At 39.2% G+C, this 62,775-nt stretch overlaps 1 protein-coding gene across 1 annotated transcript; it reads left to right on the plus strand.

The window, feature by feature from the left end:
- The first annotated feature begins 26,928 nt into the window (after nucleotides 1-26,928).
- LOC307149801 (interferon-induced protein 44-like) lies at nucleotides 26,929-60,236 on the plus strand. The gene is made up of 8 exons (XM_079856368.1): nucleotides 26,929-27,012; nucleotides 27,158-27,214; nucleotides 27,392-27,425; nucleotides 57,811-58,015; nucleotides 58,166-58,312; nucleotides 58,994-59,165; nucleotides 59,467-59,567; nucleotides 59,697-60,236. Exons 1-8 carry the CDS (start codon nucleotides 27,003-27,005, stop codon nucleotides 59,862-59,864), a joined length of 894 nt encoding a protein of 297 aa, XP_079712494.1. The 5' UTR covers nucleotides 26,929-27,002; the 3' UTR covers nucleotides 59,865-60,236.
- Nucleotides 60,237-62,775: the final 2,539 nt, after the last annotated feature.

Raw genomic sequence — 62,775 nt, forward strand, 5'->3', positions numbered from 1 at the left:
TCGAGCAATCCATACGTGAGAATTGCGTTTAATTTATCTCAGCTAAATAAGATACGTAATTATTCAAACACAACCTACAACTTCCTTGTCTAATGTGATATTTATTTGAACATCTTCTGGTCAAATCAAAACAATATTTTTGATGAAAATAAGTATCCAGGATGTAATATTCTACTAGAAAATAATCGACATCATGAAAGACATATAGTCTAGGATACTAAACAACCAACTTACGTTCAATTCAATTTTCCCCATTAAATATGAATACAGCTCATGTAAATGTTGTACTGTATATCTGTAATTAAATGATCCTCTTACCTGGGTTTGGTGCTGGAACGTTTTGCACAAAACCTGTACGCACAGGTTCAGAATCAAGGTCTGCACCTGAACCTGTGCGTACAAGTTTTACAGCTGTGCAAAACTTTCCAGCACCAGTGCCAAACCCAGGTAAGAGGATCATTTAATTCCAGATATACAGTACAACATTTAAATGAGCTGTATTCATATTTAATGGGGAGAACATACACCAAAGTAACTGATTTGTTATATGATCTGTTTTTTTTTCTAGAACTGAACAAACCATAGAGAAAATTTGATTGGACGCAAGTTGGTTGTTTAGTATCCTAGACTATATGTCTTTCATGATGTTGATTATTTTCTAAGAATATTACATCCTGGATACTTATTTTCATCAAAAATATTGACTCATTCAAAAAAAAGAAAGAAAATATGTAAATTTAATGTAAATAAAATTCCAATCGAAAATATTTGTAAAAGTTTTTAAACGTTTTATAAAACACCAAATGAATGTAGAAACAACACAATAATTTTTCTTTTTATTCCTGCTTATTTGCCCCTTGTATAATTAATTATACGTCAACCTTTATTATAATTATAAAGGCATATCAAAGCATTTTAATTCACAGCAGAATCTAAAATAAAATCTCACATTTTGGCATATTCATCCAGATACAAAATAAGAACTGATTATTAAAATAATAACCCCAACTTACCTGATGCACTTTCTGAATATTAATATTATCTGAATAAAAAAAATAAAAGAAGAAGCTGTTTTGAAGTGCAATTGGTATTTCAGTAAGTTTTGAGTATAGTCAAGACACTTTATTTTTATATTTATATCATTTGGGGAAATTCATTTAAAATGTATACTCAGATGGACATTTTTAATGTTACATAATCAATTTACATCACAGCAGCGTGAATGAAAGTACCCAGTTTGAGTCAAGAAATAAATGGATTGTCAGAATGGAATCATTACATGTGTAGCACCCTCTTCCCTCTCAGAAATGATGTACCTGAGCTCTTAGGGTGGGTACTCGGGTTCAAACTTTGCAGTCTCTCACTAATTATAAGGGAACTCTCTTAACACCCTTTAGTACAATACACAATTTCCTCTGTTTAGCTATAACCATGCCTTTTATGTGAATGTGAATTAAAAAATAGCTGATTCCAATCTCAATCAGAGACAGCCAGGTGTTGAAGACTTTCCATTACATGGACATACACAATGAAAAGGCAGTCTTTGGATTGGTTTTGTTCAAAGCAACACATAACAACACAAAAAAAGAAGCAAAAAAAGAAAGAAAATGTCTGCATGAGGGAGAGGACTAGTTAGACAAGGGAGTAACTGCTGGCCACCAGCAGTTACAAATTCAAATATGTTGTATTTTTGTTCCTCTAGAGGACACAACGACTTCCTCGCTCTGGGGGAAGAAGAAAGCTTCTCAGTGAAGACCAAGAACATGCCATTGATGGGTCATTGCTGACAATGCAATAAAACCGATAGAAATTCAGACCAGAATTGTTGAGGACAACCTGGTATTCCAAAATGTGGAAAGCATCAGCCTGGCTACCTTTGCTCGGACTCTGACCAAACACAGAATTCGAATGAAACAGTTGTACACGATTCCTTTTGAGAGAAACAGTGATCGGGTCAAGGAACTCTGGCACCAATACGTCAAGGTATGGTGTCTATACACCATGTCTGATTCTACAGTGACTATTCCACACCTTTTTTTTTTCACTATTCTCTACTACTCTAAAGCATTTATTGTAATAATTGTGTTTGATTTTTCTGTCAGAGAATTATGGAGTTGGAGGCTAATCAGCAGAGATGGGGGACTCGAGTCAATGACTTGACTCGAGTCAGACTTAAGTCGCAAATTTTAGGACTTGAGACTTGCTTGACAAATATTAATAAAAGACTTGACTTGACTTTGACTTGATATTCATGACTTGAGACTTGACTCGGACTTGAGGTAAATGACTCGAAATAACTTGTCTTTTTAAAAATAAATATCTGTATTTGAACGCACCGCAATCCCGTGACGCAGCAGGAACGCGCACTGTGTGAAAGCCGCGTGTCGTAGTGATGACGCTGAAGCGCGGGATCGTTCGCCAGCTGTGAAACGGTATGTAATGCGCAAGTTTATGATCGAATCAGAGAGAAAAAAATGCAGAAGCATGGTTTCTCGAGAGAGAAATCGCAGCTCATAAGCAAACTTAAGACGCTGCTGAGACATTAAAGTCACATCGATGTCATGTGTCTTTACGGGATTTTTACGGGTTGTGTGTGAACGCACTATCTTATTCTGGAAAATCACTGGCAGTGTGAATGAACCTAAATCAAACTAACCCGAGTCAAATCTCGGGTCACTTTATCCGTGTATTTTCCGGAATCTCTGTGTGAAAGGGGCTTTGGTCACACACCCTGACGAAGGCTCATCCGCAACGCATAGGTGTGCAAGTAACTACTTGTCACCTGATTTTAAAATATTAAAGCCATGATGAAATAAAGGCTTTCTATATATTTTTAATAATGTTCGAGTGCCTTGGATTAATGATTTTTTTATGATCTGAATAATCCCTTACATACAAAAGCACAGCGAAAAACAAAACATTTCTTGAAAATTAAAATCGGGTTAAAATATGTTAAAATATGCCATATTCCAGTTTTTCTTACCTGCATACATCCCTTTGTACTGTCTAGTTATATGCTACCAATATAGTCTGCTATCCCAGGGTTGACTTGAATGTTAAAAGAAATATAAAAAAAATGTAACTGTAATTTAATAATAATTAATAACACATTGGTACAGAGTCTACCGTTCTCTGGGATTTGTTTTCATGATAATCGAATGTAAAGAGTTTTATCTCTAAAAACTGATTAGCTTATAACGCTAGTATATGGGGCATAGAGTAAGTAAAAAGAAATCGCTAGTTAATACCACTAACAAGCACCCTCATTATGCTACCGTGTTAGTGTGGGGCTATTTTGAGCCTTGTTAGTGGTATTAACTAGCGATTTCTTTTTACTTACTCTATGCCCCATATACTAGCGTTATAAGCTAATCAGTTTTTAGAGATAAAACTCTTTACATTCGATTATCATGAAAACAAATCCCAGAGAACGGTCGACTCGGTTCCCATGTGTTATTACACCCCAGGTTCATTTTCCGCCGGAGTTGTCCTTTAATAGCATAATAGCATGTGTACAGTGTCTAATAATTGGATAGTTTTTGGGGATGCACATAAAAGATTGTAAAAAGACACCTACACACAAAGAAAAAAAAACATACAGACTTTCGAACCGAACCATGCATACACAAATAAACAAAACAAAAATTCAAACTTGCAAGCACAACCATGCACACATGCAAACAAACAATACACTCTTCACTCATACACACGCACACACATTCACTCACAAATATTAATGAATCAATCACACTCAATCAAATCACCTCTCTCTCTCACACACACACACACACACACACACACACACACACACACACACACACACACACACACACAGAGAAAGTCAAACACAACCATGGACATGCAAACAATACACCTTTCACTCATACACATGCACACACATTCACAAATATTAATAAATCACTCACTCACACAGATTAATAATGTACAATAGTCAATCCACCTGATTGACAGGTTTATGTTTTGTGTTAATTCAATTATTACTGTTTATTTCTTGTTAATCTTTTGTTAAAAAGGAAAGATCTAACTTGTTGTTAAGGATGTGTTCATGTTCCATAAAGGGGATGCCAGTTTGAAGAATGCCATTTGGTGGCATAGGAACCATTATACTTGAATTGTGAATTGTTTAATATCTTTTAATGGTCTACTGCAATGTTTGAGGCATATTTATTTTTCATGCTTTAATGTTGGCCTAATTTCAGTTACATTTACATTTTAGGCTATGTAGTTTGAAATTTTATTTCTTTTTTAGATTTTTAACCACTCAGCTGTATGTGGAAATGCATATTTAAAAAAATGTTGCAAATAAAACCATAGTCCACAACTTATGTAGTTTTAACTTATTTTAATATATAAATTCTGTGAAATCATCAAACGTTTGTATGACTTGCCGTGACTTGTGACCCAAGCTACGACTTGACTTGACTTGCTTGACATAAAGCAGTGACTTGACTTGACTTGACTTGCTTTTCACAAAATTGACTTGGACTTGCTTGAGACTTGAAGGTTAAGACTTGAGACTTACTTGTGACTTGCACATGTGTGACTTACTCCCACCTCTGCTAATCAGAAACTAATCATGTAGACGAGGCAGGGTTTAACCTGGCAAAAACACGTAGACGAAGAAGAAATGTAATCGGGGAAAGGGCCACCGTTGATGTGCCGGGTCAGAGAGGAGCAAATATCACAATGTGTGCAAATATCACAATGTTTTCTTCCTCTATACTCTCCTTTCCTCAATCCCACTGAGGAATTTTTTTCTGCTTGGAGGTGGAAAGTATATGATCATCGGCCACATGACCAAATGTCCCTCCTGGATGCCATGGATGCTGGGTGCAGAGACATCTCAGTTGAAGACTGTCAGGGGTGGTTAAGGCATGCCAAGCGTTTCTATCCAAGGTGTATAGTGAGAGACAATATACGATGTGATGTAGACGAGAACATGTGGCTAAATGCTGAAGATTGTATAGATTAGAACAGGACTTTTTATTTTATTTTTTTCTGGGCCTTTTTTCCCTGTCATTTTGTTTTATTTTTGCACTTTAAACCAAAGGCCATGTACGTTTGTACGTTTGTCTTTGTTTCGTTTTGTTGATCACTGACATTTCATATTGGTTATTAGTTAAAATGATTTGTATTGGGTGTAAACATGATTAATATGTGATTTATGTGCAAATTATTTGTGAAGCTACATAGAAGCATTTTGTATTTCTTCTGTTTATTCTGTAGTTTTCACGGTGTTCACGGTGCTTGTGGTGCATAGTGCTCGTTGAAAGGAAGAAATAAATCGACACCCGTTTGAAACTCTCTGCGTCTTGATCAATAAATCCAAGGGGCCGCTATACCAGACACCCCCCAGTGATTCAGTGATTCAGCCAATCTCATCTGGTCACCCTATTCTATCTCCATATAAATATGCCTTCTGATGATTAGGCTATGCAGAGGAACAGAAGAACACATTCAGAGCAGTTCTAGTATTCCATCCTGCCTTAAGGTTTACTACACATGCAACACAGACACCTACATCTGTGCTATTATTAAAGGAAGTATTGGGAATATTTCAAGCATTTTTATTAAAATGCAGAATTTTCTTCGGTTTGGGGAACTTTCACTTAAAAAGACTAAAACAAATCAAAAGATTGCGCCACGACAAATCATTCTTATCCGTCAGTTTGGGCAGTTTCCGAATGGGCTGTTAAATGATGCATATTCTATCTATGGCTAAGCGTCCTGGGTCGTAGGAAAAAGGTGGATAGAATAACTTACCCATTGTGCTTAACGCATTAACCAATTGTGACATTAAACGTTTGTGTCGCTATAATTTAATATTTTTGTATAGCATAGGCTACACGAGGATGTATTCATTCGCGTTAATGACTTTCACTTCATTCTGCTTCATCATTGTTCCTGTTTATGTTAAACTGCCCCCTAGTGGCTACGTTTCACCATCTCTCTCTACAATGTTTAGGTTCCCACATTAGTTTTTGCCCATTGCTTACACTAAAACCGAATGCTTAGACCAAAGCCTCAATACCTAAACTTCTTGTAGCATACCTTAAACACAGTGTAACCAGCTTAAACACATTGTCTACTTTGCACTTTGTTTGCAATTCTGTAACACACTTATTGCGAAACACTACACACGTTTTCTTACATTAGACACTTGCAAAAAACTAAATCATCTGTTATCATTGGGAAAACACTGTTCAAAATGCAAAACTCATCTGGCAATTGTAGGCACTTACATACACACCTGAAAACACTTGCACTGAAAACAGAACACCAATCGGTCTGAGCACTACAAATAGGACATTCCGACTGGAGAACAGGAATATCTTCAAGTTTCTACTCCAGACTGTACCTACTGTATGTGTCACATGATTCTGTATCATATTACAGTATTACTGTACTACACAAAAATGAGTAGTGCCCTGAAGTATATGTAAAGGAATACCATTGTGATGTTACAGTCCTGTGTACAGTTTGAAAGTACAGTATGTGAAAAAGAACCTAACCAATGACATCTTGTGGTGGCATTTTCTACAGAATGGTTGGACGAGGTCTTGTGGCCAGATTCGAACAGAAGGCGATTTAGCAATTTATCCAGTAATATATATATTTTTTTACTTTTGTTTTGTTGCTAATTTTTGATGATTTGTGATTATATTTTTCTTTATTTCTGTAAGAATGTTTGTTTTTTTGTAAAAAAAAAAAACAACAACAACCCCAAAACAAAAAAACTCTTGTTTGATTACTGCAGAAATTCTACTTTTGAGTTTTACAGAAGACTGAGTCTGAGAAAATGACAATAAAAATAGAAACAAAAAGACTAGTGTTTTATATTAAGCCCATCAGTGTGTTGCTGGTGATATGAAAGCAAAATTCAAATGGTGCTTGTGTGTATGGTTTTGTTGCAAGAATTTCATTTTTAGAAAGGAGTGTTAAGTTTTGATTGCAGTGTTTCATTTTGGCATAGATGTGAGTTGTTAATCTCCAAGTGCTATGTCTAATTGGCTTGTGAGTTTTGACATAATGAGCCAAATTCTGCAAAAAGTGTGTAAGCAATAGGCAAAAACTGTAATTTCACACGTCTAGTAGGCTACAATTATGTGATCTTGTTTTATACTTTTTTTTCCCTTTATTTACCCCAAAAGAATGGAGGTAAATTGTGACAACATGCCCCATAGATGGGGACACGTTGTAAAATGACCGTATAACAGCTTAAAATGTTATCTGATCTAATAATATCGCTATATATATATTGTAACGGTCATCAGCTGGAGTGCCCTTGAGAGCCACCTGAGGGCACTCTACATCAGACTGTCATTATTCACTCACAACTACATTTCCCATAATTCACTGCCCGGCCTCTTCATCCGATTATCACATTCACCTGTGTCTCATTATATTGTTTATTTCACCCCATATAAGCCTGGTTCACCTCATCATTCCACTGCATTTCTGAGCGTTTCCTTTGTTGTCATTGTTTCTGGTTCTTGATCTCTGCCCGTGTCCTGGTTTTCCCATTCCTGCGTCACCCACTGGATTTGTCTGTTTGTTTGGATTGCCTGCCTGTGTATGAGCTTTGCCTGGATTCTGATTACGATTTTGATTTACTTTAATAAACTGCATTTGGATTCTCAACCTTCGTGTCTCGGAGCAGTTCATAATATATACACTTCAACTGTGAGAGAAGGAATCTAAAACAAAAATCCAGAAAATTGCATTGTATGATTTTTAAATAATTAATTTGCATTTTATTGCATGACAAGTATTTGATCACCTACCAACCAGTAAAAATTCCGCCTCTCACAGACCTGTTAGTTTTTCTTTAAGAAGCCCTCCTGTTCTCCACTCATTACTTGTATTAACTGCACCTGTTTGAACTCGTTACCTGTATAAAAGACACCTGTCCACACACTCAATCAAACAGAATCAAACAGACTCCAACCTCTCCACAATGGCAAGACCAGAGAGCTGTGTAAGGACATCAGGGATAAAATTGTAGACCTGCACAAGGCTGGGATGGGCTACAGGACAATAGGCAAGCAGTTTGGTGAGAAGGCAACAACTGTTGGCGCAATTATTAGAAAATGGAAGAAGTTCAAGATGACGGTCAATCCCCCCCGGTCTGGGGCACCATGCAAGATCTCACCTCGTGGGGCATCAGTGATCATGAGGAAGGTGAGGGATCAGCCCAGAACTACACGGCAGGACCTGGTCAATGACCTGAAGAGAGCTGGGACCACATTCTCAAAGAAAACCATTAGTAACACACTAAATCCTGCAGCGCATGCAAGGTCCCCCTGCTCAAGCCAGCGCATGTCCAGGCCCGTCTGAAGTTTGCCAATGACCATCTGGATGATCCAGAGGAGGAATGGGAGAAGGTCATGTGGTCTGATGAGACAAAAATAGAGCTTTTTGGTCTAAACTCCACTCGCCGTGTTTGGAGGAAGAAGGATGAGTACAACCCCAAGAACGCCATCCCAACCGTGAAGCATGGAGGTGGAAACATCATTCTTTGGGGATGCTTTTCTGCAAAGGGGACAGGACGACTGCACCGTATTGAGGGGAGGATGGATGGGGCCATGTATCGCGAGATCTTGGCCAACAACCTCCTTCCCTCAGTATGAGGGGTCGTGGCTGGGTCTTCCAGCATGACAACGACCTGAAACACACAGCCAGGGCAACTAAGGAGTGGTTCCGTAAGAAGCATCTCAAGGTCCTGGAGTGGCCTAGCCAGTCTCCAGACCTGAACCCAATAGAAAATCTCTGGAGGGAGCTGAAAGTTCATATTGCCCAGCGACAGCCCCGAAACCTGAAGGATCTGAAGAAGGTCTGTATGGAGGAGTGGGCCAAAATCCCTGCTGCAGTGTGTGCAAACCTGGTCAAGAACTACACGAAACGTATGATCTCTGTAATTGCAAACAAAGTTTTCTGTACCAAATATTAAGTTCTGCTTTTCTGATGTATCAAATACTTATGTCATGAAATAAAATGCAAATTAATTACTTAAAAATCATACAATGTGATTTTCTGGATTTTTGTTTTAGATTCCGTCACTCACAGTTGAAGAGTAAATATGACAAAAATTACAGACTTGTAAGTGGGAAAACCTGCAAAATCGGCAGTGTATCAAATACTTGTTCTCCCCACTGTCCCCACCACTTTTTGCTAAGGTCGATATTGTCCTCACCACTTTTGAAACATTTCGCGGTACAAATGTACCAATACAAATAAATAAAAAATCTCCAGTTAACTAGCAGAGCATTTATTTCGTTCGTTTGTTAAATAAGAGGCGATCTAGCGCTGAAATGTGTTGTTTTTGAAATCAAGTGATCAAAGTGCTCGTTGCCGCTGCGATCAGTGGTGCGGATACTGTGTTCTCTTGTGGCTCACACACAGTCTTCACTCGGACGCGCGCTTCAATCCGTTCTGGAGATTTGTCCTGGTGAAATTACAAAACAAAATGCACACAAACGTGTCCCTGCCTGATATTCAACCACTGATAAACAATCACAAGTTACAAACATAAACATAAGTTTTGATTTAAAAAACAACAACAAAAAAAAACTAAAAAACATTTGAGTGTGGATTAGAACCCAGAACCTCTGACACGCTTGGCAAAAGTTCTGCCACTGGACCATTTACAGATTTATACAATTGCTATGACAGATTTTTCAATACTTTTAACAATTTTCCAAAACGTATTATTGTATTTTGAAAATTAGTGTTGGAGTTTAGTTTACAATGTGTGATTTTGAGCATGACATTAACTGTTTTGCCAATTGTGTGTTGTAGGTGTGTTGGTGCTTTAAGAGTTTAGGAAATTTGTTAAAAGTATTGAAAAAATTGTCATAGCGATTGTAAAAAAACTGTAATAGTAACGCCCTGCACAGCCTTATTGACATATGAATCACATTCATTTCACAGAATATGGCAAACCATGGAGGAAAACTCCCTGGGGGTAAGTGAAAATATCTATCAACATTAAAGGTAAAATTATAAATGTTATGAAATAAACATGAAACATGTATGAAAAAAAAAAAAATAATAATAAAAAAAAAAATATATATATATATATATATATATATATATATATATATATATACATCATAAAATGTATATGTAAAATTAACAAAAGTACCATATTGGTAACTTCATTAAACAATAAAATCACAATTCACATTCATGTAAAAATAATGTATTATGCCACTTTCTGTATTTGTAGGTGCATCATAGCCAGTAAACCACCCTAATTAGGCAGATCTGTTACCCTGACCTATGCAGATTTTCAACAGTTGCAAACAGGCATGTGTGACATAATGACACAAACATACAGTTTCTGTTTTTAATTTCACCATAGTGTAAGTGAGTAAAGAAATTAGATGGACTATTATGTTTCAACTATGGAAATATATGCAATACATGTTGTGTTCTAATGTAGAGGGCCAAAGAAACAAACACAAGACAAAGAAATGCATTTATCATTGGAATATTTATTACAGTCAGTATTACAAATTATCAACATTAAATTACAAACATGATGACAGAGTGCATCCCTCAATCTCTTTGAGTGCCCTTATCTATTTTTAATCCCAGGTGTATGGTGTAGGTCCTTTGCCTGTTTATTCCTAATGTTCCTTTCAAATGGTTCCTGTTATATTTCATTTACACCTTTTTAAACTACTCTGTGATAGAATATGATACAAGAGAATATTATGTGCTATTAAGATTAGGCCAATTTTGGGTACTGACATCTACAGTACTTACAATGAGAGGAAATGAGAGAACAAATCCAATGAAAAGGGCACTCAAAGAGCTACAACGACTTAATAACATTATTTTTCTAATTTTCAGATGGGGATGTGAACATGAACAAAAAGCCAGAGAGACGTATGAGGCTTACGCTGCAAAACAGCATCAGGACCTAAGTGTTCGTGATGCCGGTCTCCACATTGATACCTCCCGCCCCTACCTTGGAGCATCTCCCGATGCCTTGCTGTCCTCCTCCTGCTGTGGTGATGGTATTTTGGAAACCAAGTGCCCACACTGTGCCAAAGACACCGGAGTCCTCAGTGCCACTGAAAAGAAACATTTCTGCATTGAGAACACAGATGGTACACATGCACTTAACAGAGATCATCAATACCACTACCAGGGACAAGCCCAGTTGTTTGTGACGAGGCGGAAGTTTTGTGACTTCATGGTGTGGTCTACATCCAATTTTTTCATACAGAGAATTTTGCCTGATGCTGACTTTTTTACAGAAGCAGTGCAGACTCACAAGAATTGGAGGAGTAGTGGGGCGTTACAAAACATGAAGTGAATTACAAGAATTGTTGGGTCTTTGTAAATTATAGAGTGTGGTCTAGACCTATTCTATTTGTAAAGTGTCTCGAGATAACTCTTGTTATGATTTGATACTATAAATAAAATTGAATTATTTAGTAAGATTTGCAAGTGCGTAATTCTACATACATTTAATATTCTTTTATAAAGGACAACAGCATGGTCAAAAGTTTGAGGGCTGGTTTACAAAAACATCTTTCAACATGTTTATAAAAGTCAACCTAAATTACATAATGTACACTCATATACAACTTCATTTATAACGTTTGTCCTGCATGTTTTAATTAAAGTGTGAATGTGCTGGGGAACTGACACATGAAAATTTTAAGAGAACCATGGTCCCAGCCTATTACTATCCTGACACATCATCCATTTTCTATTTGTAAAGTAAATTCCTGTTAAATGACAAAAACAACCTCTGGATGGGAAAATGGTAATTTACAATCACTTTGAATGCAGCACGAGGTCTGCTCTGTCACTCTGTTGTTTTTCCGACAATGGCAGAAAAATCCTCTACATTAAAACACAAACTTGTACAGTTTACCTGTCAGCATTTTAGCCGTTTTTATGTCGTTTTTATTCAAGTGTATTGCCTCACATGCGGCAATGTTTACGTTGCCTCTAACGTAAGTTTATGTACGGTGGCCGAGAGAGCTCAACGCGCTGCAAATGAAGAAAACACATGCAAACAGAAAAAAACGCATGCAAACAGAAAAAAACACATGCAAATAGAAAAAAACCCACCAGCGAATAAGAAAACATCTTCATCAGTTTTACAACTCACGTGCGTTCCAATACTCACAACACAACAAAATACGGAAACGCGCTGCAATTACAGAAACGCGCTGCAAAAGTTCACAACAAAACCAAATACAGAAACGCGCTGCAAATAGGACAGAACACAACGGAAATGTTTCCGGGGAACCCAATAAGTGACGGACGGACGGCTCGCGAGCTTTACCAGAGAGACGCGGGCTCTGCCTTTACCTATGCCCTAACGTTACTCTCTTAAAAGGGCAGACGGCAGAGCCCTTGAATTGGGCACTTTGGAGTGAGCGGGGCACTTGTGTGCCATTATGTTGATGAAGGGAGCAACGAAAGACAACGTAATTTCCTCATTATTTTCACCTGGGATGTTCCCATGACAACGCAGCGCGTGTCCATCAGCTGAATATCTGTTCTTACCAGAAATATAGTATTAATGCTGTTAACATAACTGTTGCAAATAAATATACATTTTATACAACAAAGTTTTTAAAATATGTGTTATCTTTGTGTGAGTGTCTCAACTTTAAAACTTGCCGTCTCATATTTGGACCTATAGCTGCATTCTAACATTTCTTATGAAACTTATTTTAACATAACATGACAAAATGTGTTCAATGTAACTGATGTATAGATTAATGTCTTTTCCTCGTTCTTTTTCTCTATCTTTTTATTTATTTATTTATTTTAGTCTTCAGCTCATTGTTCTTTTTAGTATTCTTATGACATTGAACATATCGCAAACATTTTGTATATTGTATACAAAGTTGTATGTCATAAACGTGTCATCTTTGTATGTTTTGCAAAAAAAAAAAAAAAAAAAAAAAGTAGACAGCTGTAAGCATGGCTGTAGCCTAAGCATAGATATCATATAAAGGCTAGATGTCTCGTCCGCGCTGCTGGCCAATAGAGAGCCTAAGTCCCGCCCCTCCGCTTCCGGCTCATGGGACCTTATTTCGGAAAAAATATGTATGGAAGTCAATGGCGAGAGATAACTTATCTTTTTATTCCGTCTGAACTGTGCCCTGAACTACACATATGATGTTTGTCAATTTAAAAGGTAATTATGAAAGGCAAGAAAGTCGTAGTTTGTCATAAAACAGAAGAGTAACGTTTAGTTTTATGTGAAAATCGCTCAATGAACTACATCTCTCGTCTCGCACTATGTACGTCACAAGATCCGTTGCTTGTTTGTGTGTATTCTGGCTCAAAACACTCAGGCATGACGGCGTAACGTTACGATTATAATGTAAGACTATAGAAAACATGACAGACGTTAGCTTCAGTAAAGTTAGCTTCATTCATTGAGAGAAAAGGTATGACGTCGCATGTGCGCCTTCTGGGTTTGTAGTCTTTGTAATTACGTATTTTCACAGTCTTATACCTCAGCAGTTTTACATCAAGCTGCGACTTTCTTGACTTTAAAATGTATCTTTTAAATTGACAAACATCATATGTGTAAATCAGGGCACAATTCAAACGAGATCAAAATATTTGTTGTCTCTCGCCATTGACTCCCATACAATATTTTTCCGAAATAAGGTCCCATGGTGGTCGACCGGAAGGGGAGGGACTTAGGCTCTCTATGGAGCTCGACATCCGCACACGGCGGCCATCTTACGACAGGGTGCTCGCTCACTCATAACATGGTGCATGTACTTTTAAATAACCATAACTTGCTCAATTTTCTACCGATTTTCAAACGGTTTGGTTTGTTAAACGTCAGAGATGTAGCTATTATACTGCATACATATGAATAATTATGTTCAAAATGTTTAAGCATTCAGAATTATAGCCACGTTAATAACGTTTGTAAGAAACCAAACCGTTTGTAAATCTGTCCAGATTTCAGCGAGATAAGAGGATTTGTGTGCGTGCTGCTCACTCACCTTAATTCACAGAGCCCTGTCCTAAGATGGCCGCCGGTGATGCCGGAAGTGACTCCGCCTTAAGACATCTAGCCTTTATATGATATCTATGGCTGTAAGCACGTCCTAGCCGTCCGTCCGTCACTTATTGGGTTCCCCGGAAACATTTCCGTTGTGTTCTGTCCTATTTGCAGCGCGTTTCTGTATGTGGTTGTGTTGTGAACTTTTGCAGCGCGTTTCTGTAATTGCAGCGCGTTTCCGTATTTGGTTGTGTTGTGAGTATTGGGACGCACGTGAGTTGTAAAACTGATGAAGATGTTTTCTTATTCGCTGGTGGGTTTTTTTCTATTTGCATGTGTTTTTTTCTATTTGCATGTGTTTTTTTCTGTTTGCATGCGTTTTTTTCTGTTTGCATGTGTTTTCTTCATTTGCAGCGCGTTGAGCTCTCTCGGCCACCGTATTTATGAGCATCAGAGAGAAGCATAGACATTTAAGTGGCAACAAAATCTTTGTTGTTATGTGTGTCAGATACAGATGACATACACTGTGTTTCAGTTCATTTTTGACACGTGCTCCAGTTCACGCCACGGAGACCATGAAAGCGCGCCCTGTTTGTTTTCTTTTATTTTACAAAAGCACAACGTTTTCTTGTTATTGTGAGTTTACAAAAATAAAAGTAGCTACTTGCGACTGATGCATTATTCTTTTCTGTATATGACCAGAAAAGATTGAGTACCTATTTCAAGTTGTTTCCACTGTTGATAGGAAAATGCAAGTGTTAGCGCCGACGCCTACCATGCAGTGCGCGCTGCACACTCCGCACAAACACTTTGGATATGCATTTATCTAGGTTAAAGTTAGAGCGAGCTGCCATGCCAGACGGATAAGTCCTTTTCATGTTTAACAAATCAAATCATGCATTTTCCTACCGCGAGTAAGCGCTGCACCAGTTTGAAAAAGGTAAAAACATAACGAGCGTAACGAGAGAGGGGCCCCACTAAGGGGGATGCAGAGATGTTGCTGCTTCTTTATATTAACATTTCTGATTGTTTAAATGATCAGTCCTCGGGGGCCCCCTTAAAATGCCTGGCTTGCCTGCCCTATTGCGGCGCCTCCAAAAAATTGGTGAAGGGGGCCTTTGAGACATACGTGCCCAGGGCACATCATCGCCATAATCCGTCCCTGATTCAATATGATGCATACATTATGTCGGGATGATGGTTCTACCGCTTAATGTCTATATTTTTGTGTTTCATAGATGAAATTAGGGTAAGTAAATGACAAACACTTACATTAAAAAAGAACAAAAAACTTTTGGGCGAATTATTCATTTAATGTGTAACGACCGAGACAATCAGACATTTGTTACATTTAACAAATAAGCTTCAAAGCCCACTCTTAGGAATGAAAAATCCTTAGCCAAACAAAAAGAACTGTCTACTTTTTTTTATGTTGCAATTCTGCTAAACTCTCTAAAAGTTCAACAATGGAATGACATCATTTCCAGACAATAAAATAGAACATTCAGTCATTTTCCTTTTGCAAAGCCAAGAAAACAAAACCACTATATCCTACACACACACACTGAACATAGTTAAAATAATTGAAGTGAATCAAGTAATTAGAAAGTGAAACAAGAACTGATTTTATCATGATGTTATGTTCTGTAATGTTTCTGAGGTCGTTTACTTATGCACCCAAGGCTCTTAATGAAAATGAAAATGTGATCAGCAGTTATTATTTGAAAGAAAAGTAATAATAATAATAATAATAATAATTCATTACATTTATATAGCGCTTTTCTCGGCACTCAAAGCGCTTAACATAGAAGGGGGAATCTCCTCAACCACCACCAATGTGCAGCATCCACCTGGATGATGCGACGGCAGCCATATTGCGCCAGAACGCCCACCACACACCAGCTTACTGGTGGAGAGGAGACAGTGATGAAGCCAATCAGTATGGGGATGATTAGGAGGCCATGATGGACAGAGGCCACTGGGCAAATTTGGCCAGGATCCCGGGGTTACACCCCTACTCTTTCGAAAGACATCCTGGGATTTTTAATGACCACAGAGAGTCAAGGGAAAGTAAAGGGAAAGCTCTTTATATTGGTGAAAAAGCAAGGACAGTCATCCTATTGCGATTAATGAGATACAAGTGCTTACTAATGCTTTTGGACAACCAATCACTGGTTATCGTTCTTCCATCCAATCAATCAGAAGTAGACAACTGTTCATACATATAAAATAAAACACTACAGAAAGTTTTGTTTTAAACCCTGTTGTCCTATTGGAAGGTGAACATTAAGCCCAGTCTGAGGATATATAAGCACTCTGGAGAGTTATATCTGTATAGATTATCTCTGTATTTTGTTGCATTCATCTTTTCTTCCGACTCTGACCTGCATGATGCTGCCACCACCATCCTTCACTGTTCACAATTAGAAGAAAAGGTTCTATATAGAACCTTAAAGTTTTCTGTCTGACTGCTGGTGCTCCATAGAACCTTAGGGGTTCCCAACATGAGATCTTTTTATCTTTTTATCTTTTTATTTTTTATTATTTAATTTTAAGTCATTTTTGATTAAATTCTATGAATTAAACAGCTTGTTAACACTTTATCAGTCTTTATCAGTCTAACATCCATCCAGTTAGAAGTACACAACTGAATACATAAATAACAAAGAAAACACAAAGGGGAACTTTGTTTCAAACCCTATTTCAGCTGCTACACACTTACAGAGAGTAGACAGTGTTTTTTACTGTGTGAGACTATGTTTACACAAAATGTTCTTGTGTACAAAGATATCTAGACCGAGTGGATCAGAACACACAGGTCTTTCACAAACAAGGCACTCATGGCAGGACAAGTAAACATCCTGTGTGAACTGCACTGTACAGATAATAAACTTGATTGTGAAATGGGTTGCTGTGGATGTAAACCAATGACAGACTTATGGTCAATGATATGTAAATTAAATTAACAACTAATTGACTTCTGATACCACTTTTTTGTTAATCGGGGCTTTTGATTGTCACAATAAATTGGCCTGTCCTAAAAGGGATACTTCACCTCTGGAAAGATGAATGTGTATTTAAAATGGGTCATTTATGTAGAAGAAATGTGAAATTATTTTTGAATTTGGAGCCGCCTAGACTGAGAAAAGCCAGAAAATGTATTTTTGGCTTATGTGGATGAAAGACAACAACTCCCAGAATGCACAAGCCACGCCTACCGGTAAGAGCACGCAGTTAAACAACAAGACTAGGCTACTAGTTAGTCTCCGTGACGAGTCTGCCCGGGATTTCGAGATCACCCAAAATGTCCGGGATTCGGCCTTTGAGGGCCGCGGGAGAACGGCCTGAGGCCGGTGGCGTGATTACTGATGAGCGACGGTGGAGCGGGAATTTTCTTAGCAATGTTAAAAAGCACATCAACCGATCACTTGTTTAGCGTTCATGTAAACTTTACATTCAGATTCACCAATCGGAATGAATTCAGTTAGATTGAAACAAAAGATGTGCATGTAAACAATGAATGGCGACTGGAGAAAGCAAAAGCTGAATCCCGGACATTTTGGACGATCTCGATGGCCGGACATGTCTGGGAAAATGGTAGTAAATGGTGTTTTCTTCAAACCAGAAAAAGATGCAGTAAATGAAAGCTTTAGCATAAGTTCTGCCAGGAAGATTCAATTACTATGTCACTTATTACCTTCACATCTATCCAATCATGTCCTAATACTTGCTGTATAAAAGATCGGTACTTACATATGTTTGAGTTCGCAGATGCTGACGCAAATAATTACCTCCATCCTCCCCACCACCACCAGGATGGCCCTGTCCATACCTCCCGGGGGGTCGGCTGCGCCCCTGCCTTCGTCTTCAGGCAAGAAATGCAGATCCGCTACCCTCGGATTATGCACTACGGATGGGGTCTACGCCAAAGAACTTTATAAATAATTGCTTGCTGGGCTGTCAATAAATTAATGCTTTGTTACATCATTCTATCTCCCAAGTCTTTCTGGTAGAACTGTAATAAATTACAGTTACAATCACTTTGTTACTATTTTCAGAACCTTGATGTCATTTTTCACAACTCTAGACACAAAACTCACAACCAATGATCAAAATGCACATTTTTCAAAACTCTAACCCTTTTCTCAATTGGATACAATACACATAAAACTTAGATCATTTGTTCATTCCACAAAAATTCTGCCAACTCGTTACTGATGATTGAGTGCACATTGTGGAATGAATATATAAATTATTTTCTATTTCATAGCTAATTATTTTTGCTTTGATTCAAATAAACCTATGTTGTGATTGTACTGTAGTGTTTTGCATCAATATATTACAAACTTTGTTCAATGATTCCACTGTGTCTGTAGTATTCTCTCTACTACTGCAGTACTTATACAGAGATGTATGTACATGTAGTACCATAATGAAACCTGGTTCTACAATATTTAATAATTGTATGAACAATGACACAGTGAAACTATCGGTTGCTTGTGTGTGGGTGATCTATAGTTACTGTATGTTAAACCTACTTAACTTTAAATCTCAGATATGCTTTTCTGAGCATCATGTTTTGGAGATCTGTAAGTTTGGATGTCACTGCATGTATGGATGGGGCTTTATGCACAGGCTTCCAACAACAACAATGAAAATGACAGGAAGAAGTCATTATTTTGAGTGAAGAAGAAAAGAAGGCTATCAACAGTATTGTTGCAAAGGGCAGAATATGTTATTCCTTATTGGAAAATCACATCAGAACTCAGAACAATACTTTCAACCTTTCGACCAACCAACCAATCACTGGCAATCATTTTGCCATCCAACCAATCAGAAGCAGACAACGTTACACAAATATTCACTGAGAGGTTTGTTTAAAACAATCACAGGAAGTCCTGTACTTCCTCCCAGGGACTTCCTTTACACAGGAAGTCATGTTCTTGCGTTCAAGATATCTAGATGGAGTGCTGCAGAAAGGATGGATCTTATCTTGACTCACAAGCTCCTCCAAATAAAAACATTTCACCAGTTTTTTCTCCTCGGCATCATGACATGCAGCTTAGTCTCTCATCTTTTGTCACCAGAATCATCAGAATCAAAGAAAGAAAGAAAGAAAGAAAGAAAGACTATTTTAAAGCTTTTGTCACAGTGACTATGCACAAATGTTGCATACGTATTTCCTCAGCCAGAGGATTTCATTTTTCTATTCTTATCCACCTTATTCTGCAATGTGGAAATAAGTTATCTTCTGTGAATGTGCTTCTGATTAATTAGTCACTATAGGCAAATACGAAGAACAACTAAGTGCTGTAAACTGTAAAACTATTTGCACTACAAAAGCAGTGTTTTTAGAATTAAAATGCATTAAAATAATTTGGTAAGAAATTTGCAATATCAAGAAGCATATATCGCTTTGTAATCGGGATTACCGGAATGGGATCACACCAGAAGTCAAACACATTCAATTTACAGATGGCCACACATGCTTACATTAAAAAGTGTATAGAAAAGTGTACAGCAGTTGAGCTGTGTGGTGTCGAAGCTTCGAAGATTTGAACAAGCTTATTCCCTATGTGGAAACACAACCTAAAGGGAAACGGGGAACAGTCTGGAACTGTTACATCTGTCAGCTGCCATGTACCAACAGATGGCAGCCTAGTCCCTCATTGTTTCTAGACTCTGTTATTCCCGGACTTCATTTCCCAGAACCCTCTCATTATTAGTTTATCTGTTTCAGCTGTGTCTTGTTTCATTTGATCATCACCCTGTTTATTTAAATTCCTTTTGCCTTCATTCATCTGACAATTATTCAACCTACAGTCTTGTTCGGTCGGTTCAGTCTCTCTGTCAGCATTTTGAGCAGTTCCTGTTTTTTTTTTTTGATATTTATTTGTTCCTGAAGTGGGGGGGTGGAGGTAACCAAGCACAGGCAAGCAGCCATCTGGTCCTGCAGCCATTTTCGGCGCTGGTCACAGACCCGCCTGTCAGACTGGTGGTACAAAGCGTTGAAGGCGTGGGATGTGGGGTGGGTGATTGCATATCTGTATATATGTAAGAGTTTGTGTATGTGTAGGCCTGGAGAGTCGCTACGCCTGGCATCCTAATCTAGGTGCCTCAGTCCGCAGGATGTCATAGCGATACACAGCAGTTGCCATGGAGTCAACCTTGATCAGGTCCCAGACAGAGTCAACAATCAGCAGGTGTCAGTGGGGAGTGGGGGAAGGAACGCAAGAGCGTCTCGCTGCAGTGCTCATCCGGAGGAGTTGTTGTTGCAGCAGCAGCCTCGGCCAAGGCCAGTGCTGGTAGAGGGGGGCCGAAAGCAGATAAGATTAGGGTTGTTTGGTCTTGGGACGAGTAGCCGCATTCCAATTTATACAGCTCCTGGTCCATTTGGGTCTCCGAAACGATCCATTTGCCTTTGCAAAGCTGTGAGCTTCTCCATGATGTTATCCATATTGTGGTTCATAGACACAGTCTGAGTGCTGACAGCTCTGCCCACTGCTTCAATCATAACGGGCAGCCTTGTGGGGTTTTGGACAGCTGTCACCGTCTTCTTAATTCCTCGATAAACCAGGGCAATGCCTAATCCAAACAGCAGAAAACCTGTTATCATGGTTCCGAATAGGTAGATATCTAAAATGTACGGAAAGAGCCGCCAGACACACGACCCGCCACCTCTCACACGCGTCCATCGTGTAGCCAGCTGCGAACGTTCCGGCAGGGCAGTCAGGTTCCCCCGAACCCAAGCTTCTCGTCGAGAAGATGGTGTCAATTGCATTGAGAGACCAGTTGATCAAATCCATAATTTCTTAGTTTGGAGAGCAGTGCGGAGAGAGTCTCTCAAAGTACAAGACAGTAGATTAGACTTGTGCTCGGGCTGATTACATGTGCTTGACCCTCTGCCTGGTATGGACTATGACCTAAACTGCGTTTGGAATCTCACTCTCTGCTGAATGCTGTCTTGCCACCACAACCAAATCATTACAGGAACACACCGGCTCTATAAAAACCCTGTTTTCCCAATAAATTTGTAGCACAATCAACCATAAATCACTTAGTATATTCAAATTACTGATTCAACAGAACAGAATATATGCTTTAAACCACATGTGTCAAGCGCAAGGCCCGTAGGCCAAAACCGGTCCGCCAACTTATTCAGTATAGCCCACAGGGTCATTTCTGAAACATGAAATCCCTCACCACTATCCTAGTGAATATTAACCCGTCGCATCAGTGTGTTCGGGATATTCAGTGCATGACTGTGTCCCGGGGCAGTGTAGTTTTGATCCAAAAGACGATTCGTGAAGCAGAACAAACCAGGAATACATAGACTTTAATGAACACAGAGAGTAACTACACATAGGAAACATTGCTCAATACTTATCACATTTTCAAAACTCTTCACACAATGATCATGACAACAGTCTATCTGGCCTAGACTGTGGATAATTTATCATTGCTTTGGCACAAATTCATGACTCTTCCAAATTGCATGAATACATTTCTCACTTAAAGGGTACCTTCCCAGTGAGAGCATTTTTACCTTTTTTTTTTTTCTGAGAGTATAGATAGAGCGTGAGCTATATATATTCTCTGCAGAGGAGCAAGAGATAATCATTCAGAAGTACGATGAATTTAAACATGTATTTCAAGCTCGAAGTAATACTGTCTCTGCTGCCAAAGCAAGAGAACACTGTTGGAGAAAGATTGCTGATTGTGTTAATGCGCAAGTTAAACAAATATGTTCTATGTTAATGAAAAATTATGTATAAATGTATGTGTATATATATATATGTGTGTGTGTGATATAATATATATTTATAAAATATATTTTTATAGTATATAATTTTTTTTAATGTATATTACATCCTAAGAAAGATTAATATCCATTGATTTTTAGATGCAACCCCAACTCCAAACATTCTTGGCAGCAGATATAGACAAATCTAAAAATATAATTCAAAATGGTGAGTATTTAACACAACCTTTTATTATTTTTGTGAACATTTTATCACAAACTCTTGTTTTCAGCAAACAGAATAAAGTGTGAAATTCGGAAAACTGGTGGAGGGCCACTTCCGCCATAATACACTGTGGCGGAGGAGTTGGCTCTGAGTAGCAATAAGTGACAGCCGATTATGGATTACAGGTGCTGTACAATCTGACCCTGGTGCTGGCTCCTCTAAGCAAGTAACACTGGGTACGTGTGCAATACATTACTACTTTTTTAAGGTTTAAATATGGCTGACTGTATGTTCTGTACACTGTAAAAAATTTCTAACCCTCCCAAATCAAAAATTTCAAGTGACCGATAACATCTAAATTTTTCAATTGGCCCAAGTGAAAATCTGTGAATTTAATTTGATAATTTACAGAATTTCACTTGGGCCAAGTGAAAAAATTAGATGTTATCGGTCACTTGAAATTTTTGATTTGGGAGGGTTAGAAATTTTTTACAGTGTAGTAGAGGGAAATACAGTGTCCCTGTTGAAGCCAGCACACATGCACACAGTCTCCCACACAGAGGTCAGTATGCAGAAGACAGAACACCATAAACATAACCTGCTTTACAGCATTTATGCTTTATTTTGGCCTACTTTTATTTATTAGGGTGAAGCAAATGATGAAGACACTCTGTCTGTGTGTTCTGAGACAGTTGCTGAGGTGAATGCACTGGGCTTTTTTATTAGGGCACACATTTGAATGTGTGGCATAAAAAAGTGACTGGCCCTTACACATCTCTTTTATTGTAGGATTTTTCACAACCTGCCCCAGAAACTGAGGGCTCTTCCTCAATGGGCTTCATAAGAAATGTGAACAAGGTAAAGATTTAAAACCCTTTACATAAATTCCAGTCAGTCCTGTGTTTGTAGGAAGTCAAGGAACGTTTTGTAATTTGATTAGCCTCCAGAAAACTTGTAATGATCATGCTTGTGGTGGAATTATGTTTCAGGTGGAAACAGACTCAGTCAGGGCCAAAAGGAGCCTAGAACTGCACACTAAAGGAGCTGGCTTGTGACCTGAGAAGGCTCCAAATTAAAAATAAATAAATTGGAGATCAAACAGCTGGAAAAAAACAGATCTCAGTATGTGAACTTATTTAACCAAGTAACACTTTATTATGAATACTATGAATATTTATTAATGCAACTTTCTCTTGCTCTCTTTCTCCCTCCCATCCATCCCACAAAACCAATAAAACATATGTATTCATCATATTGAATAATCATTTGCTATAACACACTTTATCTGTTATTTTGTATTTTTGTGAGCACATCTACATTTTATGAACTGCAGGAAGTTGTAATGCCATGTCCGATTTAGGATTTACTTCCAAATCACTTCCAGTTTCTATTTACGGGAAATGCTGCCTGATCCTGTAAGTTTGTTATGAACAGTTTCTGTTTCTGTTTCTTAAATAATGCAGCCTGATCTTATCTACAACTCAATTTCCAGAAAAGTTGGGACATTTTGCAACAATCTGTGATTTGTTAAAGGAGCACATAGGTTTTATTCATCGTCTTTCCTACATTTAGATAGGTGGGAATATCCAAGAAAATTTCAGTTCTTGATTCCAATTTTAATTCCACAGCAGAATACATGCTATCAAAAGTAAAAAGTCCTCAAAAATTATTTAAAATAAGTATACAGTCATGCCAATCATGCTCACATTAGCTGAATCTCAGCTGATCCATGTCTATCTATTCACCTTATTTTCCACGACAACAAGGGCTGACGCCATTACGCTCATTTATAAGGTGGTGTTTCTCAGTCCATTGTAAGCAAGGTGATTTCACGTTGGCTTGACATCATGAAGGAGAAGTGTTTCAGAGAGCAGTTTCCAAACACAACATGTAGAGCACAATATATCAAAGTATCGCAAATGTATATATCGCAATATGCATTTTTTTTTAGCTTTAATAAGCTTTAATCAGTATATATAATTCATACAGTGAAAAACTAAGCAGTGTTTTACTTTTACATTTGATTATTCAGTTTCTGTTGTTTAATAACCCTAATGTAGGATAACCTGAACCCCGTGGTTTAAACTGATGTTAAAATAACAGTTCTTATATAAAACACTGATGTTCACTTTCACAAGTTTAAGGGATGTTTTCTTGTTACAAAAATAATGTGAAACACATATGTAGGTTATATAATTTTAAATCTAATTTAAGTTAATTTTATATACTTTAAGCATTTTATGAGACCGAAGGCAAATTTCCACATTGTGGACAATAAAATGAAAATGAAATGAATGAAATGAAATTATCGTATAGCATATCGAATATCGCATTGTAAGGGATAGTTCACCCAAAAATGAAAATTCTGTCATTTACTCACCCTCAGGTTGTTTCAAACCTGTAAGAATTTCTTTTTTCTGCTGAACACAAAAGAAGATATTTTGAAAAATGTCTGTAACCAAACAGTTGATGGACCCCATTTACTTCCACAGTAGGAAAAAAAAAAATACTACGGAAGTCAATGGGGTCCATCAACTGTTTGGTTACTGACATTTTTCAAAATATCTTTTTTGGGTGAACTATCCCTTTAATGAGTTATCGCATATCACATTTTTCTTCAATATCGTGCACTTAATAACTTCGTCTAGGCAATGAAGTAATGGCAGACAGAGGCTTCGACATTACCGATCTCCTCTATGAAAGGAAGGTGAAACTTGTCCTTCTTGTGAATCTTGTAAAACAGATTTAACCTGTTGTGAATAGTTATTTTTATAAACCTTTACAATGTGACCAGATGTTACCTGTCAGTCATTTATTATAAAACAATATAATGTGAGCTCTTTAGATTCCCCTTAAAACTTAAAGGAATGAAGTCTTCTAGTTAGAAGGAATAAGTCACGTCAAGTTTGCAAATGAATACCATCTTGGTTTATTACTTATGAAATTTAAATGGTGAAATGTATTTACACGGAGGTCAGTAGAAGGTGTCTCTAGCTTCCTGAAAACATCAAACACTTCTTACAACTGATTGTATACAACTTATTTAATTATTATATTTAACCAATTACCTAATCTCCTATCCTTAACCCTAAATATTCTCATTCCTTCTTATTTACAAATCATTTTTCATTGCTGATCCATCAACTCTTTCTGACAGGACGTAGTTAAAGGAGAACTTGGTAACTTTTTTAACTTAATAAAACTGTCTAGAATTCATTTGGATGGTTAAACAACCTGTTCTGGTGATATTGGAGACTTTCCCCGCTCCCCCCAGCGTTCCCAGGCGGAAAACCAACCTTGCAACTTGGGGACTACCGTCCCGGCAAGATAGAAATGGGAAGTCTCGTGACAAGCGAGAACGAGAACGAGAACGAGCGCGAAACACGAATTGCTTTACGGCAATTCGACATAAACACACACGCATTTATGATGTATTACCAGATACCCGCCTCGGTAGACATAGCTCCACACGATACAGTTGGCTTGCTCCGATCATAACAAGCGCACATGAGCAGCGGTAGAGAGGGGGAGGAGGCCGCCGCAAGTGAGTATTTTACGACCGTGTTGTGAAATATACGCCCCCCCACAGCTGTAGGGGGAGCTCGTGGGGAAAACATGCGACAACAAAAGGAAAAATCAGCGAAGAAGTGACTAGAGTTCGCTAGAGTTGCCGAGTTCTCCTTTAAATATCCCCATAGGTTAACGTTACCTCTGGCCACGTTAACAATGACGATGGATGAGACAATAGGCTTGTTCGACTTCATGCAGCTCTGCGCAGACCGATCGGTGGCTGACTTGAAGCAGTGCATGCCGGTTAGAAATTTTGTCCGACTTGATGCAGCGCCGACGCCACGTGACTGTGACGTGTGCCATCAAAGTACCGCGAGAGCGATTTGAGAGTAGCCGGAGAACTCAGCCAGCGCAGCTTCTCAAGAGCGGCTACACCAGGGCTGATGACGACACAGCTGTTCTACTACAACTGGCCGGATTCACCGCATGACAACGATCACGTGTGTTTTGTGTTTATTCGAACACCTTTAGTTCCTCTAAAGCTCTCAAATCAGTTTTTTATAAAATTAAACACTCTTTTCATGTCGTTGCGATGTTATATTGTGTCATGTTTATCAAATTAAAACTGATTAAAAAACGTGGACTCCACTTCATTGATAGTAGCTTGTTGAACTTTATTCTTGTTCAAACAGACGCTGTATACATAAAGTATTGAATGAAAATGTCTCTGAAACATCTGTGCATTCTTAGGCATATATTGCATTTATTTCACTTCAGCTGTGGTAAAGTATGCAAACATCACGTGAGCGGTCACTACGGGAACCAGAAAGTGTCCGACTTCACGTCTCCGTTTGCAGCTCCTCCCCGCCTGCACGCGGCTACTCTCGCCGATCGGGTGCATCCAGCCGCAGCCGATGTCGAACACACCTAATGTGAGACCAACTGATCGTCGTACGAAGTTTTCTCCGTGCTCCCAAATTAAAACATTTACGGTATTAACGTTATTTGTCATTTTGATAAAGTTTTGGCTAACTATAAACAATCTTCTAACTACTGAAATAGCTACTGGATGTGCCGTGTCAGTTTAGCGGAAGTCGGATGACAAAATGCGGAAGCGCGAAGTATTAAAAGTGGGCGGGGCGGAATAAGGTGAATAGGAATACGATGCCTATCACAGCATCCAAGGTGCATTCAGTATTATCAGCAGCTTTGCATTGCTTAGGAGCTAATTACCCTAAGATTAATTACTAATTTCCCTGAGATGTGTGGTCTCTAATGTTTGAAATAATATGCATGTCAATATGTGGTCAACAGCATAGACAAAAACAAAATGGGTGTGGGCATTTTTTATTATGCATGCAAGCTTGCAAAAATGAAAGTGAAATTAGAATATACAGTATATAACTGTTCTGGTTTCACTTGCTTAATACAAGTCAAATGTAGGCTACTCCAGGAGAGAGCTAATATAAATATATTGAAGGGGGTGAAAACGAAAAAACAAAATGGGATCAGGTGAGAGGGTCTTTCATCCATATATATATAATATACATATTACGCATATGTGTTCTATACAGAACACATATGCACACAACATATCTTTCTCAGAGAGATACTTCCAACTTATTGTTAAACTTAATTGCTATATGTTTTTCCATAGTACTGGATAAAATGTTTCAAGGACCACGGAATCCACAATCACCACCACCAAATCCAGGTGAGAGGATCTTTCATATATATATATATATATATATATATATATATATATATATATATATATATATATATATATGCATATGTGTTCTATACAGAACACATATGCACACACCATATCATTCTCAGAGAGATACTACCAAATTATTGTTAAACTTAATTGCTATATGTTTTTCCATAGAACTGGATACACCATGGAGGAAATTTAACTGGGGGTAAGCCATTCATGTAAGCTATTCTGTATGTAAACCAGTACTTTATTTTGTTTTTATGTGCAGGCTATGTCTTTGTGCAAAGCAGTCAAAACACTGATCTGTTTAGATAAAACTGCAAATACTGTGTAAGGTAAGAATTTATTTACCTGTAAAATATTATTGGTATCTCTACCCAAACATTTTACCAACTAGAATTATGTGTTGTCTTAAAGGAGAACTCCGGTCAATTTTAACATTGAGCTCATTTTTTTGTACATTTGGAGTGCTGTCAGTACAGAGAACAACGACAAAAATCGGTGTTGCCTACACCGTGAGGCATCACTCAAAATGTGAGTGATTCCTTCAGAGTGAACATGAGTGAATCTGACTGCAGTAGATGTGAAAGAAATGTATAAAAATGATGTTATTTAAGCCAGCGCAAATACCTGTGTTTACATCCTGTTTTCGGGTGAAGTCCAAAGTAGTCGATTGCCGAGTTCACGCGCATTGGTTTAGTACCTATGATCACGCGCGTGAACTCGGCAATCGACTACTTTGGACTTCACCCGAAAACAGGATGTAAACACAGGTATTTGCGCTGGCTTAAATAACATCATTTTTATACATTTCTTTCACATCTACTGCAGTCAGATTCACTCATGTTCACTCTGAAGGAATCACTCACATTTTCTGTGCACTTGTAATGACACATCAAGGATGTTAAGAGGCTAAAAGCAGGTTTAGTACTTGCCCCATTGAAGTCAACAGGGTGCAAATTTTAAAAATAGAATAACTCGGTGTAGGCAACACCGATTTTTGTCGTTGTTCTCTGTATTGACAGCACTCCAAATGTACAAAAAAATGAGCTCAATGTTAAAATTGACCGGAGTTCTCCTTTAAGAAGGAACACAATCTTGTGCATAACATATCTGAAACTAGATGCGAAAGTTTGTCGAGACAAACTTTAAGTTGGCTTGAGAAAGTTTGGACCAGAACGTTTTTTGCTAGGCGGTTGTTAGGGTGTTCTGGGTAATTGCTATGGTGTTGCTAGGTGGTTGCTAAGGTATTTTGGGTGGTTGCTAGGCGGTTGCTAGTAGGGCTGGGCGATTTAAATCGTGATATTGTTATGCGCATCTCGTCAGTAAAGCCGGTTCCTTAATTGGTAGTAAATCGCCATCACCTGCTTTCAGATTGAGCGGCATTTACTACAAAGAGCCGTAGTTAACTGACAAGTTGAGCCATATCGCATTAAAATCGCGGACTTATCGCCAGCGATAATTAATGCGATATGGCTCAGCTTGTCAGTTAACTACGTTTCTTTGTAGTAAATGCCGCTCCATCTGAAAGCAGGTGATGGCGATTTACTACTAATCAAGGAACCGGCTTTACTGACGAGATGCGCATAACAATCTCACGATTTAAATCGCCCAGCCCTAGTTGCTAGGGTGTTCTGGGTGGTTGCTAGGGTGTTGCTAGGGTGTTGCTAGGCGGTTGCTAGGCGGTTGCTAGGGTGTTCTGGGTGGTTGCTATGGTGTTGCTAGGGTATTCTGGTTGGTTGCTAGGGTGTTCTGGGTGGTTGCTATGCTGTTGCTAGGTGGTTGCTATGCTGTTGCTAGGTGGTTGCTAGGGTATTCTGGTTGGTTGCTAGGGTGTTCTAGGTGGTTGCTAGGGTGTTTTGGGTGGTTGCTAGGCGGTTGCTTGGGTATTTTGGATGGTTGTAACAGATTTCTGGGTGGTTGCTAGGGTGTTTTGGGTGGTTGCTAGGGTATTCTTGGTGGTTGCTATGGTGTTGCTAGGTGGTTGCTAGGGTATTATGGGCGGTTGCTACCTTCAAAATCATGTCTGACCCACTCCATGTCTCATATTGTGCATCCTATCTTACTTGTGCTGTTCACTTTTCATAAATCAACATAAATGGAAAAAAATAACATTATAATATTTTAACGAATATGAAACTAAATGCGCTTATTTAATGTCTACAACAGCATAGTAGGCCTACAGACTCTCTATTTGTATCATTTTGTATATTTGTACCCCCCCCGATCTTGTGCATAACATATCTGAAACTTGATGCGAAAGTTTGTCGAGAGACAAACTTTAAGTTGGCTTGAGAAAGTTTGGACCAGAACGTTTTTTGCTAGGCGGTTGCTAGGGTGTTCTGGGTAATTGCTATGGTGTTGCTAGGCGGTTGCTAAGGTATTTTGGGTGGTTGCTAGGCGGTTGCTAGGGTGTTCTGGATGGTTGCTAGGGTGTTGCTAGGGTGTTGCTAGGTGGTTGCTAGGCGGTTGCTAGGGTGTTCTGGGTGGTTGCTAGGCAGTTGCTAGGGTGTTTTGGGTGGTTGCTATGCTGTTGCTAGGTGGTTGCTAGGGTATTCTGGTCGGTTGCTAGGGTGTTTTGGGTGGTTGCTAGGCAGTTGCTAGGGTCTTCTAGGTGGTTGCTATGGTGTTGCTAGGTGGTTGCTAGGGTATTCTGGGTGGTTGCTAGGGTGTTCTGGATGGTTGCTATGCTGTTGCTAGGTGGTTGCTATGCTGTTGCTAGGTGGTTGCTAGGGTATTCTGGTTGGTTGCTAGGGTGTTCTAGGTGGTTGCTAGGGTGTTTTGGGTGGTTGCTAGGCGGTTGCTTGGGTATTCTGGGTGGTTGCTATGGTGTTGCTAGGCGGTTGCCATGGTATTTTGGATGGTTGTAACGGATTTCTGGGTGGTTGCTAGGGTGTTTTGGGTGGTTGCTAGGTGGTTGCTAGGGTATTCTTGGTGGTTGCTATGGTGTTGCTAGGTGGTTGCTAGGGTATTATGGGCGGTTGCTACCTTCAAAATCATGTCTGACCCACTCCATGTCTCATATTGTGCATCCTATCTTACTTGTGCTGTTCACTTTTCATAAATCAACATAAATGGAAAAAAATAACATTATAATATTTTAACGAATATGAAACTAAATGCGCTTATTTAATGTCTACAACAGCATAGTAGGCCTACAGACTCTCTATTTGTATCATTTTGTATATTTGTACCCACCCCCCCCGCTCAGAAGTGGAGGGTGTTCTCTGGCTGGTGTGCCACTAAGAGCCTGAACCCCTGCTCTTGCGAGATACTGAGTGTACTTGCCTTTTTACAAGAGCTTTTGGATGCTGGTCACACCCCCTCCATGCTCAAAGTATATGTAGCGGTCATAACAGCATCACACGCGCCTGTGGCCGGACAATCATTAGGAAGGAACAACCTTTTTGTCCGCTTCCTCAAGGGGGCGAGGTGGCTGTTTTACACTAACCATAGTTCATATATATTCATATATATTTACATATATGCATTACATATCATTATTAAGGTTTGGCCCTCATTAGGCCCACTCCTCATTTTTCCCTTATAGAGCCCGTCACTGACCGGCTTATTGGGTTCATACTTTACTCTTAAGCTTCAGGTATCTTGACTCAGGCTTTTATTAGAGCGAAGTTAAGCACACACAGTGTTTTGAATGGGGTTCCCATAGCGTAAGCTACGTACGCAATAGGAGAGACCTCTCGAAAGGGAACGTCTCAGTTACTAACGTAACCTCGGTTCCCTGAGATGAGGGAACGAGTATTGCGTAACTTGCCGTGCTTGTGCTTTGGTCAAGGATCGCTTCAGTCGATTTAACCTAAAGAAACTTGACGTACGATGGGCTCAATTTATGGCCTCTGGCCACGGCCATCTTGGCGGGCTCTGACGTGTCAGGGCGTGAGTTGCCCTGATTGGACTACGCATCTGAGCCGCCCCGTCATAGGTTCGTGCAGTTGCCACAGCACAGCCAATGACCGTGCTCGCCGCTCATCTGTGTGTGCTGTGCAGCTACACTGCGTTTTTTAAAAAATGGCTTCAATATTCTCGAGAAAAGGAGTTTTCCCAATAGCGTAAACTACTTACGCAATACTCGTTCCCTCATCTCAGGGAACTGAGGTTACGTTAGTAACCGAGACGTTTTGGGCCCCTCTCCCACGACAATCGCTACTTTTAAAGGGAAAACAACAACAACTTTAAAATAAAAATAATAATTAAACACTGTGATGTTAAATTTGATATTGTGGCTTTGTGATGATATACTTGCATGTGCCATTATATTATTAACACTACCAAAATCAAGCTCAAATTAAGTAGTTTTTGTCCAGTGATCCTACGATCAGCTTAGCTCCCGATGCTTTTAGGAAACGCAGCGGAGACCTGAATCAGCCTTTCGTGACATTTGAATTATCCGGTGTAATGCGATCTCATGCAGAATGCAGAGCAGTGATTGGAGTAAACAAGTTTCTTCTTGTTAATAATGCGCACAGAACCGCTTAATGAACCGTGCCGCTCTGAGACGCTGAAATTGTTAACACAACATGTCGCAAGCATGCGCTTCATGAAACAAATCGCACTGATTTCTCTGATTTCACACTGTTACAGAGCTGGGTGCAGTTAAAATTATACACTTAAAAAGAAAATAGAAATCACAATCTTCTCAACCTTATAGGAGTCAAATATTACAACATCCTGGTGTTGAACACCTTTTTAAAAATAAAAACAACACTAAAGGAGCTGCCAGTTTTTCTTATTAGGGTTCTGCATTACCTACTTTAAAGAACTGTAAAATAAACTGACTAATAATTGAATCTGAAAAGAATAACTTCAATTTAAAATAAACACATCACTCTATATTACTCTTTCAAAACTTTATTTCAAAACAATCCCGAATGTTAAATTGTAACCTTAGTCTGGGATCATAGTAGAATTCTGTTCATTGTAAAGTTAAAAATAAAGGCAGAATGCAAACAGTTGTTTTAACAAAATAGTTTTGTATTAGCTAACAAACCCCTTTACATCATAGGTTCACTTTTAAAATAAATTATGAAGACGCAGACGCACGTCGGTAAATTAGGGAATGAACTTGCGCTCCCGGGGGCGGTTCAGTGAAAAGAGGAGGCGTGTTCCAGCGCAAACGTTCCCTGGTGCTATTTTGCAGTTTCAGAAAACAATTCCGCCACAGACCAGGAGAAACCTAGTCTAAAGTCAGTGGCACGTTCAGATGCTATTTTAAGGGTGCATGCTTGGCCATAATATAGCGTGTGCACAACGCTCATACACTTTGGTTCTCTCATCTACACAGACGCACCAGTTGCCATTTTTGCAAACCATACATAATTACAAGGAAAAATATTCCACTTGAGGGAAATCATTGTGGTGTCCATGAAGATAGAAAAATAGGCATAAATCTAGCTTACACATTTACCCAAATTATTATATGCCTGTTTAACCTAAGCTAATTTGGGTGTGTTTCTCCATCCTCATTGTCACTTCTCTGTGTGACGTTAACGTTAACGGCGTCTTGTGGTGCCATCTCAAAGAGGCACAAAATCTCTTTCTCGGACCTTTACCATGACTGTTCCCTGCTGGTGGAATGATCTGGCTAACTCAACCAGAGCGGCTGAGTCCATAGCCACTTTTAAGAAACGGCTGAAGACGCTTCTTTTTCGACAGCACTTGATCCAGTAATACTAACACTTTCTCTACTACTCTATTCTATTCTGTTCTGTTCTATAACTATAAAAAAAAAAATTCCATTTTGTTATCCTACTGTTAGTTTAACTGCTTCTATTGTTCTCATTTGTAAGTCGCTTTGGATAAAAGCATCTGCTAAATGAATAAATGTAAATGTAAATTAAACTGCAATAATAATTTTCACTCGCGGCTGTTATTTAAAGTTATAACGTGTCTAGATAAAATACAGATTTGTGAGAAGGTAAAAATGAAAAATAAGCAGAGAATCGAAGATAGGCTTACCTTGAGTCAAATAGAACACTGAATAACAGCATAACTGGTGTATTTAGGAAAACCACTTGCGCACTCTCGCCGCGTCCACTAACTGACCGCTTGTCCTGTTTGTAATAGTTAGTAAATTGTGCTCGTTTACACTATTTACAACCTCAAGGCTTATTTATGTCCTGATAATTGTGTGAGATATTGACAACTGTTCTCATGATAATCGCAGGAATCAACGTCAACAACGTTTACAAATAAGAGATTTACTTACTAGTCCATCAACAAGATCGCCAGGTCAGCATCGCTGTTACATCCAGTGCTGCTTTTTAGCTCGTACCAACGACTGAAAGCCTGACCGATTGGGACTATGGGACTCTTGTCCGGTTCCTCACGCGGTCAGATTCTCTTTTCCTTTTCCTACACTCTTCCGACTGCGCTTTCTTTGTTTTTTTCCATCGTCGAGTCTTCCAAGAATCACGTCTGAAATGCGCTTAAGTGTCTTCTTCGTGCTTCATGTTGTTGTTGATGTGTGTGACCTCGTTGCCGTAAAGCAAGTCGTGTTCTCGCGAGATTTGTCGGGGGTGTTAGGGGTTAACAGTTTAGGACCCAAGGACCAGATGTTTGAAAGAAGACCCGGAGTCAGAATTATAAAAAATTGAAGAAAAGTTTTACTGAAGATAGTTTGCAGTTTCATCAGCAGAAGTCAGCTTCAAGACTCACACAGGAGTTCGTAGGCCGCCCCGCTTACAGTTACTGTCATGATTCCTGTCCTGTGTTTCCCTTGTCTTGTGTGCCCTTTTGTTATTCCCTGTTCTGTGCCATGTTTTGTAGTCCTTTGTAGTTTTTCATGTTGATTAGTCTCCCCAGGTTTTTCTAATTAGCCACACCCCCTTGTTATCTTGTTTAGCTTGTTTATCCCTGTGTATTTATAGCCCCTGTGTTTCACGTGTTACTTTGTCAGTTGTTGTACATGTATGGGTGCTTCTAGTTCGGTCCTGCTCGTGGTTTTGTTTCATTGTCCTTCGTGTTCTTTATTATATGTACTACGTGTTTCTCTATTAAAATCCTGCAAATAGATCCTCGCTTCCGCCTGCTTTCTCCAGCATCATTACAGAACAACTGACCAACATTATGGATCTAGCAGGTAGTAACCGGTACCCACTGAGCAAACTTAGTTCAATTTATCAACAGGATCACAACATTGAGAATTACGTGAAAGAGTTCCTGTTTTACAGTCACCTCGTTCCTGGTGACGATGCGATGCTTAAGGACTGTTTCTGGAGTGGACTGGAACTGGACATTAGCCTGAATCTACCGGAGGAAGACCCCAACTGGACCCTGGCACAGTATATTGATTTTGTCCTGCTGTTTTGTGGATCCTCCTTCACTGTAGGAGAGGTGGAGAAGGAGGTTATCGCTTCTGCTGATCCAGAGACCGTTCACGTCGCTTCTGCTGATCCAGAGACCGTTCACGACGCTTCTGCTGATCCAGAGACCGTTCACGTCGCTTCTGCTGATCCAGAGACTGTTCACGTCGCTTCTGCTGATCCAGAGACTGTTCACGTCGCTTCTGCTGATCCAGAGACTGTTCACGTCGCTTCTGCTGATCCAGAGACTGTTCACGTCGCTTCTGCCGATCCAGAGCTTCACCCCAGTCCAGCCGAGCCTGCACTTCCCGCCAGCCCAGAGTCTCCTTCGCCACTGGTCCCATCCAGTCCAGAGTCTTCTTCACCGCTGGTCCCGTCCAGCCCAGAGCCTTCACCGCTGGTCCCGTCCAGTCCAGAGCCTTCTTCACCGCTGGTTCCGTCCAGCACAGAGCCTTCACCGCTGGTTCCGTCCAGCACAGAGCCTTCACCGCTGGTTCCGTCCAGCACAGAGCCCTCATCGCTGGATCCGCCCAGCACAAAGCCCTCATCGCTGGATCCGCCCAGCACAAAGCCCTCATCGCTGGATCTGCCCAGCACAAAGCCCTCATCGCTGGTCCTGCCCAGCACCGAGCCCTCTTCACTGGATCTGCCCAGTACCGAGCCCTCTTCGCTGGATCTGACCAGCACCGAGACCTCATCGCTGCCCAGCATCGAACCCTCATCGCTGCCCAGCACCGAGCCATCTCTGAGACCCGGGACTTTCCCCAAGTATTTTTTTGGGGGGGGGGGCTACAGGCCTCCATCCTGGTCATTTGAGAGGCCACGGCCGCCCGAAGGGTCTTCTCCGCCGTGGCCGCCCGAAGGGTCTTCTCCGCCGTGGACGCCCGAGGGGTCTTCTCCGCCGTGGCCGCCCGAGGGGTCGTCTCCGCCCTGGCCGCCCGAGGGGTCGTCTCCGCCTGAAGGGTCGTCACCGCCTGAAGGGTCGTCTCCACCTAAAGGGTCGTCTCCGCCTGAAGGGTCATCTCCACCTGAGGGGTCGTCTCTGCCCTGGCCACCTGAAGGGTCGTCTCCGCCCTGGCCGCCTGCACTGCCTGCTCCGCCCTGGTCGCCTGCACTGCCTGCTCCGCCCTGGTCGCCTGCACTGCCTGCTCCGCCCTGGCCTCCTGCACTGCCTGCTCCGCCCTGGCCTCCTGCACTGCCTGCTCCGCCCTGGCCTCCCATACTACTGCAGTCTCCAGGCCCTCTTCCACTCCACGGGCCTGGCCCTCCATCCCGCCCCTCAGTTCCACCTCCGCTCCACCACCCTCCTGAAATATTTCCTGAGGAGCGTCTGGAATCCGCTCCTTAAGTGGGGGGCTATGTCATGATTCCTGTCCTGTGTTTCCCTTGTCTTGTGTGCCCTTTTGTTATTTCCTGTTCTGTGCCATGTTTTGTAGTCCTTTGTAGTTTTTCATGTTGATTACATGGTTACACACCCCCTTGTTATCTTGTTTAGCTTGTTTATCTCTGTGTATTTATAGCCCCTGTGTTTCACGTGTTACTTTGTCAGTTGTTGTACATGTATGGGTGCTTCTAGTTCGGTCCTGCTCGTGGTTTTGTTTCTTTGTCCTTCGTGTTCTTTATTATATGTACTACGTGTTTCTCTATTAAAATCCTGCAAATAGATCCTTGCTTCCGCCTGCTTTCTCCAGCATCATTACAGTTACAAAGATCACAGCAGTTATACCATTTCCAAGGTCTAAGCTACGTCATTGCTTACAGGTTGAATGATTCTGATTGGCTAAGAAATTGATAAACATAGTAATTTTCCACACATATACAGATAGACAGAAGCATATCTCCATCGATTATGCAGCTGACACTCAGACCCTGAAGTTAGGCACGTCATGACCTTCCAGGTCACAGATTTGGGTTGCTGGGCGCCAGCATGTCCCGAACAACAACTCAATCAATCTCCAATAATGCCAGTGGTTCCTTAACCTGTAAGCAAGAAGACTAACACACACACCAACACACAGCTTTTCCAATGTTGGATTTGGCCAGGCTCTAACTATAAACAGGAGAGTCGTACCAAGACATCAAGATAATGCGTTATTTCTCAAGAAGAGCTACATTTTAGTCTAACTGGAAAGTAAGGCTTTAACTGAGAAATGGTCCCTTAAACCAGTGATTCCCAACCCCCGGTCCCCGGACCGGTGCCGGTCCGTGGACCCGTTAGTACCGGGCCTTGAAATATTCCCAGAATAATGTTTCTTTTTTTTCTTTTTTCTTTTTTTATAATAATAATAATTGTCTTTTTTAAATGTTTTTTAAGTGCTATGACGTCATGTTATTTAATCCAAAACCTAAACAATAAATAGATTAAAATGTGTTTCTTTGAGCGCCTTGCGATTGCTTAGCAACGCGTCATATCTGAACGGACTGCAAAAAAGCGCGCTGCACCTGAAGTGACAGGGAAGTAGAGAGATGAGCGGGCCGCCATATATTTTTTTCAATGGCTAATTTCATTGCGGACAGTTCTGTTAAAAGGAAAGGCGATTACCAACTCGAAAATAGAGAGAGAGAGAGAGAGAAAAGTCAAGCTTCATAAATACAATACCTCATACATTAGGTATGGATTTACGACAACAGGCGATTCCGTGGCGCCAAATCCGTTGTGTGTTATTTGTGGTGAAAAACTGTAAGCTGGTTTTCGTTCATATTTGTGAAGCAGACCTTTTTAAATTTTGTTTTATTGTATCCTGGAATTTGTGTGCATTGTTTTGGATGCATATGTTTTTTATGGATGCTCAGGAAGAAAAGCTTGTCTCGTGCACAGCTACAAATATAGTAATATCAATAAGCAGTTCATGCTCACATTAAAATAGTTTTGTTCTCATTGGTCTGATCTGGTATTTTTTGTTAAAGGTTAAAGCTTAATCTCTAATTTTATACTTTTAAATATGATTGGCTGAAATCACTAAGTTATGTGTTTGCTATTGTATTCTGAAACTGTCTGACTGTTGAAACTGGCTCTTATTTTCATACAATTAGCCTTTGTTGTCACCTGTTGGTGTGTGAAAACACTAAGTTGCTGTAGAAGTGATTGTCTTTAGTAGTTCTGGAGAGATTTGACAGGTGAAATGGACTGGTATTTTCATACAATTAGCCTTTGTTGTCACCTGTTGGTGTGTGAAAACACTAAGTTGCTGTTGAAGTGATTGTCTTTAGTGGTTCTGGAGAGATTTGTCAGGTGAAATGGACTGGTATTTTCATACAATTTGCCATTACTGCCACCTGCTAGTGAGTGAGTGCTGTGTGAGTTGCTTTTGAAGTAGACCTAATTGTATGGCAGAAAAGGGAAACATTTTGTGAACTGGTCTGAAAGTTTAAAAAGATTGGTATATTCATACAAGTAGCCTTTGTTGCCACCTAGTTCATTATATGCAAATAAATGATAGGCTGTTACTGTTTTACACAGTGATATGTTCCAAACGATGCATCTTAAAATTGACAACTGGTCCCTGGAATTTGTTTTATGAATATGCTGGTCCCTGGCACAAAAAAGGTTGGGAACCCCTGCCTTAAACTATTGGCTTCAACGACCCCTATGTGTTTTAACATGTTGAAGACCTTTCTCAAACACGAAACATTATTAAATTAAATTTGTATATTAAATATTTATATATTAAATATTTGATTTCTGGAAGCTGGGATAAATAGGCAAGCAATGTTACCGCATTCAGATATCAAATACAGACATTAAAGAATACATGAAAAGAACATTTCAGTAATCACACTGGTAAATTCTATAACAAAGTAAAATCTCCAGAGAAGTCATTCAACTCATTTGATATTTAGAAGGAAAAATATTGATTAATACCTTGATTATAATTACTCATTACATATACATTGAAGCAGCAGTGGATTCCAATCCACCCCCTTCAGGGGTGCCTCTCTCAAACTTGCATTGCTGGTTTTTCCAGCGGCGTCCCCCCCAAGCTTTACTACCAGGATTATTCGCCCTACTATGAGTTTGTTTACCACCGAAATGACTTTGAAGGTGTTATATTAAAGCTAGGGTAGGTAATCCTGTTCAGAAAAAAAAACATTCCAAATTTGTTTAAACTGTCTTTATATACCAATACATAATTAAAATGTAAGTACTCTGAAAAAGAAAGTATAAAAATCGAGTGTCTGTAGACCTCTCACGACTGTTGTAAACACAGGTCATTATTTCCATTCACTCCACCCCCTCCCTTCTGGGCTCCTTCCAAAGCCACGCCCCCAAAACACATGAACGCGCGACTCCAAACGCTCAGGCTCAGCTGAAGACGCATTTATTATTTATTTACCTGAGACGAGCGGAGAGGAGCGCAGTACATGCAGTGACATCATGTCAGAATCACATGTAATAAAATACCTAACTTTATCACTATGAATATAAACAAATATGATGGCTTTTAGTACTCACTATCAAGCTAGCATATCGATACTGGTAAAGTTTAAAATATATTTTGTTTGATTCGGTAACGAGCTATATTTATAAGGCAAAGCTAGATTGCATTGATACACGTTTTTCCATTACCATCAGTTAAACTGTGATGAAGGTGAATTTCGTGTAAGATTCATAACATATACGGTGTTTTGCATGTAAGAGTTTCCATGATGAAAACATTGTTGACTCTGATGAGGACTAACGTTACACTCCGGTGACAAGTACCGCATCGTCGGTTCGAGGACAGGTCCACTCCGGGGTCGGGGACGAAGCAGAGGAGGTCGTTCAAGAGTGCGGGCAGGGTCCGAGGAAGTAGTTTAGCAAAGTAGCAAAGCTGGCATTGGTACTTTTTGCTGCATTTTCTCAGCCATTGTGCCGCAAACTCCTGCTTACTCGGTGTAGTGAGCTGAATATTTCCGGGAACGGTGACATGTGATGATGAGTGCACGCAGGGCTGTGCACGCAGTGGTGCTCGGGCACGAGACATGAAGGCATCTGATTGGTTCTTTACATTCGCACCGAATGGCAGTGATTGGTCAGAGTTTTTACTGTCCTACAGCTGCTACAGAGGTCAGATTTTTTCCATTCCTTTTTCTGAACACATAATGTATTGACTACTATCAGAATGGAAGGACCATTTCACCCAGTATAAAAAAAAATGTTTCTGAACAGGATTACCTACCCTACCTTTATATTAAGGTACAATTCTTGCATAGTGTGCCTTTAAGTCCTGTACATGTCGGTGAATGTAAGTCCTGTGTCAGTGAAGTTGATTCAGTACCTTCGACTTTGCAACAGTACACCAGTGCTTGAGTCAACATTCAGCAGATGAAAAACAGTTGCAGAATATGAGTGGAACAGTTGTGCCCAGATGCTAACAGTAAAGTTCAGTGCATAGTTGTTTCACAGAGAAGGAAAGGCTGTGCAGATCCAACTTTCTCGAAAAATCCTGGAGCGCTGGTTCCCTAGACAACACAAAACCAGACCAATTACAATCAATACAATTTGTGTTTTTATAAATACAGCAAGTTTATGGTGGAAAAATTTCAACCTTCTAAGACTTTCGCGACTCAAACAAGAAGCTATTTTGGTTAGATTAAGACTTGAATTTACTGAATTCTAAGTAAATTAAAGACTTAATTCATCCAAAAATTTTTATTCTGTCATTAATTATTCACCCTCATGTTGTTCCAAACCAGTAAGAGTTTTGCTCATCTTCGGAAAACTTAATGAAGATATTTTTTAATGAATGAGATTTCTGTCCCTTGATCGACAGCCTATTTAACTACCACTTCCAAAGCCACGGAAAGGTATAAAGGAAATCATAAGTAATCCATGTGACTCCAGTGGTTTGACCTCAATTTTACAACTTTTTTTACGACAATTTTAACTCAACTTTATTTACAAAATATTAATCTTCAATGCACGTTCACGCAGCAACATCTGCTCTCGCATCAACAACATGCAGGAGTTGTAATGTTCTCATGAACGCATGCTGGAAATTAATATTTTATAAATTAAGTGGTAAATGTTTCTTTTTTGTTGCTGCAAACACAGCACTTGTGTAGTTTAATAAAATTGATGTTTAACCACTGGAGTCGCATGGAGTACTTTAATGATGTACCTTTCTACCTTTCTGGGGCTTGAAAGAGGTAGTTGCGTGGACTGTCAATGGAGGGACAGGAACCTCTCAGATTTCATAAAAAATATATTCATTTGTGTTGTGAAGATGAAAGAAAGTCTTACATGTTTGGAACGACATGTGGGTGAGTAATTAATGACAGAATTTCCGTTTGTGGGTGAACTAACCCTTTAAGAATAAATTAAGACCCACACCTGAAGAAATCTCACTAAATAGTCAGCTGCAGGAAGAATCTTTGTTCCCTTCTTGTGGCTTTGTGATGTTGGGGGCAATTGTTTTGAAAACTCATTTTAAAGGTACAATATGTAAGAATGTTATATATTACCTGCTATAGTGTACTTACAATATCCCAAAAGTCCCCAAAGATTTTTAATTTCAGAGAAATTCCAATTTTAAATAATTGTCCGTCCCGGAAAAAAAATTCACTTGTTGCCTATCACTGACGTAATATCCGCGTTCTCCCTGGTTTCCGCTCGTACTGCCATAGTAACCATGGCGACAGATGTGGACAACTGCATAGTTCGTAATGTCTATCTGCACGCTGTTGTTGTTTCATGCAAACATTATGGACCTTGGCAAGCAGACTTTGGAGAAAAAGAGGAGAACTAAAACAAGGATCAATATCAACGTGGCGTTTTCAAGATGCCGAGAGCACGTCCTTGACAAACTTCGACTCGACGCCACTCCTACATGTACTTTATTAGACAGGTGAGCAAATGTACATAAAACAAATCAATGTTATATAGTTCAACATGATGAAATGTTAGAATTTGATCTGTATGTTATTCTAATGTTGAGCTTACTGCTAGTCTCATATAGCCAACAAACAAACAGAATAACATTATAACTTTCAACACTCAAATGCAGTTTAGTGTGATAGTGTAGACCAAGTGAAACAGCGCTGCATTACCTCACAAGTAATTCTGCACTTGCGTGTAGTTCGGTAGAATGAAATGTCCTTATTCCTTTAGTCCAGTCATTTAATGAAAAAAGGTTGAACAAATTGCAACAGAAGCGAACTCAACTGATTTTGTATCCTCAATTTGTCCTGAGTAAAGAAAAAAAAAGCCCTGAAGAATCCCATTTGGGGAAAGTTTCGAAAAAGACCCAAATATAGCCTATTCATACGCCTATTCCTTCTTTTTCTTACGTGAATAGGGTAAAAATTTTAACCTTTAGATATCACCATGAAAATTTCTGAGTTGATTACTTACATCAAGACAAACAAAAAATGTATTACAAGTTTTTTGAAATTGTTTGTTAACATGGACAAACAGTGCATAATCTTATTACGTATGTGCTAATTTGTATAAATACCACAACAGATCTAAACATTGGGTATAGCCAAGTGAAAATGTCTTGTTGAATCTTATTGACAAATAACAGTAAATACTTAATGTTAAGGTCTGAATGGAACCCATTTAGGCTACCCATGAGCATTAATACATAGAGGCAGGAAGATGTACTTTAGAAACCAGCCTTTATTCATTTTTAAGAGATGGGGTTTGGGGCTGGGTCCGTGGGACTGTTTCTGGGGGACGAGTCTGAGGGAAGAACAGAAGACAATGGTAAGGAGAATGCAGAAGACAAAAGGTAGGTAAAATAAAAAGTGAACCCCCAGAAACAGTCCCACGAAGCATTGTGAAGCATTGTGACCACTGGTTTTGCCAACTGCTTATGATCCTCCCGTGTCGGGAATGCTTGTCGTCGCCAGAATCTTACAGAGAAGAATACTTTTTGTGTGCAAAAAACAAAACAAAAATAACAACTTAATTCAACTATTCATTTTCTTTGGTGTGGGCCTCTGACATGAGTTCACGATAGTGCCACAACGCATGCGCGAGAACTGAGAAGATGACGCAGACGGGTTCGTAGATTGAGCCACTGTAGTCACTTGGACTATTTTAACGATGTCTTTACTAACTTTTCAGGGCCGGCAGATGAAATTACCTAGCAGCCTATGAAGGACTGAGACAGCTCTCAGGTTTCATCAAAAATATCTTAATTTGTGTTCTGAAGATGAACGAAAGTCTTACGGGGTTGGAACAACATTAACCCTCTGGGGTCTGAGGTGTTTTCTGGGCCCTGGAGGTGTTCTGACATGCTCTGACATTTGTGCTTATTTCTGTTACTTGTGACATTTTCATGGCTAAAATCTGATTACACTGTATAACACAAACTCTGCTACAATAATATGTCAGCAGCATGTATGTAAAAGTTTGTAGTTTTGAGATAATGACATTTATGCATGGTTTGTGAAAAATAAAATAAAAAATTGTCACTGAAATAAGGTCATGAAACCCATACTGATTATTTCTTCAGAAGACTTTTGAAAAATTGTATCACCTAGCCTAGAATATTTGCTCCAAAACCCTGACTACTCATGCAGATAAGACAATATATTGATTTAAAATTTGTAAGACATGTTTTGTGTGAGAAAGCTTTATGTGAGTAGGCGTGTGCACATCATGAATATTGATGTTTCACACCTGAGAAAGACAAAGACCCTCCCCTAATGACCCTACCAGGTGCTATCAGGCCCTATTATTCTGAGGAACCTTGCACAAAGAATGAGGAGATTTAAAAAATAATGGCTTTTAGATTGTTTGGATTTATTTACAACACATAATCCAAAGATACACAACAAATGACAAAAAAAGCACATTAGTAAACACACTGATCTAAAGACAGAGACTTGAACAGTCACACACATTTGTGCCATTCCTGAAACATAGCTACCTGTCATTTCCAAGGTGCTTGATTTTTCATTTTACCATGTTCATGTACAGAGACTCATGTGAATGTTGAAGTCAGCAGGACTCATCAGTGGGGCATCTGGTCCCTGTAAAAAATAAATAAATAAATATATATATATATATATATATATATATATATATATATACATATGAGCCATTCCATCGAAAGGGTGACATTTGCCTGTTGTAACTTTTAAAAAATAAACTAATTTATTATATTTTTTCAACACTGAATCTAATAACACACACATTCCACTATTCAAAATGTATATTGGTCAATCTCAGGTAACTTTATTTTTCATTTTTTACAAGGTTTCAAAGTGGGAGATGGATGCTTTTTTCTCAGTCCTGTTACCAAAAATCAGGTGTCTTTTAAAAAGTATATATTATTTATATATAAACACCTGTGAACATGCTGATATCAAGAGAAACTATAGGGCTGCATGATTTTGGGAATACATTTAAGATTTTTCTGGTTAAAATTAGTAAATTTACAATATATATTCATAATAGGCAGCCTATAAACACTTCAGTACACTACACTAGAGAACAATATATGGATTATCATACAGTATGTTACTTCAAACATTTCCATTCGTTATGAAATGAGATTGGAGTAAAAACATGAAGCCTAATGTTTGGTGTGTTTTGCTTTTCAAATGCACAGCGCGACTGACTCAAACTCACAGCACGTGCAGAGACCATTTACTGAAGCGATCGAGCCGATCCAAACTATTAAACATTATTGTTACCATATTATAAATATCTTTGAGCAGATATCCACAGACACAGTATTTAACAGTAAACATGGGTCTAAACATTATTACTCACACTTATACTAGACTACTTTTATATCATGCTGTGTTTTATTATCGAACATAAAAACATTCTCGTGTCATACATACATTTAGCATTAGGCTTCATGTTTTTACTCCAATCTCATTTCATAACGTACATTTTAGTCTGGCACCAGTTTAACTAGTTGCTACAATGTAAAGTTTATGCACTAATAACATGCTACTATTATGAGTGTCTTACCTTAAAAATCGTTCTCATCTTCAAATCGCGTTCTTCTAATTGAAACAGCCAAGTGAAACAGCACAGCACAGCACAAACACAGTCTTCCAAACTCGATGAAACGCAGAGAGGAGTAAGTTAATTAAGTTTCTGATTCTTTGTTTTGAGATAATGAGGGGTTTACAGGCCTGCGTTCCTCCTCGTGGATCATTTGCATGTCAATCACTCGTGCGCGCATGGGTGTGATCACAGTAGAGTTAATTAGCTCGGACTAGAGAAACTGTTCATGTCATTGTTTTCATACGGATAACTTAAACAGAATATTTGTTTTTGATATGATTAACATCATTTAAAAATGGAGACTTACAGCTTTGTAAAGACATATGTTTCATGTCACAGTGACAAGCATTCACTGAGTTACAGATCATTTTCTGTTGCGTTTCAGAATTAACTTCACATTGAGAGAGACGGGAGAATGCGCATCATGTTTATTTTTTTTATTTGATGAAAGACAACATTTTGTTTTTATTATTAGTGTACACAAATAAAATAAGACATTTAACAGTTTTGAATGATGTATAACACTTGCCTGTATGACAAAAATCGACAAGTTATTTGAGTCTCTTTTGCACTGATAAGAAAAAAAGCTAGACTATCGCGCCGGCGGGATAGCCGACCCCAGGGGGTTAAGGGTGAGTAATTAATGATAGAATTTTCAACTAATCCTTTAAGAGTTCTCCAATATGTGGATCAGGCTCCTGACCTAAACGCATATCTCCCAAGGACGGATCTGGGAACACAATTATCTGGCTCACCTGGGCCACCTGTCCCCCCTGGGCTACTTGAGCTATCCTTTCTGGGACAGCCAGTCCCGGAACAAGGCTGTGAACGTCCTCCCTTGTAGGTGGATTCTGTCTAGACAAGGCATCCGCGTTCATATTGCTGCGACCTGACCTATACCTGATCTCAAAATCAAAAGCAGCCAACTGGGCAGCCCAATGTTGTTCCATGGTGCCCAGCTTGGCTGTAAAGATATGGCTGAGAGGGTTGTTGTCGGTGAATACCACACATTTATGGCCCAACAGCTACTCTCTAAATTTTTCCATCATGGCCCACTTGAGCGCCGCAAACTCTAGTTTCATAGAGCTATAATTGTCCATATGGTGCTCAGTGGGCCGAAGACCATGATTAGCATATGCTATAGGTCATACCTTACCTCCATGCTCCATGGACAGGACCGCTCCCAATCCCCCATAGCTGGCGGACACCTCCAGGATGAAAGGTAAGAAAAAATCTGCATAGGCAAGCACAGGGTCCACAGAAAGTCACCACTTCAACTTCTCAAAGCTTTGTTGGCATTACATAGACCAGGCCTCAGCAAAGTCATGTTCCGAACACCTCCAACGCTTTGGGTTTGTAAGCCCCGCCACCAGCATGTGCAGAGGAGCAGCTAATTTAGCAAACCCCTCAACGAACCGGCAGTAGTAGCTGGCAAATCCAAGGAAGGAACGCACTTCACCCACAGTAGTGGGACAATGCCATTGAGTCACTGCCTCAATCTTTCTTGGGTCAGTAGCAACCCCTTCAGGTGAGGCCACATGACCCAAATATCTTACCTCCCTCTGAAAAAAATGAACATTTCCCCAACTTAGCTTTTAACCCATCGCTGTGCAGCCGTCTCAGGACCACCTCCATCCGAGCCAGATGCTGATCAACTGAAGTTGAAAAGACAATGATATCATCAAGTTACAAAAATAAGAGACTGTCTCTGTTGGTCACCAAACAGCCTTTGCATCAACTGCTGGAACACAGCCCTGTTCCACTCATATAAGCCAAAGGGAGAACAGAAAGCTGTTTTGTATATGTCCCCCTCTGTAACAAGTGATTGTACCCACTGGCAAGATCCAAGGTCGAAAACCATTGGGCATCCATCAGTGAGTCTAGGGTCTCCTCGATGCGAGGCAATGGAAAAGCATCCTTCCTTGTGCTTGCATTCAGACGGCGGTATTCTACGCAGACTCCCGTCCTTCTTCCTCACAAGCACAACTGGTGATGTAAAAGGACTACTGCTCTCCCTAATTATTTGCGCCTCGAGTAGCTGGTTTATGTGTGCTTGCACATCCTTGTACTCGGACGGAGGTATCAGCCGATGCCGCTGCCTAATGGGAGTGTCGTCTACAAGGGGTATGTCGTGAGCGATAAAGCCTCTGCACCCAAGGTCACCCTCATACATAGAAATCACAGACTCGTACCTCAGCAGCAAGGCCCGAACTTTATCTTGGTCGGCCATTGGCAGTACAGACAGATCCAGAGAGTCAATCTGGTCCTGCACTGGAGTAACCTGAGCGACCTGAACACTCGCTGACACTGCCACCGGCTGAACCGTGTTTTTGGACCTGTGTAGACCTTTACTTTAAGGTACCCCCGGAAATATGGTTCACCTGACGACCAAGAACCCTAACTTGACCCCCGACAGTTAAAACAGGCTTAGTGCCTACCTGATGACAGTGTTGCAGTGCTTGCGTAACAAATGAGGGAGCCTGTGTTACAGCCGGTAGCTTAAAGAGAGCTGGGCCATGCTGGCCAAAGAGCTCCAGGTAGCAGTGGCCCAAAACATTCATCCCCAGGACCCCAGAGACCCGGCCCACCAAACCACCAGGAGGATCCCGGATCACCAACACCTGCAATCTGAGACCAACCGACCGCAGAGTTCGATATCTAACTCTAGGTACCCAATATATACGGGATTGATAGGCAGTTCACCACTCGCAGTTGCAACCACTGGCATAAAGAAGACGCTCTGATCCCCAGGGCTTAAAATAAGTTTTCTGTGACAGTTGTCACCATAGAGCCAGTGTCCACTAAACAAGACACAGGAACACCCCCCATGTGAACAACAAGCTGCAGACACGGCGACACAAGGCGAGGAAGTGAGTCTGGGCTAATCAAGTTACTTGAGCCAATCCCTTCCCCAACTGGTGGGGATCAGTTTTTCCGGCGGCTGGCGTTATGGAGCCGAGCCCTCTCCTTGGGGAGGACCTGCCGACGTAGTAGACTGGAACTGAGTAGCTCTGTGCTCCCCCTCACACTCTCTTGCGAAATGTCCCGGTTGTTTACACCGCCTACAAATAAATTGAATAAATCGCTGTACTCCTGCCCCCATTTGGGTTCTCTGAATATGGGCTAAACTCTTTGTTGATTTAGTTGTTGTTGTTGCATTTTCATTATCTCTTTTATTTCGGGCAACTCAGATGAACCTCCTGGAGTGTTAACACCAGGCTGCGAAAGTCCATGCACCCCATAATGTATACAGTGTTCAGTTGGAACGGAATGGCTATGTCCCCTTGCACCCCTAGGGGTCCCATCCTGCTCCCAACGAATTGCCTCAAGGTGTACTTCTGGCAATGTACTATCAGGCCCACGCCTAACTGTTTTAATTCGCGCCGAAGTGTATTGTCGCTCACATTTTCAACTAACTGTTTGGAACCTGCATTGGGCATTCCTTCCTGCTGCCGCCTAGAGAAGAACAGTTCTTGTAAGGTTACATATGATCGTGTACAACCGTATAATTCGCGTTTGGTCCGCGGTAGACATTAAAGTGCGGATCGGGCCGAATTTTTCTGTCCGAGCCTGGCCCGCGTCCGATAGAGCAGTAACCGAACCCGACCCGAGCCCGACAAGCATAAAGATATTTATGTCCGAGGCCAACCCGAGACCGACAGTTAAAATCCCATTCTTTTCACATACTAATGACACATGTACATTTGTTTGTGTGGAAAGCCCGCTTTTATTAAGCAACTGTAGGAAGGCATTCGGAAATGTCAACAGGATGAGTGCATCAGCGCGCACGGAGCAACAAGTGCACTTAACACAGGCGCGCATGCACGTGTTTCGTTGTCACGGCTACATAAACAAATTTCCGCACACAGGAAGACAGATGTTATGGTAATATTTTACATGCATTTTAATCACAAAAAATGAATGTTTGCATCAAGTGAAAGCATCAGGCATATTGGCTACCAACATAATAAGCTGTTTTAAATTTAAAATGTTCAATGCCTTAAGGCGGGCGTACACGGTGTGATTTTTGCTGTTTTTACGAGCTCGCAGATGATTTTTTTCACTCGGGAGAAATCGAGTGGAATCGGTGATGCTCGCATGGTCGCGGCTCGCAGCGTGTGAGAGGAATTACGAGCCGAGCCGAACATGTTATGAGCACCTCCCCGACCTCCCGATCATTTTTAAACATGTTTAAAAAATTCGGGGAGTCGGCCCGATTTTCACCAGCTGTCCCCTATTGCTAATCATACACAACCACGTGGGGCTATACCTCAGTGGCAGCAACCATACAGCGTGCGCATACACTGTCACACACACACACACACCTCTCTCTCTCTCTCTCTCTCTCTCTCTCTAGTTTTTATGTTGAAAGGAATGGCTACTGTTCTCTGCTTTACAACAAATCATTTGCACACACATTTCTGTCATTTTTTCTATCTGAAGCTTTGCCTGCATGCAACATTGACGGTCTCTGTGTTTAGCGCGAAAGCTCACGTGATTGCTGCCGGCTTGGGATAAAATTTGTGCAGGACAGTCGTGCCGTGTACCAGCTGCTTTGACGCGATTCTCAGTTAAACTGACTCGCAATATGTGCAATATCTCACGACCTCCCGAGTGTCCGATCCTGGTCCGAACTCGCACCGTGTACGCCCGCCTTTATCGCGCTGATGTGACCGAACCCGACCCAAACCCGAACATAATTTCTAAATATCTGTCCGAACCCGGCCCGGCAGGGCATATCCATCGTATCCATGGATAGACGTATCCATCCTCTAGTAGACATATGGCGTACTCGCATACAAGCACATGCCTCATCTACCCATTAATTAATATCAATGCCAGTCCTGCCATTAAATTTTGCCCACTTACGATCCTTCGGAATAAACACAAGTCGATCAGGAGATCATGCTAACATGTACTCTCTTCCCCTCTGTTGCAAAGATTTAAGGAAATACGAAGTTGTTCAGAATATTGTATGCCAGGACAACTAGGACAAGTGACTTGCAGCTTTACTAAAAAAAAACAATTAAATAAACAGATTTTTACATGAATGACTCAAAGGCAGCACAAATTAGATACCTGAAATTGACACGTTGCTAACATTTTTCTAACTGTCAATCACCTTTCAATGGCCCTGATTTTTTAAAAATCTCTATAACAGAGGTGATATGAGATTAAGCCATATTTACTACTCTCTTCTTTCGCTTGTCTCTGCACTCAGATTTCAGTTTTTCTTATATAGCTGCTGGTCTGAAAAAACAACAAGTGGCCTCGAGTTTTTTCACGTAGTATAACTGCGCAGCGCTTCTGTGTTGTACGTCACACGCATCACACACATGACCAGCGTCGGCCAATAGTGAGCCTACGTGTGACGTACAACACAGATGCGCTGCGCTGTTACACTACGTGAAAAGACTCGAGGCCCAGAGAGAAGGAAATGAATAGTGGAATAAAGTCGTTATTTTTTATTTATTTTTTTGCGCACAAAAAGTATTCTTGTCGCTTTATAAACTTAAGATTGAGCCACTGTAGTCACTTGGACTATATTAACAATGTCTTTAATACATTTTCTGGGCCAGCAAGTTATAATGCTTTAGAAGCCGATGGAGGAGTGATCCAGCTCTCAGATTTAATCAAAAAATCTTAATTTGTGTTCCGAAGATGAACGAAGGTCTTACGGGGTTGGAACAACATGAGGGTGAGTAATTACTGACAGAATTTTTGGGTGAACTAACCCTTTAACATAAAAAAGAGAGATTATATATACAGTGCTTAGCATAAGTGAACACACCCAAAAAAATTTGGAAAACTCCAACCTCTAAGGACACCAATTTTCTTTGTGAATGAATAATGTAAATGTTCTTCCTTAAAATACAGGTTGCAATAGTCAGGACACCTCCATGTTAAATTCCCATAGAGGCAGGCAGATTTTTATTTTTAAAGGCCAGTTATTTCATGGATCCAGTATACTATGCATCCTGATAAAGTTCCCTTGGCCTTTGGAATTAAAAATATCCCCACATCATCACATACCCTTCACTATACCTAGAGATTAGCATGGGGTACTGTCCATAAGATCATCTCTCAATGCAAATCAAACCAGCAATTGGGCTAACTGAAATAAAACCATGACAGTATGCTGTACATGTACAATGTACTTGGTGGGTAATCCCTTCACAGACTCAGCAGTTTCAAATGTATGCTTTCTTATAAGCATCCCTTTTAACAATGTAATAGTTATACTTATTTGTAATTAGAAATATATATTAGAAAGTAATCAAAAAGGCAATAAGGTTGTCAAGCTTGAACAAATATTTAAACACCAATCCACACACACTACCATAATTGTCTGGTCAGCTCAAGACAAAATAACTTTGTTCATAAAATATTTTTTTCAAACTTTTCAACGATCATTTACATCATAACAATCAAGCCAAATTGTTCAGGAAATCAGAAATAAATAGTTTCATTTTACAGACATAATATGTGTGAGGGAGAGAGAGCAAGACAGCGTCTAGTTTGGAGACGGTGTCTTGTTTACACTTTCGTATGAGGCGCCACGTAGGATTTAAATCAAACTTCCTTATCAATACATACATAACACACGTGCATATACACCTATAAATTACTCGCATATACATGTATACTATTGGATGTTCAAAATACATATATGAAATACACGTGCACACTAATATGAAATCCATACCAATACATATTATGTTAGTCATGAATGCATATACACTTGTGAATAACTTGCATATACATATAAACTTGACGCACGCATACACCTATAAACACTCGCATATACATATAAACTTCCATGCATATAAACCTAAACACTCGCATATACATATAAACTTCCATGCATATACACCTATAAACACTCGCACATGTAAACTTCCATGCATATACACCTATAAACACTCGCACATACATATAAACTTCCATGCATATACACCTATAAACACTCGCACATACATATACACTCGCTGCACGCAGACACACCTATAAACACTCGCACATATATAAACTTCCATGCATATACACCTATAAACACTCACACATACATATAAACTCGATGCGCGCATACACATCCATAAAACACTCGCGCATACATAAGGTGGATGTGTGCTTTGTGTATATATGTATATGTGAGTGATTTCATATGTGTATGTGCGTGAACTTTTCAGTGCAAACGGAAGGCATTTCAGTGTAACCGGAAGGCATTTCAGTGTAAAAGGAAGGCATTTCAGTGTAACCGGAAGGCATTTCAGTGTAAAAGTCATTTGTGTCATTTTGATAGTTTGTTTTCCAATTTGAAATGAAATAAGCAATAAAATAAGCATTTTTCGTTAAAAAAAAAAAAAAAAAACCCCGAAAAAGTTCACAGGCAAAAAACGAATAAATTACTTCAAAATTCGTTTTACACATGTGGGCGGCCTGACACGCCTTGGTTCATACCCCTTCCGCCGATTGGTCAAGCAAGTCTGAGCATGTGACGTCATCAGTTGTCGCTCGGGTCTGTTCTACAAAATAATAGTCCTCTACTATGGCTACAGATTCTTAAACTGTACAGGGCAGGTCCTATTGGGCTTTCTTCTGTGCAACTTTACGCGTTTCACAGAAATCTTTACATCAGAGATATTAATTATTAGTATGCCACCAGCCTGTTTTATTTAGCTGTGCAGAGTTAAATCTGTGTGGTGAAGCTGCGCTTGACAGCGCCGAGCGGGAGAGGCTCACTGACCAACAGTCAGCAGTCAGAACTTTTCTTTTAGACGCTCCGTTTTGCCACGGGATGGTGATTGCAAATACTGTAATGCCAATCGGCTGAGGGTGGTATACCGATGATGGTGAAATACAGTTTTACTGAAACTGTAATCATATCCGCGACCCGCGAGAATGAGACAGATGATTGACAGGACGATAGCGAAGGCATTTAAAGGTGCAAGATAACTTCTGTTAACAAAAACATAAATAAAAAAGTGTTTAATATAAGTGACTTTGTCTTTGTTTTATTGTTTTTGTTGTTTTTAATCAAATAATTGTGAACCACAAACTGAGCCTTCGTTTTAAAGGGCAATTTCCAAATATATTTATTTGTTATAATATGGGTATTTTATAATACTGCATAAATAAAAACAAACACACGTAATATGTATGCCTATAGGCTAAACACCACAGTTTTTTGGTTTTGTTTGTGTGAACTTTTATCCCCAACCATATTTCTTCATGGGCTCCACTCCAGGGGTCACATCAGCACCCCTACTTCCCATGGTACTAACTGTAATTAACAGTATGCTGACCCAGTTTATATGTAAAATCTTTGGTATATGTAATATATATGTAGGCTAATATCTAAAAACACTTTACAGTGTGATGGAATAAACTTTTCTTAAAGCGTGTTGTAGCCTATATCACCACAGATTTATTGGCACCAGGGGCGATTCTAGGATTTTCATTTTAGGGGGGCTCAGCCCCCAATGAGGGTATGATGTAAAAAAAAAAAAAAAAAAAAAAAAAAAAGTTTATGGTCTAATGCTCATTATTAACTAGTTTCATTCATTCATCCAGTAACATGCATATGGAAGGGTTTTATAATCACCGAGGTCCCGAATGTGAGGTATTTAGGGGGGTTCAGGGGCTCCCCCGAGAAAATTTTGATTTCTCTGATCTACATATGTGCATTTTAAGATGTTTTGAAGGCCAAAAAAATTGGATAACAATAGCTTTAAAACCATGTGCGGGCAGCTGTTTATTTTTCTCACCTCATCAGCATCACACTCTTTTTATCTTTGTTTTTCTCTTGCTCTGTCTTTTCCCCTCCTAAAGCTGAGCTTTGACTGATATAGGCTTTTTAGTTTTGTCTGTCAGTGAAGAAAGTAAACATAGGGTCAACTGATAGGTTGATTCATGAATCATTTTCTCAGACAAAGCTACCAGGAAAGCTAGGTAACTAAGTCCATCTACAATGAAATATAAATTATTTTCTTTTTTAAGCTTTTTAGCCTTTATAATCAACAATACGGTTGGTTATTCATCAAGTTACCCCGTGAAAATCTATTTAATTTCAAATCATTTAACTAACCAGCTAAACGTGTATTAATGTAATTGTCTATTGGCAATATGATTAATCTGTTCTATATTTATTTCTATTTATTAAAAATGACAACATGAATTATCAATTTGCCACTTCTATAAATCAAGTACTTAAAAGAAAATCACAAATCCCTTTACTCTACTCTTACTCTAATATATGTATCACGTTACACTCCTCCTGATTCATTATTACTTAATACAAAACTATATTTATTAATACAAAACAAAATAACTCCACATGATGTTTCTCTCTCTGGGCCATCTGCTTTCAGACAATCATGTGTGTCTTTAATCAGTTCTGTGCATGGCTGCATAATGTAATGCCGAAATACAAAATAATATGTTTTAAAGTTTAAAAAGTAAATTTAAATAAATCATGATCGTTTTCTAAAGTATGTTTTCATGGGTGTTAATCGCTTCATTTTTGTAGGAATAAAAAACAACTATCACACTGATAAGGGCTGAAGGTGAACGCAGCGAAACGTATTGGTATTGGGTGAGAAAGCCTGACGCCCCTGATTGGCACCCTTCTATCTGTGTTGTATACTGTAATAGACAATTGTCCAGCAAAATGATGAGGTTTTTTGTAAGAAAAACATTGCGAGCAAATGTCGAATTCTTGTTTGAAATATAAATCAACAACGTAAGAGGCTTTAGGCTTTTTTTTTTTTTTTTTTTACGAAAAAAACGAATAAAGGGGCCGTTTTCTCGTTTATGCTTATTTCATTTCAAATTGGAAAACAAACTATCAAAAAGGCAGGTTAATTCCGTGTACGCACAAATGCCTTCCTTTTACACTGAAAAGTTCACACACATCCACATATGAAATCACTCGCATATACATATACACAAAGCATGCATCCACGTTTTATTTTATATGTATGCGCGAGTGTTTTATGGATGTATGTGTCATAACATGATGAGGAAGCATGCCGAGTTTCATGCAGATCGGACCCTAGGTGACGCTATAAATGGCAAAAAGCTTCCATTCTTATTAGGGGTTCAAGCATGAAATGCTGAAACCCTATTGTAATTGTAAGGATTCGTAAAACGCATCGTGAAGGCCAAACCGTAAGGCCTAGAGTCTTGAAACCTGGCCAGATGGTAGGCCTCAATTTGGGGACAACCTATCAGAGTATGACCCCGATTGGCCCATAGGTGGCGCTACAGCAACCAAAAGTTCAAAATTGCTCATAACTCTTAGACCCTTTGTCCCAGGCTCAAGTGTCTTACATCGTTGGAATCCTTGGCTCAAGGCGGACAAAATGGCTATCTCCGATTTGGATGTAGGCAGGGGAAATTTTCTGCTATGTCGAATTTTGTCCAAAACCTACTTTTGCGAACTAGTCCCTGGTTTTTCGCCCGATCGGAACCAAACCAGTCTAGGACAATTCTCTGGACTCTCTAGATCAATAATTATCGAAAAAAAGTTGAACTTTGGCATTTGGGTGGCTGTAACAGGGTCATTTAGAAAAGGGGCGGGGCAAAATACACTAAAAAGCCTATAAATCCCAAATGAAAACTCAGAACTTCACAAAAATTGATGAGCATATATGCGCGCATCGAGTTTATATGTATATGCGAGTGTTTATAGGTGTATATGCATGGAAGTTTATATGTATGTGCGAGTGTTTATACTGTAGGTGTATATGCATGGAAGTATATATGTATGTGCGAGTGTTTATAGGTGTATATGCATGGAAGTTTATGTAGGCTATGTGCGAGTGTTTATATGTGTATATGCATGTAAGTTTATATGTATATGCGAGTGTTTATAGGTGTATATGCATGGAAGTTTATATGTATGTGCGAGTGTTTATAGGTGTATATGCATGGAAGTTTATATGTATATGCGAGTGTTTATAGGTTTATATGCATGGAAGTTTATATGTATATGCGAGTGTTTATAGGTGTATGCGTGCGTCAAGTTTATATGTATATGCAAGTTATTCACAAGTGTATATGCATTCATGACTAACATAATATGTATTGGTATGGATTTCATATTAGTGTGCACGTGTATTTCATATATGTATTTTGAACATCCAATAGTATACATGTATATGCGAGTAATTTATAGGTGTATATGCACGTGTGTTATGTATGTATTGATAAGCGAAGTTTGATTTAAATCCTACGTGGCGCCTCATACTTTCGCCTGGCTCCGAAGAGAGAGAGAGTGCGTGCGCGCGACCGGGTCTCTCTCTCTGCTCGTTCTTTCAGTTAAACATGCGCGGCAGTTCATCTACATTAGACGGTGTAATGAAGCGTGTGGGTTACTACATCCAACAACCGAACATTTTAACTTACCCTCTCGTAACTTCTGCATCTTTTAGCTTGGACTACAAAATTGCAGCGAGAAATAAAAATGGCGGATTGCTCGAAGTGTTGGGCTGGAAGTCAATGTCTTTATTTGGCAGTTCCGCTGCAAATACTGTGTAGTTTTACAAATACTATTACAAATACGTAATAGTTCACAAAACGTCATAGATAACAGAAAAATCGGAACAGGTTGAAAAATAAGGCCAAAACAGAATATAAAGATATCAACGAAGCACCTGAAGAGAATAATTTCAACTTTTCTGTACTTCTAAACACTCTAAATATACAACAAAATGCATTTAAGGGCTAAAAAAGTGGATTTAGCATGATATGTCCCCTTTAAATAGAAATATTAACACAAAATATTAAAATGATAAATACATAAATATTTAAAATAAATTGCAGTAGGCCTAAGTGTTTATATATATATATTTTAAACACTCTAAAAAGCTAATCATTTTGCTATGTTCCTACACAAAGTACTCATAAAATGTACTTTAAGTAAGAGCAACATAAGTATGTTTTCTTTAAATACACCTAAAACTTCACTAAAAAATATGCTTGTGGTAATATTTCTTAAAAATGTAACTAAGCATGTATTTATTACCAAAGTACTTATAATGCACTTTCTAGAAATATGTTAAACGTATGCTTGTTTTATTTCTTAAAAGTATAATTAAGCATATATTTATTACCAATGTACTTCTAGTGCGCTTCAAATAAGCATGTTGGGAATAAAAATGTATTATAAACATACTACTTGAATTTCAAGTATGTTTTTAATACATTTAATACCACGTATTTTTGGGCATGCTTGATTAGTGATATTAAAGTGTACTTTATTTGTGTTACAAGTACATTGCAAATTCATTATGAGTGTCTTCGAAACAAAAGCAATATACCATCGTCCCCTTGGAATTATAAAGTTCTATCTGCGTTCTGAGCAGTTTTGGGATATTGAGCTTTAAAGTTTTTGCATTCCATTCGACTGTGTAGAAAGAACCTTTTTATTTTCTGAATAAAAAGTTCCAAAATGTACTCAACTTAAAAACAACATATAATGTAAAGAAGTGGTCACAGAATAAGAATATGTGAATAACTAAATTTTGACAAAAATGTCAGATAGAACCTTATAATTCCAAGGGGACGCCATAAGTGTATTTATATATTTTTATTTTTATTTAAAAAAAAATTTTTTTTTGCCGTTTTGCCTTTTATTAGGATATAGTAGCTAGACAGGAAGTGAGGTGGGAGAGAGATAGGGGAGGAAGGGATCGGGAAAGGACCAAGTATATTATTATTGAGTAAAAATATGTTCAGTAATACCTTTGGTTTATTCCAAATACTACAAATTGCACACTTTTTCTTCAATAACAAATGCACATTAATAAACAAATAATACTTAGCTATAGTTTGTACGAAACACTATTGTATACTATAGCCTATTTTGAAAGTATACTTTCAACGCAATGTTACAATGATCATTTCCAGCACACAGTTAAAATATACCCAAAATATATTTTTAATTAAGTGCAAATAAATAAACTTTTAAAAAATAAACGGAATTTTTACTTCAAGTATTTTTTTCTAAAATATATTTTTAGAAAATATACTAAAGTACAATTATTATAAAGTGCGTTAAAAGTTGTATTGTGAAAATAGGTAAAAGTATGATGCTAACTTTTAATATATTTAAAGATAGATATATTTTCAATGAACACAATAACGTACACTTCTTTTTTTTTTTTTTTTTTTTTTTACTAAGGAAGACTAAACTGAGTTATTTAGAACTGCAATAGCTCCACTGGGAATGGCGTCCATAACTATGGCAAAATCACGTGGGGTGACAGAAGCTTTATGTGAAGTTCTGTACATTTTTTGTTTTGATTTGACAGACAAAATGAAGCCCTAAAAAAAAAGCTGAACAACTTCTCTCTGAGTTCTCCAGATGTAAAGGACATCAAGATTCTGGTAGCTGGACAAGTTGGAGCAGGAAAGTCCAGCTTTATTAACTCCGTCGATAGTGTCTTTCAAGGACGGATCTCCTCTAGAGCGCTTGCTGGTTCAGCTGCTGGTGGCAGTCACAGTTTCACAAGAAACGTAGGTATTTGTCACCTATACCGTTTTCTAAAAGATCTAGAAATGTCATTTGACCTACTCTTGAGCATTGAACATTTTAGTTAATCAAATGAGGATTTCTTGGAAATTGTTTACAAATGTTTATGCCTCTATATTTTTGGTCTTCTCTAGCTCAAAGGATTCACCATAAGAAGTGGGAGAAAATCTTTGCCCTTAGTCTTCAAGGACATAATGGGCTTAGAAGCTGAAAAAATGGCTGGGTCACAAATAGATGACATCATCAATGCTGTATTTGGCCACGTGAAGGATGGCTATAAAGTAATAAACCACTAAAATGAACATTTTAACAAAGTTTGTGTGTGTGCAATAGGTTTGACGTTGAACATGGAACTTGGCCAGCAGCCATATCACCCTGTAGCCCAAGACTGGTTGCTCACTGAAGCTAGGCAGGGTTGAGCCTGGTTAGTACCTGGATGGGAGACCTCCTGAGAAAACCAGGTTGCTGCTGGAAGAGGTGTTAGTGAGGCCAGCAGGGGTTGCTCTCCCTGTGGTCTGTGTGGGTCCTAACACCCCAGTGTATGGGGACACTATACTGTCAAAGAGCACCGTCCTTCGGATGAGACGTTAAACCGAGGTCCTGACTCTCTGTGGTCATTAAAAATCCCAGGATGTCCTTCGAAAAAGAGTAGGGGTGTAACCCCGGCATCCTGGCCAAATTTGCCCCTTGGCCTCTGTCCATCATGGCCTCCTAATCATCCCCATATACTGATTGGCTTCATCACTGTCTCCTCTCCACCAGTAAGCTGGTGTGTGGTGGGTGTTCTGGCACAATATGGCTGCCATCACATCATCCAGGTGGATGCTGCACATTGGTGGTGGTTGAGGAGATTCCCCCTTCTATGTAAAGCGCTTTGAGTACCTAGAAAAGCACTATATAAATGTAACAAATTATTATTATTATTTTATTATTAACATATTTTGCTGAATTTCCAATCTTAGTTCAGTGAGGAGGAGGCACTCACTTATAAGGATCGACATTACATCAGTGACCCTACCCTCTCTGATAAGGCTTTCTGCCTGGTGTACGTCGTAGCTGCAGATACAGTCCAATTCACAGATGATAAACTTATTAACAAGCTGAAGATCATCCGCCAGAGAATCAGTGATGAGGGTAAATCTGACTGAGTTCACATACATTATATTACAAGAGAGAGAAGCGGGCATAAAGTGGGTTGGGTTTGTGTGAGTTTTTTTCAATGCGTAGATAGACAAAATCCAGACACAAGCTGCATTTTAATGCCAAGACCAAACAGGGCATGTTACAAGACTAAAATTTGCTACTTAATTATTGATATGACCCAGACAATGTATGTGGGTCAGTTATGTATGTACAACAAACTGCCACATTGTGCTCAATTTTTTGAGGAAAAAACTTTTTTAGAACCTTTACATTGCCTCTGCATTTGCTGTAGGGATTCCTCAAGTGATTGTCATGACCAAAGTGGATGAAGCATGTCCGCTGGTCAACAAGGATCTAAGGAAGATCTACACTAGCAAGAAGATCAAAGAGAAGGTATGTGATATCATCCAAAGACAAACACATTTCAATTTTACATATTGCAACTATATTTTGCCCATGTTGATCTGATTCTGTCTAATAGCCACATCTAATTTTCTGACCTAACGTTGTGTTCCTATCCAGATTCAGATGTGCAGTGCCAAAATTGGTGTGCCAATGTCAAACATCTTCCCAGTGAAGAACTACCATGATGAGATTGACACAGAGGATGACATTGATGCTCTAATACTAAAGGCACTTGAACAGATTGTTCAGATTGCTGATGATAGATTGATGGATATTCAAGGCTGATAAATCTCACATATATTGCATTTGAAATGTGGGTCATTCTTTGATCGTGATACATTTTATAATCAGAGGAACATAATTTTGTGGATTCAAATTAATATTGAGAGGATTATGTTTTGTGTTTAGTTTTACAAATATAAGTACAATCTGACTCCAAATCTAATGCAAACCTGAAAATGAATAGAACTATTCAGAAATTGATTTTTTTTTAAGAAAAGAAAAGTTATGATATAAAATCTTTCTACGTTTAACAGCATTAAATAAGTAATGTGGGAATAATGCTGTGACACACTTGTATTTTAGATTCTTCAAAACATTTATGAACAAAATAACTTTTGCCTATTGAGATCTGTTAAATAAATCATTTTAATCTTGAATTGTTCATTTTTATGGTGGCCAAGAGAGCTCAACCCGCAGCAACTGAAGAAAACACATGCAAATAGAAAAAACACCTGCAAATTTAGAAAACATCTTCATCAGTTTTACAGCACATATGCACTCCTAATACTCACAACACAGCCAAATACAGAAACGCGCTGCAAATAGCACAGACCACAACGGAAATGTTTCCAGGGGAACCCCATTAAGTGACAAAACTGGCTGGGACATGCTTATAGCTCGTGAGCATACCTATGCCTTACTCCCTTCGAAGGGCAGAGCCCTTGAAGTGGACACTTTGGAGTGAGCAGGGCTCTCTGCATGAAATCACACTGAGCCCCCGCAATTCAACACCGAAAACGTACGATTTGCATTTTATTATAAATTTGTTTGCGTTATTTGTTGTAATTGGAGACGATCCGAGATTGATGGTACATCACAATTATTATTTTTATTATTTTTTACACATTTTAGCTATTTTAAGTTTTTACACAGCACCCCGGTTGGGAAACGCTGCCCAACAGATAAAATGAAAGGGGGTAGATGACCCAAAAAGTAAATGTGGGTGAGGAAGAGTAAATTTTAATTTCTGTGTGAACTATTCCTTTAAGCTAGCCATTCCCGCATAACTTTAAATAAATACCCATTTGATAACTAATTTTAATGTATTATTCTTTGGTATTTTGAGAGCTAATCTCATGAACTGCAGGAAAGTGCAAAATCAAGTTAGATTTAGAGGAACAACAGTATAATTTTTTTTTTTTTTTATTGTTAGAAAATTATTTTGTTTTGCCAAGGTATTTTGGTTGCATTTTGCGATTCCATTGACCGTGTACTTCTATTACAGTTTTTCTTGATTGCTTAAACACTATAACCAGGCTTTTGAACTAAAATTTCAAAATCATAACGCCATTTATCAAAAAGCACACCCATTTCCCTAAACTATAAACACTATTCCCTGTTTTGACACATGAGTCAGATTTGTTGAACTGTCACTGCAAAACTCTACACTCAAATCCCTTCATTTCTCATTGCCTACACCATGTTGTCATTTAGAAAGCACTAGCATTCAAAATTGTTCACTCAAGTCAGCACAGCTTCAGCTCAGTTAGCACACAATTACCCAGGTGGAAACCCTAAGAGTCAAAATTTAACACACATCAATCAGAACTTCAATAGATATATAAAAGGGCCCAGATCAGTTTATTGCGTTTTGGAACAATGGATCCAGAAAGACATGAAGGAAGAGGGATAAGAAGGAGGAGGAGGAAGGGCAAGGACAAGAAGACAAGCAGTCTCAGATGAAATTCGAGCCACTCTAGTTGCCCATGTCTTTACAGCTGGGCTACGAGTAAGGCCAAATTTGAGTTGCTTTACCGTCGCCTCGAGAACCTTCAGGGAGGTGTCGTGGCAAACAAAATTCTATCACTGAATAAGAGACAAACATTTCCAATAGTCTTTGATGAGGTTTATTTTCTTGCAAGAAAAGGCCAGCAGTCATACAGTCACACAGAGTGGCTGCAGAGTGTGACAGTGAAGGGAGGGCATCCTTTCTCCTTTATAGTCTTGACTCCCAGAATGTTATCTTTCTAGGCAAATGATGGTATTTCAACCATATGTGGAACATTCTTAGACGTGTCCATCATATTGTATCCTTGAGTGGAGGCCCTCCTGTTACATCCCAACACTCTTTACCATTCCAATACAATTCGAATTCCATATTAGAATATGGTTTGTGTGTGCTCATTTACTGTCATATGTTGGTCACACACATCTTACTGTAAGTACATTTAAAAAAAAATTAGAGGAGAGAGTAAAAAAAAAAGAGTAAAACAGGAAAAAAAAATATTTGTGTGTGTGTGTGTGTGTGTGTTTTCTGTGTATGAATAAAAATGTGCCAATGTATCCACTGGTTGTGTCTTTTGTGTTCATCATGTGAAAAGGTTTGTGAGGGGGGGAACCACAAGCAACATAACTTACCAGTTTTTGAAATGTTGTTTTGAATTTATTGCACCAGTGTCTTAGACTATGTTGTAGTGTGTGTGATTTTGAGGGCTTGTGTGTCCTGTCTGAGGGCAGAGTTTGGTTTTTCAGCAAGAGTGAATGGCTTTGAGTGTAGAGCTTCATTTTGACCTGAAAATAAGATGTTTGGGGAAATGGGTGAGACGTTATGGATTTGTGTTTACTGTTTTGAGAATACGAGGCATAGTTTCAAGAAATGTGTTTAAGCAATCGAGAAAAACTGTAATAGAGGTTTTCTCCAGGAGTATATAATGGGTTTGGAAATTTTAGAAAAATTCTAAATTAATGCATTACAATTGAACTAAACCCATTCGATTTTAGATTTAGTCGACTAAAATCTTATTATATTTCGTCGACTAAAACTAGAGTAAAACTAAAACAATTCAGATGACTAAAATATGACTAAAACTAAAATGGCATTTTAGTCAAAAGACTATGACTAAAACTAAATCAAAATTTGCTGTCAAAATTAATATGCTGTAACCAACAGAAAGGTCAATCAGCTGAAAGCTCA

Source organism: Squalius cephalus, assembly GCF_949319135.1.
Source record: "Squalius cephalus genome assembly, chromosome: 2".
NCBI classification, from domain to species: domain Eukaryota; kingdom Metazoa; phylum Chordata; class Actinopteri; order Cypriniformes; family Leuciscidae; genus Squalius; species Squalius cephalus.

Coding starts and splice junctions, on each gene's coding strand:
- LOC307149801 (XM_079856368.1), top strand. Junction 58,313..58,993: donor ACGTGAAGGATGGCTATAAA/GTAATAAACCAC, acceptor TTCCAATCTTAG/TTCAGTGAGGAGGAGGCACT. Junction 59,166..59,466: donor CCAGAGAATCAGTGATGAGG/GTAAATCTGACT, acceptor CATTTGCTGTAG/GGATTCCTCAAGTGATTGTC.